Here is a 60948-nt window from a genome sequence, read left to right as displayed (position 1 = left end):
TAAGGCCGATACCTAGCTTATTAAATATCGGTGATACTATCAAGAGCAGTGTGCGGTTTCCTTTTTCCTTCATCAATACATGTCACATATCAGTTTGCAAACAATGTAAAAAAAAATACAAATAATCTTTCAGTTAATAAAGCCGCAAAGAAACCGGGTCTCTTTTTTGCTTTCTTGAGTAAGGCAGCTTCAAAATGCAGGTGTTTCAGCCTAGCTCAGTGCTTTCTGTTGTGGTGGGGCAGCCAGTGGAAAATATGGACCATAGGGGTTGGTATTGTTCTCTAGTTGCGCCGTGATTGGCTCAGCGTTCTGTCACTCATGGGGACACTGCGTCACCGCAAAATCTAAGGGTAGAGCAAAAAAATTCAAGCCACTTGGGTGCTGCCACAGAGTTACATTAAAAGTGCCCATCCAAGAAGGCTTAGGGTCATTGGCCACAGATAAAATGACGTCAAATCACGTTATATCTACAGTAGCTCTGATTGGACTGATCAACATCATACTTTCAAAATCTTAGCTAGCAATCTAGCAGTCATCATCATGAATCAAGTCGACAATCTCCTGGAAAATTATTTTTAAATCCTTGTCATATGAAGAGAAATTATAGTTAAAACTTTTCGGTGCTCATCAGCCATAGGACATAAACATTACACAAGTTGGAAATTGCAAATTCAACAATGAGTGGTTTGGAAGGAATCAGTGGCTAATTGCAAGCACTGCCAAGCAATCACAAGCCTCCTATTCAGTGGAGTGGGTGTGTGGTCCCTAGTTTGGGTTTAAGGGGTCTCTTTTCCAATCTTAAAAGGATACATTTTCAACATTGGCCAAGCTGTCAATCCAGCTTGACTTCTGCTGCGCTCAAAACAACTGGAAACTGGGAAATCTGACTTCAGTGGGTTCAAGACAACTGGGAACTCGGAAAAAAATTAGCTCCGACTGGGAAAATACTTTTGAACCGTCGTCCAACTCAAAATTGCATGCCGGGAACTCGGGCCATGTTCTAGAGCTCCGACCTGAAGATCACTGACATCATCATGATTCGATCTTGAAAGCACCAAAAATCAGACAATGCCAGACTTTGATGACAAAATTTGCACACGAAGGACCGTCTCGCCACCTTCCTGTTCAAGTGAACACAGCATAACAAGGTGAGTCCAAAAATGTATTGTATGCTGCTGCATTAATGATTTAATATGCTAGGGAGATATGTATACTGTAGCTAAAAAACTAGTAGTAAGCTGTTAATAGCCTATGTGCCTCACCCTAATAATTTGGTCCCTTTTCCACTCTTAATTTCACCTACTGTTCTGATTTGGTGGTTGACATGTAGCCTATAGCCTGTTTTAGAGAAATGTCATCATCGAATATTGTAAGAGCTTTCATTGTCTGCTTATATGCCCCCTTTATGTGTCCTACGGTTCTGACTTGATGTACAGGGAGAATATTGTAAGAACGGCCCATGTTCTGAATCCTGTCGCTGTACATTTCAAAAGTGCTGAACAAATAGTTATATTGTCTACATCCATTCTAGCTCGCTCATTAATGTCTTAATCGAATTATGGATTGCCTTTTATCCACTCATCATCCCCTTATGCCATAGTTTGTACATCTCAATTGTCAGTAGAAACCACATTTGTTTAAGCAAGTGAGCCATATCAGCTTTGTTTTTTTTAAGGCAGTAAATGAGGCTGAATGAACTGTTTCGCTGCCAGACAAGGCTCCGCTGATAGCCAGGTGTAGCAGTGGTAATGTTTTGGGACTGCTGTTGGGACTCTGCTTTTGGGACAGCTTTATGTAGGCCCTAACAGTTTGTGGGCACTGTTTGTCACCGTTATAGTGCAATTCATGTATTGTTTAGTGTTGTGTTGTGTTGTGTAGTGGCTTTGCTGGCATTCATGTAAAAAAAATGTTGCCCCACCAAGATTTACATCCTAAAATCACCACTGCAAACATCTGTCGAAGACATTTCTCATGAAAACTGTCAGTGGGCTTATTTCAGCAGGGCAGAAACCTATATTGTAATGCCAAGACATTTACTGTGAAGTCCATCAGTTATTTTTGTCTCTCTCTATATCAGGTCCTGCCGGCAAATACATGGCATGGATCTTTATTGCTGAGTGTTAAAAATGGGGAGAAAGATATATGTTTTGCATGTGTGTGTGTGTGTGTGTGTGCCTATAGTGCTCAAACTCAAATCCAAAATGAGGAGAGCAGAGTACTGGCAACTAGCCATTGTCCGTCAAATACTACCCAATATAATAAAACACAATTTCCCATCTTTCCCATGATGAGAATAGCTCCCACTGGCAAAGATAGTACTGACAATGTCTGGGCTTCTTAGGATTAAAGTACAGGTACTTTAAGTACATATCTCATGATTTATTTCAAATTTCCAACTCGGAATTCTCCCCAACTGTGGCCATTGGGCCTACTGTCATTTATGATTTAGTAGAAACCAAACAAGAGATCCTCCCAGATTCAGGACTAGATGTATTCAAAAGCCATTTTGACACATTGAGCATCATAGAGTATATTTTAGTCATTTAGCAGGTACATTTTAGTCATTCAGCAGATGCTCTTATCCAGAGCAGTTACGGTTGTGCCTTGATCAAGGGCACATCGACAGATTTTTCACCTAGTTGGATTAGCGACTCAAACCAGTGACCGGAGTCGAGCGTTCATATATGCTCCTTACAATAGTTGCGTAGGGCTCCGCAAATTACGCAAGGGCCCCGCCTCCCCCTCGTGTCAATGTTTATAACTTCGATGAGAGGATGAAGCGGAACTATCCTTCTGGTCACGAAAAGAGAGAGAAATACACCACGAGAGTGAATTGCGGGAACATAAACCAGGTAAACTTGTGTTCTCTCCTCTCCAAGTTTGATGTCAGCAAATAACAGTAACGTTAAATTGATCTGCTAACTTGCAGTGCATCTCTCTAGTCTGTCTGTCTTGCTAACCTAGCTTGGCAGTGCATCTCTTGGTCTGTCTGTGTCTTGCTTGCTTGCCAGCCACTTCTAGGGCTGTGTTCTGTGACTTTGTGCCTGACAAAAGTGAGAGTGAAATACAACTAATTATTACGTTCGATAAACGCCAACGGGCAACGGTGTTTATAAACTGCAGCTCGGAAAAGATAATCGCGTTGTGCGTGAACATGCATTTATATGCGCGTGCACGAAATGAAACTCGCGCTTTCCAGCAGCAACCTCTGTGGGGACCAGTCCAGACAATATATGGGCGTGATTGCACTCCTCATAGGCGCACATCATTTTAAAACAAGACAATGATTATCTAGTTTCTCAGTCAATGTTTAGTTACAACTCTGGACTAATGCAAGACGAAAAGCAATGGATTGACATTGACTATTGATTTATATATTGGATTTATAGCTGGGCATACTGGGCAATATGGATGCACATCCATCAGTAAAAAAATAACCATCAAGTATTCAGCCAAGCCGTAGTAAAAATAGTATTTTATATTTGAAAATGTATAAAAGGAAATCTGGGGGAGACAGTTTGAATGGGTCTGATGCAGCTGATAAAATGTATAATAGTATACAGGTGCTATGCTTAAGTTTGTCAGTAGAGGAGATTCTGGTTCATCAGCCAGGACAAGCACAGACTCAGTTGATCCACATCCAGCTTCAGCCAGTACTAACACAGACCCAGTACAGCCGTCTTCAGCCAGTACTAACACAGACCCAGTACAGCAGTCTTCAGCAAGTACTAACACAGACCCAATACATCCAGCATCAGCCAGTACTAACACAGACCCAGTACAGCCGTCTTCAGCAAGTACTAACACAGACCCAGTACATCCAGCATCAGCCAGTACTAACATAGACCCAGTACAGCCGTCTTCAGCAAGTACTAACACAGACCCAGTACAGCCGTCTTCAGCAAATACTAACACAGACCCAGTACATCCAGCATCAGCCAGTACTAACACAGACCCAGTACAGCCGTCTTCAGCCAGTACTAACACAGACCCAGTACAGACGTCTTCAGCCAGTACTAACACAGACCCAGTACAGCCGTCTTCAGCCAGTACTAACACAGACCCAGTACAGCCGTCTTCATACAGTACTAACACAGACCCAGTACAGCCGTCTTCAGCCAGTACTAACACAGACCCAGTACAGACGTCTTCAGCCAGTACTAACACAGACCCAGTACAGACGTCTTCAGCCAGTACTAACACAGACCCAGTACAGACGTCTTCAGCCAGTACTAACACAGACCCAGTACAGACGTCTTCAGCCAGTACTAACACAGACCCAGTACAGCCGTCTTCAGCCAGTACTAACACAGACCCAGTACAGCCGTCTTCAGCCAGTACTAACACAGACCCAGTACAGCCGTCTTCAGCAAATACTAACACAGACCCAGTACATTCAGCATCAGCCAGTACTAACACAGACCCAGTACAGCCGTCTTCAGCCAGGACTATCACAGACCCAGTACAGCCGTCTTCAGCCAGTACTAACACAGACCCAGTACAGCCGTCTTCAGCCAGTACTAACACAGACCCAGTACAGCCGTCTTCAGCAAGTACTAACACAGACCCAGGTGAAGTACAGGCAGCCTCAGCCAGTACTAACACAGACCCAGGTGAAGTACAGGCAGCCTCAGCCAGTACTAACACAGACCCAGGTGAAGTACAGGCAGCCTCAACCAGTACTAACACAGACCCAGGTGAAGTACAGGCAGCCCCAGCCAGTACTAACACAGACCCAGGTGAAGTACAGGCAGCCTCAGCCAGTACTAACACAGACCCAGGTGAAGTACAGGCAGCCTCAGCCAGTACTAACACAGACCCAGGTGAAGTACAGGCAGCCCCAGCCAGTACTAACACAGACCCAGGTGAAGTACAGGCAGCCTCAGCCAGTACTAACACAGACCCAGGTGAAGTACAGGCAGCCTCGGCCAGTACTAACATAGACCCAGGTGAAGTACAGGCAGCCTCGGCCAGTACTAACACAGACCCAGGTGAAATACAGGCAGCCTCAGCCAGTACTAACACAGACCCAGGTGAAGTACAGGCAGCCTCAGCCAGTACTAGCACAACCAGAGGTGTACAGCCAGCATCAGATACAAGCAGCTCAGACCCTAATAGAACAGTTTCTGCTCCACCAAATGATCCAGATTGGCCCCCAGTCTTAACAGACTTTATGAGGACTGAGTTAGTGCGTAGAGGTCCATTCAAACCAGGACTGGGTTTTTCTTACCCTAAAGACAATTCTAGAAAAGGTTTCCATTCAGGCTTATTACAGAGACAGCTGTCAAACAGGGAAAAGATTACCAGGAGCTGGCTTTCATATTCAATCTAAAACAACGCTGTGTATTGTTTTTGCTGTAAGCTCTTTTCTACAAAAGACTACAAAATAATAAAGGAAGGCGTGAATGACTGGTCAAATATCAACACCATTCTGAAACACCATGAGGCTAGTCCTGAACACACAAACAATATGATTAAGTGGAGAGAACTTGATCTGCGCCTAAGTCTGGGACATACTCTTTACCAGATACAAATGACAAGTTTGGAGGCTGAAAGAAAGAGATGGTGGGATGTCCTTACACGTTTAATAAGTATCACCCAGTCTCTGGCTGACAGAAACCTAGCATTAAGGGGTTCATCAGATAAACTCTTCCAACCAGGTAATGGAAACTTCCTAAAAGAGGTTGAATTACTGGCAAATTTTTACTCCATTATGAAAAATAATCTCATCAAAATTAAAGATGGAAAGATACATGCTCATTACCTTGGGAAGCGCACACAGAATGAGCTGATACAGATTGTGAGTGACAAGATTCTGGAAGCAATAGTGACTCATGTAAGAGACTCAAAGTACTCCATTATCTTGGACTGTACACCTGACATTGGTCACCAGGAGCAAATGTCAATTATTCTGAGAAGCGTTGCTTTAAAGGGAAAGCCAGAGTTCAACAAGCCCTTCCTCTGCTTTGTGAATGTTGAGGTTACAACAGGCTTGAATCTGTCCACTGTCATCTTAGATAAGCTGAACGAGCTGAAGATTCCATTTGAAGATTGCAGAGGGCAAGTTTATGATAATGGGGCCAACATGAAGGGAAAGCACCAAGGAGTAAAGCCAGACAGCTCAAAAAGAATCCCAGAGCCGTGTTCGTCCCATGTGGAGCACATACTCTAAATCTTGTCGTTGCAGATTCTGCCAAATCTTCAAAAGATGCAGTTGGGTTTCTTAGGCATGGGCAAAAGCTCTCCACCTTCTTTTCAGGTGAACCAGGTGAAAACCAAATATGGAGTGCTGCTGAACTTTAGCACTGCCTCTCCGATGTCCAGTGACTCTTTAAAAGCTCACTGCATGGAAGTTGAAAACACTCTTAACCTTCAGAGATGACTGTGACAAAAGTGGAATGGATCTGACACATGAGATTCAGAATTGACCTGATCTGCCATCAGATAAGATGACTGCCTTAGAGCTGCTTCCCTTTCTCTGTGAGAAAAACCTGGAGGAACTCTATCCTAACCTTTGGATAGCCCTAAGAATTGCAGTCACCCTACCAGTAACAGTAGCATCGGCAGAGAGGAGCTTTTCAAAATGAAAGCTCATCAAAAGCTACCTGATGTCTTTCATGTCACAGGAACGTTTGAGTGGTCTGGCCATCATGAGCATAAATCATGACGTGGGGAAACACATGTGCTATGATGACATCATTGATGATTTTGCCTCAAGAAAGTGCAGAAGAGGAAAAATTTGATGGTAAGATTTTAATTCAAACATTCAAATGTTTACACACTTAGTAACGTTTAAAATTGTATGACAGAAGTACATTTGTGTAAATGACTGCTTAACTAACTATGTGACATACTTTCTCAATTTCTTCCAGACAGTCTAGATAGACTGGTGTCCATGCTGATGCTGAAAATGCCCAGGCTGTAGAGGGAACCAAAGTTAATCACACAGCTGTAAAGGCTTTATTTCACTATTTTGAGACATATAGCTGCAGCCATAGCCTATAGGCTTATGTTTACATTGTATAGCCAAAGCTAATCACACAGCTGTATAGGTTTTATTTGACTATTTTGAGACGTATAGCTGCAGCCATAGCCTATAGGCTTATGTCTACATTGTATAGACAAAGCTAATTGTATAATATTGTGAGGACTGGACTAATTACCAGGCAGCAGAGCCAAAGCTCAGTGTTATATTTGATAATTTTTTATATTTTCTACAATTTCTTGTTAATGTTAATATTCACTTACTTATCTTAAGATCCTATAGAAAATATTCTATTCAATAAATATTGTTTGTTTAAACCTCATTCTGTTCTGTATAGGTCTACTTATTCTTAGACCGACAGGATGGAGCAAACTGTTTTAAAGGAGGGAGGATTGTAGTGGGAGCACTGGGATGTCAGGTGTGACTGTGTGGCTCTGCCAGTGACCTTTCTGTTACAGGCCCAGCACTCAACCGCTAAATACCTGCCACCGTTGCGGGATCTACCTGTGGCCATTTGACCCACACTTTTCAAAAATGTCGAGAAGCATCTAGCTGCAGATAATGCGTGCTGATGCTATGTGGTCTGCGAGCCTCAAAGAGCTTGCGCTGCGTTTCAGATGGTATTTTTGCATCTCAAATGGTATGTGCACTCAAAGTCGACATTTGTTGGTCTCGTGTATCGCATGAGTCAGTAGCTTTGTTCCAGGGAGTCAGTGTGTTACACCCATACCAGTCGGCGCACTAGCTCTGGTCCAGGGCATTATGTTAACCACGGTTGCTAGTACACACTAGCTAAATAGCTTGCTAGTATATGTTAGCTAGCTAGTACACATTATCTAGCTAGCAGACACTCTAGTTAATACACACTAGCTCAGCGTTTCCCAAACTCGGTCCTGGGGACCCCAAGGGGTGCATGTTTAGTTTTTTTGCCCTAGCACTAAACAGATGATTCAAATTATCAACTCATCCTCAAGCTTTGATTATTTGAATCAGGTTAACGCACCATCCTATCTGGCACCATTCGACATTCTGTATACATCTGGCGCTTCTTTGGACACTGTGTTAACTAACCTCCAAACGAGCTTCCGTGGCCTCCAACTGCTCTTAAACGCTAGTGAAACCAAATGCATGCTTTTCAACTGTTCGCTGCTCGCAGCCTTCCGCCCGACTAGCATCACTGCTCTGGACGGTTCTGACCTAGAATATGTGGACAACTACAAATACCTAGGTGTCTGGCTAGACTGTAACTCTCCTTCCAGACTCATATCAAACATCTCCAATCCAAAATCAAATCTAGAATCGGCTTTCTATTTCATAACAAAGCCTCCTTCACTAACGCCGCCAAACTTACCCTAGTAAAACTGACTAACCTACCGATCCTTGACTTCGGCGATGTCATTTACAAAATAGCCTCCGACACTCTACTAGGCAAACTGGATGTAGTCTATCACAGTGCCATCTGTTTTGTCACCAAAGCCCCATATAACACCCACCACTGCGACCTGTATTCTCTTGTTGGCTGGCCCTCGCTTCATGTTCGTCGCCAAACCCACTGGCTCCAGGTCATCTAGGTCATCTAAGTCTTTGCTAGGTAAAGCCCCGTAAAGCCCCGTCTTATCTCAGCTCACTGGTCACCATAGCAGCACCCACCCATAGCACGCGCTCCAGCAGGTATATTTCACTGGTCATCCCCAAAGCCAACACTTCCTTTGACTGCCTTTCGTTTCAGTTCTCTGCTGCCAATTACTGGAATGAATTGCAAAAATCACTGAAGCTGGAGACTTATATCTCCCTCTCTAACTTTAAGCATCAGGTGCCAGAGCAGCTTACCGATCACTGTACCTGTATACAGTCAATCTGTAAATAGCACACCCAACTCCCTCATCCCCATATTGTTATTTATCTTCTTGCTGTTTTGCAGCTCAGTATCTCTACTTGCACATCATCATCTGCACATCTATCACTCCAGTGTTAATGCTAAATTGTAATTATTTCACCTCTGTGGCCTATTTATTGCCTTACCTCCATACTCTTCTTTGGGGCGGCAGGGTAGCCTAGTGGTTAGAGCGTTGGACTAGTAACCGAAAGGTTGCAAGTTCAAATCCCCGAGCTGACAAGGTACAAATCTGTCGTTCTGCCCCTGAACAAGGGGCAGAACTGTTCCTAGGCCGTCATTGAAAATAAGAATTTGTTCTTAACTGACTTGCCTAGTTAAATAAAAAATAAAAAAATAAAAATAATAAATGCAATACCATGTGTGGATATCATAAGGTGAATGCACCAATTTGTAAGTCGCTCTGGATAAGAGCGTCTGCTAAATGACGTAAATGTTAAATGTCTTCTACATTTGCACACACTGTACATAGATTTTTTTCTATTGTGTTATTGACTATACGTTTGTTTATGTGTAACTCTGTGTTTTGTTTTTGTCGCTCTGCTTTGCTTTATCATGGCCAGGTCGCAGTTGTAAAGGAGAACTTGTTCTTAAATGGCCTACCTGGTTAAATAAAAGGAAGAGGGTTAGGGTTACGCCTAGCTACAGTTGTCAACAACTGGTGTCCCCGACGCGACTACTAGATGGCGATGTATGTATATTCCATTTAGCCACAACGGTAGAAACGTAAACAAACCATCTGTGGCGAAAACCATCATTATAATATCGGTTCCGATCACTTTTCTTAACAGAAAGGCTGCGTTTAGACAGGCAGCCCAATTCTGATATTTTTCCCAGTAAGTGGTTTTTTGACCAATCACACCAGATCGTTTTACATCAGCCCTTTTTCAGAGCTGATCTGATTGGTCAAAAGAACAATTAGTGAAAAAAGATCTGGTTTCGGCTGCCTGTCTAAACGCAGCAATATGGGCCCAGAACTTAATAGAGCATCTGACCAATTACACAATACTTTACTTCTGTGTTAACCGAGATTACCTCATTGATCAAGGAAATAATGCAGAAAGTAGCCTATTAATCATACATGATGTGACACAGAAAGGGAATCCTACCATCTAGTGGTGATTATAAACAGCTGTACAAGAGAGCAACTGAATGGATGCTGGTCATAATGGGGGCACTAGAGTTCACACAGCACTGTCTCCTTATATGGCTGGTTCAATGACATGCTATGGGTGAATGACAGTAGGCTTGTTCGACATAGCAGGCGAGAGTGCAGGCGACTGCTGACTGACTGATCTTCAAATAACCTTGCATCACATATAACTACTCATTATTATGTGTAGATCACCCATGATACATTACGGGTTTGATGCTCTCGAACACCGCCATACAGTAGTAGTACGACACTCCTCCCTGCTCTATTGCCACGTTCAAGACAACTCGGAACTGCAACTCAAAAGCAAGGACTGACACAATTGATTTATTTTGGAGGTAATTCAGTTGTAGATGCCGTAAACTCGGGACCTCTGAGTTTAAATGAACGTTATTGGCATAGAGTTTCCTATTAGTTGATTCTGACACTTCTCAAGTGGAGAACTCAGGTATAATTTTCTACATCGCGTAAGCAAGTCGGAAAGGTCTGAGTTTCCGACATGACCTGAACGCGCCACAAAGATGAGCCCAGAGTTTCCCACTTGGAAAGTATCAGAGTCAACAAATAGGAAGCTCTACGCAAATGTTTAACTTGGAGGTCCCGAGTTTCCGAATTGCCATGAAAGCACAATAAATCCTGGCCCTTGTTCAGTTGCCAAACATTGCAGATAGAAATTCCACAAAAAGAGCCAAAGTGATTAATATTCTACATGTCAGAGAGGCATGTTTATTCTACATAGCCTATTTCTATCTGAACGTTCCAAAACGTTGAGTCCTGCTGAATGCGACCCAACTACAGCAATCTTGTTTCGTCATATCATACATACCATCTATACACACACGCACGGACGTACACACACCGGACACGCAGATGGAGAGAGAGGGGGAATGGAAGGAGGAGAGAGATATGACGTTAAAAGACAAGAAGAGACTATAAAAAACATCAGGTTACAATTATCAAACATCAGATGAATTAATCCCCCATAGCTGATTTCAAAATAGGCATTTTGGGGAAACAAAGCCACAAATGAATAGTCATTACAAATATAGCTTGTATTTTAGCAACCATATTCTTTTAAAATATGGAAAGGCAGCTTTATGATTAGGCAATTTAAAATCCATTCCGTTCTTATCATTGGCTATGTGAAAACAAGGTAAGTTAACAGCTTCACTATTGTAAGCAAACCAGTGTTGTTTACATTTCCTCCTGCGTGTAGATATGCGGATGTCATTTTAGTAATTTTGCTTAAATATGTCGTGCAACCAGTTTTACGCTTTTTTTTAAAAACCAAATTCAGGTAGGTTCCTCCACGTTTCGTTTGCTTTCGTTTAAGAAACATTTTGCAACATAATCGTTGTAATGAATAGGTTCGATGTGGAGTCATTTTGGGTAAATATGTCGGCCAACCAGTTTTACGCGTGTTTTTCCAATTCAGTTTCTCAGCCAATGTGTAGCATAGCCTGTAATATATGTCCTTAAAACGACCAACGCCTCTTGTACACATGCTGGGTTTCGACATCACGGGGGGATATTTATATCTCGGGATATGCTGCTCCCCTTGAAATGCACTTGTCGTTATCGCGCTTCGGTATCGCACAATGACGTCAAGGTTAGTATAGGGCGTCATTGCCTGTGCAATGGTGTGCTATATCGACTGAGCAGGCGTCAGAGTCGCCAATTACTCCAACATTCTGTAGCTGTACGCGGTGGAATATATAATTTCTTAGAAACTAGTGCGGTGACTTGAGTGTAAGTACAGTATGCTTCTGTCAGTAATGTACAATTTGCTTGCCTTGTATCATCATTGTCTGCCTGTCTATTGACCTATCACACTTTAATGGTGTTACTCTCTTATGCTGCCAATACAGTATCTACCATCATAACCTACTACTACAGTATACTGTAGTCAATGTTTCTGTAGAGATCTTGTTTTATTGTACAGTAGTTATTCATGTTTTAGTTAGTTGCGTCTACTTAAAGCAGATCAGCTGTTCCGATTTCCTGTCTGACAACAATGTAGGGCATTCCACAATATGCTATAGTTTCTCACAGTTATTGGCTATTTCAGACAGGGTCACTTGTGATCAACAACTACCTGACCAGACACTTGATGAAAGCATGGAGGTCCCCACCAGGTTGAGGTTTGGGCTGTGGGGACATGTATAGGGATCAACTTGTGCCACTGTATTTAGTTACAAACCGTCAGCGATTTTGACACAGAGCCAGACAAGGGTTGTCATTAGTTACCACAGCCACAAAGTCAAAATGGTTTCTATCGTGAAAATTCATAAAAACAAACATTTGCTTTTTGGTCGTAATTTAAGGTTTGGCATACGGTTAACAGTGTGGTTAGGGTTAGGTTTAAAATCAGATTTTAATAAGAGACATTGTAGAAATAGGCGAGGTTTAGCCAGCTTTATGACTTTATGACTGTGGTAGCTAGTGGCGACGCAAACGTGATCCTAAGAGTTGAGTATTTTTCCAGAAGTAGCCTATGAATGGTTGGTCCACACTTGTTTGCTGAAGATGAAGTTCGTTTTATTCAACCGTTTCGTTTCATTCAACCGTTTTCTCAAGGGCACTAGGAGGAATGCTTCACAATTTCGAAGAAACTACACAGTATTTCGAAACGGACATGTTATTCTTAGTAGGTCAGGGGTCAGTTTATTTTTGGCAGCAGAATGTATGAGAGTTGTTCTATGAAGAAGAACTAGAAATACTGCAACAATTCAAGTAACAGTGAAGAATGCATTTTGCCATACAGTTTCGCTTCCCTCCAAAATGCCTTGCAAAATACATTTTGCAAGGTTTTAAGTAATGTCATGTGAACAGATTGTCAGTGTGGCCCTTACAAAAAATATTTCAGTTTTGAAACTGCAGTAAACGTGCAGTAACTACAGTCAACTGTGGTATTTTGGACGCAGTCATTGCAGAATAACTGCAGTGTACAGCAGGGGGTCCACTACAACAAAGGTAGGATCTGGTGACCACATAAATTAGTGTGACTGGTCTATTTGTAAAGGGGGGGGATTAGTAGATTGGTATATGGGTTGACCCATGACCTCAACGTGATAATGCAACTAAATCAACAAATATTCCCAACTGTTGCAAGGCAGCCGGTGGTAAATACAGTGGGGCAAAAAAGTATTTAGTCAGCCACCAATTGTTCAAGTTCTCCCACTTAAAAAGATGAGAGAGGCCTGTAATTTTCATCATAGATACACTTCAACTATGACAGACAAAATGAGAAAAAAAATCCAGAAAATCACATTGTAGGATTTTTTATGAATTTATTTGCAAATTATGGTGGAAAATAAGTATTTGGTCACCTACAAACAAGCAAGATTTCTGGCTCTCACAGACCTGTAACTTCTTCTTTAAGAGGCTCCTCTGTCCTCCACTCGTTACCTGTATTAATGGCACCTGTTTGAACTTGTTATCAGTATAAAAGACACCTGTCCACAACCTCAAACAGTCACACTCCAAACTCCACTATGGCCAAGACCAAAGAGTTGTCAAAGGACACCAGAAACAAAATTGTAGACCTGCACCAGGCTGGGAAGACTGAATCTGCAATAGGTAAGCAGCTTGGTTTGAAGAAATCAACTGTGGGAGCAATTATTAGGAAATGGAAGACATACAAGACCACTGATAATCTCCCTCGATCTAGGGCTCCACGTAAGATCTCACCCCGTGGGGTCAAAATGATCACAAGAACGGTGAGCAAAAATCCCAGAACCACACGGGGGGACCTAGTGAATGACCTGCAGAGAGCTGGGACCAAAGTAACAAAGCCTACCATCAGTAACACACTACGCCGCCAGGGACTCAAATCCTGCAGTGCCATACGTGTCCCCCTGCTTAAGCCAGTACATGTCCAGGCCCGTCTGAAGTTTGCTAGAGAGCATTTGGATGATCCAGAAGAAGATTGGGAGAATGTCATATGGTCAGATGAAACCAAAATATAACTTTTTGGTAAAAACTCAACTCGTCGTGTTTGGAGGACAAAGAATGCTGAGTTGCATCCAAAGAACACCATACCTACTGTGAAGCATGGGGGTGGAAACATGCTTTGGGGCTGTTTTTCTGCAAAGGGACCAGGACGACTGATCCGTGTAAAGGAAATAATGAATGGGGCCATGTATCGTGAGATTTTGAGTGAAAACCTCCTTCCATCAGCAAGGGCATTGAAGATGAAACATGGCTGGGTCTTTCAGCATGACAATGATCCCAAACACACCGCCCGGGCAACGAAGGAGTGGCTTCGAAAGAAGCATTTCAAGGTCCTGGAGTGGCCTAGCCAGTCTCCAGATCTCAACCCCATAGAAAATCTTTGGAGGGAGTTGAAAGTCCGTGTTGCCCAGCAACAGCCCCAAAACATCACTGCTCTAGAGGAGATCTGCATGGAGGAATGGGCCAAAATACCAGCAACAGTGTGTGAAAAACTTGTGAAGACTTACAGAAAACGATTGACCTCTGTCATTGCCAACAAAGGGTATATAACAAAGTATTGAGATAAACTTTTGTTATTGACCAAATACTTATTTTCCACCATAATTTGCAAACAAATTCATTCAAAATCCTACAATGTGATTTTCTGGATTTTTTTCCCTCATTTTGTCTGTCATAGTTGAAGTGTACCTATTATGAAAATAACAGGCCTCTCTCATCTTTTTAAGTAGGAGAACTTGCACAATTGGTGGCTGACTAAATACTTTATTGCCCCACTGTACATGGGTCCTGGCCTGAGATAAGATAAGCAGGTGTTGACATATTTGGGTATATATCTACAGTTGGTGATACCATATATGTACTGTACTGTACAGTAAAAAAGACACCATAAATGTTTTAACATGCAGCTCTGTTCTAAGCATGCCAAAAATCAAGCCAAATATAAAGTTCAGTTTACGGTCTGTTGCTGCGTGCTCTAGAGGTTAACTACTTTATAGCCAAAACGGTGTCAATCATACACTGGTATTGTAGATTTCAAGTCAGGATTTCTCCCTTTTTGCTCACTGCTCACAGGCCTACAGGTACAGGAGCAGAATATCAGTCAAACTCCTATTGACATGATTCAGTGCATGATGTAGGCAAAAGTCTGACTTATTCTACTGTACGGGTGTTTATCTCACATTCCTATTTGCTTCTCTACTATGAACTGTGTGTTTTTCTCTCTCAGTAACGAGTGGTAATGGCAAGCTTCTCTCCGCTGGTCCTGTCCATCGCTGCCACCAGCTTTGTGACGTTCCAGTGTCTGTTCCATTTTGTCAGTCCCTGTGTCTCTGCTCGGTTCTGCCCTGGGTACCGCCGTCTCAGCCCTAAACACACCATAGAGTGGAACTCCAGGTACAGCATCAGGAGACTGAGAAGTGATATTTTGGTGTTATTCAATCATGTAATTCAAAGCTCCTATCAGAACACATATTGGATTATCATTTTCCCAGTCAAAGTACATTTCTGGGCATAGACCCTTTCAAATATCCTTGTTTAGCATTTTTCCATGGCATGGAATCCCACAGCTGCCACCAAATGTCAAGTCTAAGTTAGTATGCTTTTATGAGTATGTGTGTCTGTTTTTTTGTGATATTTTTCTAGAACTGTGTCTACATTTCACGCCTTGATAGTGGGCCTTTTTTGTCTCTACATATTACTATTTGATGATGCCGTCAATGAAGACCCAGTCTGGTAAGAATCTCCCTGACTGCAAAGTGTGCAATTCTTGATATAATCTTATATTTGGAACATTTATCTATATTTTAAACATGTGCTTTGTGCTTTCTTACCAATAGGGGAGATCCGTCACTGGTGAAAATAAATGTGGCCATAACCTGTGGCTACCTCCTATCAGGTGGGTCTCCACTTCAGACATGTCTAACCCTTGTATTACTTTGCATATTTCCATGGATTATGTTGACCCATACAGTGAGCTATCTCCCTTGTCTGTCTTGCAGATATGCTGCTCATATGTTACTATTGGCGGGCGATAGGGGACAAGTTTTTTGTAATCCACCACCTGGCAGCACTGTATGCTTACTACTATGTACTGGTGAGTTCTCTACTGACCCAGAGCAGAATGTGCAGGCAAGATGGGGAAGGGCCAAGGGTGAACAGCCATGTAGTTTGATGGGATTGGTTAGAATGGATAACAAAGTGCTTGTCAGGGATGAAATAGTTTGGTTCCACTTTACATTCAGTATCCTTAATATGTGTAGACCTATATTTGGAACACTTTGATTTACAGTATTGTTATTGACCTATAAATACACTGCATTAAGTGTTATTACTCAGTTGTTTTGCTGTACTTACTAGAGTTATTACACAGTAATAGAACACTGTAAATCAGGGGTAAGCAAGTAGATTCAGCCGCGGGCCGATTTTTGTCGGAGCGAATGGTCAACAAAATTTGTCCATTGCAAATTGACCACAACTAAGCCCAAAAAGAGATTGTATTTAAAAATAACAATAATTTCCTACCTTAATTACATTGAGACACGATTACACATCTTTTTTATTTGTGGGAATACTTGAAAAGATTTCCTAAAATAACACATTTTTAACTGAATTCCTGGTGATTTGAGTCTTTTTGAGCAAAAATGACCCCCCCCCCCCCCTCCCCTCTTCAGGAAGGTACAGTGTAAGCAAGCGCATATATTGTTCGAAAGTAGTTACAGTTGTAAAACAGTTTTGATATATGGCTTGCAGTTGACGCACCACTAAAAGCAAGACAACCATGTGATGTAGATGTTCACTCTTGGTCCTGTCCTGTGAATCTATTCTGGGCCATCAGGTTCAGTAGCTGCTAAGACTAACAATGACAATGATGAGGACGGGGACCATGTTTTGCATGGAATACGATGATGAGTTGTTGTGCCCGTTTCAAAGCCACAGATTCAGACAAGTCCCGGACTAGAAAACATGCTCACTGGAGAATATCCATTGAATATCATTTTTTTTGTCCCAGACTAGGATTAATCTGTGTCCAGGAAACCAGACTGTAGAGTTTCTGTGCATAATGTATTCTCTTACTTCTCTCAATCTGTGATGGTGATTGGTACATGCTGCCTTTTGGTTGTTTTGACCTTTTGAGCCTATACCCTAGACCCTATACATCACTACAAAGACAGGGTCTTCCTCTCATTTCATTTTTTTAAATCACCACTGACTTTTCTTAGTAAAATGTACTGGATCATTTCCAGTCCCTTTTTTGGGTAATGTTAGAATGGATTGTAGAGTACATGTTTTGAAATGTATATTTAGATATTAACTTAATAACAGCATCCACATAGTTAGTCCATATATTTTTTATTTTCTCTAGAATGTTTTTTTTATCTTCAATGTTGGGATGGGGGCTTTTAATGGTGCCCGTTTTCACTAGTTGCACATTTCTTCTGTTTAGGTATTTATGTCCATGTCTTTCCTCCACTTACATGTGTGATCAATGAACCCAGTCTTGTGTCTGTAACCTGCTAACAATACAGAACATGCAAAAATGTCCTAAACAAAGAACAGGTCCGTGTCAAATGGCTATAGAAGGGGTCCCTTCCTATCTTGTCTGTAGTGGATTCTGTTGTGGTACATAGAGCACATGTTGCCTAGTAACAGTATGGATTTACCAGTACATAGAGGTACGAGCATGCACTGCTGGATTGTCACCACCAATTTTTGAACACATTTTGAACATTTCTATGTGACCCAAGTTTATTAACCGTGTCATAACCCCAGTAAGTACACCTAGATGTTTTCATTTTTTGGGATCGTACGGTAGGTTTACGATCATGATGTATCATGAATTCACATATTATTGAAAGTACTTCTCTTGCCATTATTTTCTTTGCACTTTGTTCTGTCTCTCTCTTTTAGAGCATAGGAATGTTGCCTTATTTTGCTAACTTCCGCCTGGTCGCAGAGCTTTCCACTCCTTGTGTGAACCAGCGGTAGGTAACCTCTGTGCCAAATAGACTCACGCACACACAAACAGATTGTTTACTGGGAAGTAGAGGGAACCTCATAAAATACCCATTTATTTGTCCTTACAGTATTTGCCAAGTGGCTTTTGTCATTGGTAGTAGTGCATTCAACCGTTTCAGAAACACTATTGACCGTTAATGTTTAACTACTTATAGTGAGTCAGACCAGTTACACCCAGCTGAAAGCTCGTACAGTATCTGACATACATCATTAGAGACACGTGTTTCATACTTAATAATACATTTTCAGTCACATACATTTCCAATTGTATACTATTATCCTGATTTAATCCAACAAAGACAAAATACAGATTCAATGTTAAACATTTACATTTATATTTTAATCATTTAGCAGACGCTCTTATCCAGAGTGAATTACAGTTAGTGCATTCATCTTAATATAGCTGGGTGGGACAACCACATATCTCAGTCAGAGTAAGCATATTTTTCCTCAAAGTAGCTATCAGAAAAGTCAGGGATTAGTAGAAAAAGAGTCAAGTGTGAGTGTTAGTTTAACAGGTAGGATTTCAGACGTTTTCAGAAGTTTGGCAGGGACTCTGCTGTCCTAGCGTCAGGGGGAAGCTTGTTCCACCATTGGGATGCCAGGAAAGAGAAAAGCTTTGACTGGGCTGAGCGGGAGCGGTCCTCCCATAGGGTTGGGAGAGCCAAGAGGCCAGAGGTGGCAGAACGGAGTGCTCGGGTTAGGGTGTAGGGTTTGAGCATAGGCTTGAAGGTAGGGAGGGGCAGTTCCCTAAGGAATTGTACTTAAAACCTTTAAGTGGCCAGAGGTGGCCAAAAAAACGGTATACTGTAGATATGTTTTAAGAGTCACCTTTCTGGAACAATGCCAGTTGATATCCATGACTCCATTACAATTGAGTCCAACAACTGCTATCTCACTCTGTAACTATACTAACTGTATCTATCTTTCAGCTGGTTCTTTGAAGTGCTTGGTTACCCAAAGAAATCATTACCAAATATGGTCAACGGAATTGCCATGACGCTATCCTTCTTCCTGGTGAGGATAGCGGTCATGCCGATGTATTACAGCCGGATGTACGCCGTGTACGGGACAGAACCTTTCTACCGGGTGACTTTTGGTGGCCGTTGTGCCTGGATGGGCCCCAGTTTCTGTCTAGACATTATGAACGTCATGTGGATGCATAAAATGGCCCGCGGCTGCATTAGCGTCCTGCGCTCTCCCGGAAAGGTAAAAGTGGAAAAGCTACAGAATGGGAAAGTGCACTGAGAGGTTGCAAAAGGCTATGGTGGAGTTATTTTATTGTATGTCTGATTCAAATGGTTCATGGGCATTTTTGGATCAAATGGTTCATGGACTGGAAATGTCTTGAGACTCCCTAGGATCCCATGACCAGCCCTAGGTAAATTGTGTACCACTATACTTATTTGCTCAGAACACTGCCAATTAAACAAGCTCTACAGTCCTCCAAAATGATGGGAGGGGACATGGTAAAGGCCATTGGATTGCGTCTCCTCTTGGTCCTTACAGATGGAGGAAGTGGATGGAAACAAACAGACAATACTCTAAAGCACCGCTCCTCTTGTCTGTTGGACCCTTTGTTTGTAAATTGTATATGTCCACCCAAATGTGTCTTGTGTGTATTGCCACAATTACATGAACTGACATGGAAGAGAATGTTAAAGGAACTCACATAGTTTTGTAATGTTTATGAAGCCATATAGATGGCTCTTGTACAAATATCATGAGATATTGTACGAAAATAAAATCCTTACTTGAAATCTGTGTTTTCACCAGCATTAGGATGTAAAAGAAGTATATTGTCAGACTACTGAAGTCTATGCTCAGGAGCCTGCTTATGCAGTAGGCCTAGGAAATATTAGTCATGCACATAAAGTATCAGGGTAGATTTAGACAAACCACAGCAAACAAATGCCAGAATGTATTGTAATTTTATCTCTAGAAGTGACCTTACTGAGTGTGATTCATGATAACTGCAATAAAAGTGCACTTATGTCTAACCGACACACCCACACTATAACTTCCCACAAGCATCTCCACAAGGTTTACAAATTACAGATCACACTTCAGAAGTCAAGCTTCATAATATAACGTGAAAAATGTAATTAAAAGGATACTGCAAGATTCTGGCATTTAATCTCTTTTTCTGGTTACCCAGAGTCTGATGAACTTGTATGTCTGCATGCAGTATGAAGTTAGAATAGCAATGCTACTGTACCTTTAGACTTGCGGTCCTTGTGCTATCGCTAGTTAACGTTGGCTAGCTAAACTACCACTATTTCCATCATACTGTGTGCAGAGACATAAAAATGGTATCAACAAGTTCATCTGACTCCGGGTAAGCAGAACATGGCCTTAAATGCAAGAATCTCGCATTTTGCCTTTCAGGTTTCCCTGTTGGATCTCTGGGTGAGAATATGCAAGCTATTTATTGTGACATTTACAGCTATGTTAGTTATAATATTTAATTAAAAAATATATATTTTAATAATGTACTCTGAGTTAGTTGAAGTGAGTGATTTATTAATTTAATTTTCATACTTGCTTTGATTGTCTTCAGACGACAACACTTGTCTGCTGCTGCTCTCTTGTGGAGACAATGCGGAACTGCAAACATCCCCTCAAAATGAGGATACAGTGGTCAATGAGTTTTGAAGAATATTAATAAAACATTTATTGATGTTAAAACCTTGGTTTGGCATCATTTGGTCCTCACATTGTTTTCTTAAAGTCCCATACCTCTGGCTACTTTGGCCACCATTATCACCTTTGGCTCTTAAAGTATAGATAAAAATGTACAACTATGGATCTAAAAACTTACAATTATGCTTGTTTCTTTATTTTATTTCACCTTTATTTAACCAGGTAGGCCAGTTGAGAACTAGTTCTCATTTACAACTGCGACCTGGCCAAGATAAAGGAGAGTAGTGCGACACAACAACACGAGTTACATATGGAATAAACAAACATACAGTCAATAACACAATAGAAAAGTCCATATACAGTGTGTGAAAATGAAGTAATATTAGGGAGGTAAGGCAATAAATAGGCCGTAGTGGCGAAATAATTACAATTTAGCAAATAAACACTGGAGTGATAGATGTGCAGAAGATGAATGTGCAAGTAGAGAAACGGGTGCAAAGGAGAAAATAATTAAAAAAATAACAATATGGGGATGAGGTAGTTGGATGGGTTATTTACAGATGGGCTATGTACAGGTGCAATGATCTGTAAGCTGCTCTGATAGCTGATGCTTAAAGTTAGTGAGGGGGATATGTGTCTCCAGCTTCAGTGATTTTTGCAATTCGTTCCAGTCATTGGCAGCAGAGAACTGGAAGGAAAGACGGCCAAAGGAGGAATTGGCTTTGGGGGTGATGTTTGGCAGCATGAGTGAAGGATGCTTTGTTGCGAAATAGGAAGCCGGTTCTTGATTTAATTTTGGATTGGAGATGCTTAATATGAGTCTGGAAGGAGAGTTTACAGTCTAGCCAGACACCAAGGTATTTGTAGTTGTCCATATATTCTAAGTCAGAACCGTCCAGAGTAGTGATGCTAGGCGGGCGGGCAGGTGCGGGCAGCGATCGGTTGAAGAGCATGCATTTAGTTTTACTTGCATTTAAGAGCAGTTGGAGACCACGGAAGGAGAGTTATACGACATTGAAGCTCGTCTGGAGGTTAGTTAACACAGTGTCCAAAGAAGGGCCAGAGGTATACAGAATGGTGTCGTCTGCGTAGTGGTGGATCAGAGAATCACCAGCCGCAAGAGCGACATCATTGATTTATACAGAGAAAAGAGTCGGCCCGAGAATTGAACCCTGTGGCACCCCATAGAGACTGCCAGAGGTCCGGACAACAGGCCCTCCGATTTGACACACTGAACTCTGTCTGAGAAGTAGTTGGTGAACCAGGCGAGGCAGTCATTTGAGAAACCAAGGCTGTTGAGTCTGCCAATAAGAATGAGGTGGTTGACAGTCGAAAGCCTTGGCCAGGTCGATGAATACGGCTGCACAGTATTGTCTTTTGTCGATGGCGGTTATGATATCATTTAGGATCTTGAGCGTGGCTGAGGTGCACCCATGACCAGCTTGGAAACCAGATTGCATAGCGGAGAAGGTACGTGTGATTCGAAATGGTCGGTGATCTGTTTGTTAACTTGGCTTTCGAAGACCTTAGAAAGGCAGGGTAAGATAGATATAGGTCTGTAGTTTGGGTCTAGAGTGTCTCCCCCTTTGAAGAGGGGGATGACCGCGGCAGCGTTCCAATCTTTGGGGATCTCAGACGATACGAGAGAGAGGTTGAACACGCTAGTAATATGGGTTGCAACAATGGCAATGGATAATTTTACAAAGAGAAGGTCCAGATTGTCTAGCCCAGCTAATTTGTAGGTGTCCAGATTTTGCAGCTCTTTCAGAACATCAGCTATCTGGATTTGGGTGATGGAGAAATGGGGGAGGTTCGGGTAAGTTGCTGTGGGGGGTGCAGAGCTGCTGACCGGGGTAGGGTAGCCAGGTGGAAAGCATGGCCAGCCGTAGAAAAATGCTTATTGAAATTCTCGATTATCGTAGATTTATCGGTGGTGACAGTGTTTCCTAGCCTCAGTGCAGTGGGCAGCTGGGAGGAGGTGCTCTTATTCTCCATGGACTTTACAGTGTTCCAGAACTTTTTGGAGTTTGTGCTACAGAATGCATATTTCTGTTTGAAAAAGCTAACCTTTGTTTTCCTAAATGCCTGTGTATATTGGTTCCTAACTTCCCTGAAAAGTTGCATATCGTGGGGGCTATTTGATGCTAATGCAGTATGCCACATGATGTTTTTGTGCTGGTCAAGGGCAGTCAGGTCTGGAGTGAACCAAGGGCTATATCTGTTCCGGGTTCTACATTTTCTGAACGGGGCATGCTTATTTAAGATGGTGAGGAAAGCACTTTTAAAGACTAACCAGGCATCCTCTACTGACGGAATGAGGTCAATATCCTTCCAGGATACCCGGGCCAGGTCGATTAGAAAGGCCTGCTCGCTGAAGTGTTTTAGGGAGCGTTTGACTGTGATGAGGGGTGGTCATTTGACCGCGGACCCATTACGGACGCAGGCAATGAGGCAGTGATCGCTGAGATCCTGGTTGAAGACAGCAGAAGTGTATTTAGAGGACAGGTTGGTCAGGATGATATCTATGAGGGTGCCCAAGTTTACAGATTTGGGGTTGTACCTGGTAGGTTCCATGTAAATTTGGGTGAGATTGAGGGCATCTAGTTTAGATTGTAGGACGGCCGGGGTGTTAAGCATATCCCAATTTAGGTCACCTAACAGTACAAACTCTGAAGATAAATGGGGGGCAAGTAATTAACATATGGTGCCCAGGTCGCAGCTGGGGGCTGAGGGGGGTCTGTAACAAGCGGCAATGGTGAGAGACTTATTTCTGGAAAGGTGGATTTTTAAAAGTAGTACTTAAACTGTGTGGGCACAGACCTGGATAGCATGACAGAACTCCACCCCCTTTGGCAGTTCTATCTTGGCGGAAAATGTTATAGTTAGGGATGGAAATTTCACAATTTTTGGTGGCCTTCCAAAGCCAAGATTCAGGCAAGGCTAGGACATCAAGGTTGGTGGAGTGTGCTAAAGCAGTGGGAAAAAAAACTTAGGGTGGAGGCTTCTGATGTTAACTTGCATGAAACCAAGGCTTTTACGGTTACAGAAGTCAACAAATGATAGAGCCTGGGGAATAGGAGTGGAACTGGGGGTTACAGGGCCTGGGTTAACCTCTACATCACCAGAGGAGTAGGATAAGGGTACGGCTAAAGGCTATAAGAACTGGTCGTCTTGTGCGTTGGCAACAGAGAATAAAAGGAGCAGATTTCTGGGTGTAATGAAAAATTATGGGATTAAATGGGATAAAGGTGAGTTGAGACTGATTGATCTACAAATCACCTTGCATCCTAAATGACTACTCAATATTATTTCTAGATCATTCACGTCTGTCATAATTTACCAACGATACATCACGGTTTTGATGCTCTCGAACAAAGACAGTACAGTATGAAGATTTGCAGAAACAGCTTCTCTAATAGACTTTCCCATTGTATGCGATGTCATGGCGACGTTGGCTAGCTAAACTCGGTCGTACTAACGCGTCTCTCGCGCCGTCAAATCAAAGACTTGTTTTTTTTACGAAAATGAAAACGTGTCAGTTTATCACGTTCAGAGGTTGGAGTAAGAACAATTGTAAATTCTTAAGACATTGGCTCGAATTTAGGTGGTGCCTTTCGAGAAAATGAACAACCAAGGGGGAAAAAATAACTTCTCCAATTGACTTCTCAAACCCCGGCCAAGTCTGCTTGGTCTGTTTCGCAAGCGTGTCCGGAAATTGGTTTAAAAACTCTTTGGTTATGATGCTCTCGAACACGAGCATCAAAACCGTGATGTATCATGGGTAAATTGTGACAAGACTGTCTGGTTCTCTCCTGTCTGACCTGCAATGGGTTTTGAAGTCGACCGTTCTTTGTTCTTTATACCCATAGAGATAGATACAGGACTCATCTTTATATCTGTGCCATTATAGCGTATGTGACAGTTTAGGAATGGACAGCGCCATTGCGGCTACAACTCATAGGAATCCCGGTTAATTTCGTTCTCTGTTGGAGAGGACGCAAAGTGGAGACAATTGAGATTCTCCCAAAAGTAACCAGAACATTCCCCCAATGCATTGTGGGTGTGTAGTGTTTGCTAACTTTCACGACATTGCAACATAGACGGACTACCTTCATCAAGGTAACACGTTTATATTTACTAGATTATTCCATAGTAAAATCGTTTGTTTTACTTATATATTTCAAGAAATAGGCAACGAGTTTAGTCATAAAATGAGTCTGTCATTTCTAAACCAATTTCAAACCAGCATGGGATGGGAGTCCTACCGCTGCAGTATCCGGCAGTTGGTATGGTCTAGAGTACATGCAAGGTCGTGATATTTACATAATCGTTGCTGTTGCAATGCTAATTTCAACAGTTACTGTAATATTCCATTTAGGACAACTGTCATGTGTTACAGACGTATGGAAATAACAAGCTAGGGGTGCTGTTGTTTCAATCTTTGACCATTAGCTGTATGACTGGTTAATTAATTAACAGGCTATATGTGGGATGAGCTAGCTATGAGGCATAGCAGGAATTAATGACCCTTTACACATTTCTTATTTCTTAACGTTAATATCTGTTATATTGCTGGCAGGTCTGGGGTATAGACCTTTCCAGTGACTAACTTGTCAGGTAGAATGGATCCCATGTCCGGTTCAACAGTTAAAGCAGAGGACTTTGTGGTCGCTCACCCCTATGCTGGCTCACCACCCCAGGGATGCCCCATGCAAAAGGAGACCAAACCAAGTAAGTCTCTTCAACTGTGTCAGGTTGATACTGTTTGTGTTTGTCTATTGGTTCTCTGTTGTCTGCAATTTATACCCATAACCCCATCAGCTGTCACACCTTGCATAGCAATAACAAAGCAGATATTGTTTTTCATTGTACTAATGTATTTTGACCTGTCCTCTCAGGTGCACCATTACCACCACCAGAGTGTCCCATGCACAAGGCGTCCGCCCCGGCCCAGGTTGAGAGCGCGGCCCCCCCAACAACCCCAGCTTCAGACCAGGCAGGGCCAAAACATCAGGATCGGGCATACGAGTTTGTGGAGTGCCCCATGAAAGCAGCCAACAGAGAGAAATTTGTGTCTGACATCGATATCGCAAACATGGTACGCAAAGCAGCTAAAATACCTTTACATGCACTGTGTATTATTCTTACTACTATGTAATTACAATACTTGTTACTCCTACAACTATAATTGCGCTGTGATAAGAACACTAAAGTGAAGTGTTACAGAGTTTTTAAATAAACTGATGTACTAAATGTTGTTTAGTGTACCTCTCTTTTTTCATAACCCAGGAACTTGTTGACTAATAGGCTAAAATCGAATCAAAACCAGTCAATTAGGAGATATATGACACTACAGCATATATTGATGAGACTTAAAACCCTGAAGGCTACATCTCATCGTTATGTTTTGTTATTTCTCTTTATCCAGATGCCCCCACCCAACCAGCAGCCTGCCCCAGGTCAGCCCTTTGATCTGTCAGTGAACAGAGAGGAGTCCCAGATCCCCCGGGGTGGTACGGATCAGAACTGGGTCTACCCCTCGGAGCAGATGTTCTGGAATGCCATGCTGAGGAAAGGGTCAGTCGACCAATCAGAACACTGAAGAAATATGGCTTGGCCATAGAGATAGAATGTATTGAATTGATAGAACCTATAGTTATATCTCTATGGGCTTGGGTTTAGGGTTTCTACTGTTGTGTACTGACTCATTAAAATTGTTTCACAGATGGCACTGGAAGGATGAAGATCTTGGTCAAAAAGACATGACAAACATCATCAAGATTCACAACCAGAACAATGAACAGGCATGGCAGGAGATCCTCAAATGGGAACAATTCCATAAGAAGTGAGTAACCTCAGAGAACAATCAACATCTCAGACTCTGGTACAATACCATGTAAGGTTGAGCGCACTTCAATCAATCAATCAAATTTATTTGTAAAGCCCTTCTTACATCAGCTGATGTCACAAAGTGCTGTACAGAAATCCAGCCTAAAACCCCAAACAGCAAGCAATGCAGGTGTAGAAGCACGATGGCTAGGAAAAACTCTGTAGAAAGTCCAGAACCTAGGAAGAAACCTAGAGAGGAACCAGGCTATGAGGTGTGGCCAGTCCTTCTGGCTGTGCCGGGTGGAGATTATAACAGAACATGGCCAAGATGTTAAAATGTTCATAGATGACCAGCAGGGTCAAATAATAATAATCACAGCACTTTAATAAGCACTTTACTGACGCTTCAAATTACCCCTCAACGACCAGTGCATGTCATGAAATGTGTGCCATACCAGATATGTGAATTGTATTTAATTTCTTTCTTTCTAGGGAATGTCCATGCGGACCCTCCCTGTTACGGTTTGGAGGCAAAGCAAAAGAATTCACTCCAAGAGCCAGGTTTCGCCACTGGATGGGGTGAGTTTTTGGTGTAAACAGTTCTGCATGGAAGTTACATAAACTCAGCAAAAAAAGAAACCTCCCATTTTCAGGACCCTGTCTTTCAAAGATAATTCGTAAAAATCCAAATAACTTCACAGATCTTCATTGTAATGGGTGTAAGCACTGTTTCCCATGCTTTTTATTTCTTTTTTTATTTTACCGTTATTTTACCAGGTAAGTTGACTGAGAACACGTTCTCATTTGCAGCAACGACCTGGGGAATAGTTACAGGGGAGAGGAGGGGGATGAATGAGCCAATTGTAAACTGGGGATTATTAGGTGACCATGATGGTTTGAGGGCCAGATTGGGAATTTAGCCAGGACACCGGGGTTAACACCCCTACTCTTACGATAAGTGCCATGGGATCTTTAATGACCTCAGAGAGTCAGGACACCCGTTTAACGTCCCATCCGAAAGACGGCACCCTACACAGGGCAGTGTCCCCAATCACTGCCCTGGGGCATTGGGATATTTTTTTAGACCAGAGGAAAGAGTGCCTCCTACTGGCCCTCCAACACCACTTCCAGCAGCATCTGGTCTCCCATCCAGGGACTGACCAGGACCAACCCTGCTTAGCTTCAGAAGCAAGCCAGTAGTGGTATGCAGGGTGGTATGCTTGTTCAATGAACCATAAACAATTAATAAACATGCACCTGTGGAACTGTCATTAAGACACTAACAGCTTACAGACGGTAGGCAATAAAGGTCACAGTTATGAAAACTTAGGACACTAAAGAGGCCTTTCTACTGACTCTGAAAAACACCAAAAGAAAGATGCCCAGGGTCCCTGCTCATCTGCGTGAACGTGCCTTAGGCACATGAGGACTGCAGATGTGGCCAGGGCAATATATTGCAATGTCTGTACTGTGAGCGCTACAGGGAGGCAGGACGGACAGCTGATCGTCCTCGCAGTGGCAGACCACGTGTAACAACACCTGCACAGGATCGGTACATCCGAGCATCACACCTGCGGGACAGGTACAGGATGGCAACAACAACTGCCCGAGTTACACAAGGAATGCACAATCCCTCCATCAGTGCTCAGACTGTCCACAATAGGCTGAGAGAGGCTGGACTGAGGGCTTGTAGGCCTGTTGTAAGGCAGGTACTCACCAGACATCACCGGCAACAACGTTGCCTATGGGCACAAACCCACCGTCGCTGGACCAGACAGGACTGGCAAAAAGGGCTCTTTACTGACGAGTCGTGGTTTTGTCTCACCAGGGTGATGGTCGGAATCGCGTTTATTGTCGAAGGAATGAGCGTTACACCGAAGCCTGTACTCTGGAGCGGGATCGATTTGGAGGTGAAGGGGCCGTCATGGTCTGAGGCGGTGTGTCACAGCATCATTGGACTGAACTTGTTGTCATTGCAGGCAATCTCAACGCTGTGCGTTACAGGGAAGACATCCTCCTCCCTCATTTGGTACCCTTCCTGCAGGCTCATCCTGAAATGACCCTCCAGCATGACAATGCCACCAGCTATACTGCTCGTTCTGTGCGTGATTTCCTGCATGACAGGAATGTCAGTGTTCTGCCATGGCCAGCGAAAAGCCTGGATCTCAATCCCATTGAGCACATCTGGGACCTGTTGGCTCGGAGGGTGAGGGCTAGGGCCATTTCCCCCCAGAAATGTCTGGGAACTTGCAGGTGCCTTGGTGGAAGAGTGGGGTAACATCTCACAGCAAGAACTGGAAAATCTGGTGCAGTCCATGAGGAGTAGATGCATTGCAGTACTTAATGCAGCTGGTGGCCACACCAGATACTGACTGTTACCTTTTGATTTTGACCCCCCCCCTTTGTTCAGGGACACATTATTCAATTTCTGTTAGTCACATGTCTGTGAAACTTGTTCAGTTTATGTCTCAGTTGTTGAATCTCCTTATGTTCATACAAATATTTACACATGTTAGGTTTGCTGAAAATAAACGCAGTTAACAGTGAGAGGACGCATGCAAAAATATATACATTTTCTTGACAGACCTAGGCCAAGCAAGTACAACTAGCACTCTTTTTCTGGTTGTTTCAATTTGTGAAACACTAGATCATACGACCTCATTTTGTGTTTGCAGGTATGGCTTACCGTTTGACAGGCACGACTGGATCGTAGACCGCTGTGGAAAGGAGGTGCGCTATGTGATTGACTATTACGACGGCGGTGAGATCAATAAGCAGAACTTTACCATCCTGGACGTGCGTCCTGCCTTTGACTCCCTCAGCGCCATGTGGGACCGTATGAGAGTGGCCTGGTGGCGCTGGACCTCCTCTTAAACCCCAACACTCCCCACACTAATAGCCTGATCCCAGATCTGTATGATGTCATGCAATTCAATGATAGTCAGAGAAGTTGGCTAAATCACATACAGATCTGGGACAAGGCTATCCACTACCACTTAAGATTCACAGGGTTGAATACCGTCTCTATGTTCTCCTTCATTGATTTGAGGGAGTACTAATGTATTTATTGACCAGACTCTGGCACTCTGCTAATAACTCAACGTTTAATTGACAGCTAGATTGGCTTCATTGCTTGAAGTGAACTCTTTTGATTGACTCTGAGTCCAGACACGCAATCACATGTATATTTACTCACTGTAATAATTGTTTGTTTGGGAGGACATACTAATTGGTGGCTTTTCTTAAGTGATTCTATTCTCCTAAGTTAATAAGATGGAACTGTGTGCTATTTGTATCCCATATTATGTTTAAAGTAAAGGCATGTTTGTATGGTGTTGTTTTAAGTTAAAGGGAGGGATACTGTAATTGTGGGCTTGTAGCATGTATTTAAAGTGTCTCAATGACTAAATGCATCAACTCCCAGGTCAATGGAAGCAACCATTTGGAATGGACTCTCAATGAAGACAAATTGATCATGTATTTGTCCCAGATAAAACAGGTTAATGTGTATTCTTTGGCTTGAGTTTCAATGCAACACACACACCTTTTTTCATCATAATTTTGTTAAATTCAGGGCAAATTATTTGTTTTATTTAGTATAGTATAAGCTTCTGTCTTAAGCATCTTAAATAGCAGATTCAGATTTTGAAATAGTAAACTTGAAGGCAAGCATGATATGTGGATTGGTATTCCAACTGACTATAGGCTACTGAAGCCAACGACTGAAAATGTGAGCGAGGCTTTACCAGTGCGCCACGGAGTTTAGATGAAAACAGTGGAGAAAAGCTGTCTATCTGATAATCACACGCTGCTATTTATTGTTGACCATCAGATGTGGGGCGGCAGGGTAGCCTAGTGGTTAGCGCGTTGGACTAATAACCGAAAGGTTGCAAGTTCAAATCCCCTACCTTGAACAGGCAGTTAACCCACTGTTCCTAGGCCGTCATTGAAAATAAGAATTTGTTCTTAACTGACTTGCCTAGTTAAATAAAGGTTTAAGAAAAAAATATGTGATTAATGTGTATTGTGAACAGATAATGACGCTCTGAGTAATTAACAGTTTTTCGGTACAATTGAGAAGGGTGCAACTGCAGCCTCGAAATTTCAGGCATTCCTCCATGTGAGCATTCTTGCATCTGCAAGTACCCTCTATACTTGTATTGGTCCATTTTTAAACTATCACTCCAGTACGATAGATGGCGGTAATGCATCATAACGTTGGATGCCAACTGACGATAAACCACAGAAGAAGAAGATTCGGGGCGTGTTAATGGTATCTAGCTAAAGCTAGTACACACGGGTAAGTGTCCTTCGCCCACAGTTCTGTTAACAATGGCATGTGTTCGGCATGTGGGGGCGAAGGACACTGTTTACCGATGTTGCTAGCAAAGAGGACTCCGGTACACAGCGGGTAAAACTCAGATAATACTTTTATTTCCCCTTTGACCCAATAGGGGGGATTTCAGCCACACCCGTTTCTGACAGTTGTATAAAATCGAGCACACATGCAATCTCCCCAGCCAAACAATGGCCTTACTGAAGAGCTCAGTGACTTTCAATGTGGCACCGTCATAGGATGCCACCTTTCCAACAGGTCCGTTTGTAAGATTTCCGCCCTGCTAGAGCTGTCCTGGTCAACTGTAAGTGCTGTTGTGGTGAAGTGGAAACATATAGGAGCAACAACGGTAGGCCACACAAGCTCACAGATCAGGACCAGTATGCTACACAATCTCACAGAACAGGACCGCTTAGTGCTTAAGCACGTAGTATGTAAAAATCGTCTGTCCTCGATTGCAACACTCACTACCGAGTTCCAAACTGCCTCTAGAAGCAACGTCAGCACAATAACTGTCTTAGTTCCAGTGAAGGGAAATCTTAACATTACAGCATACAATGACATTCTAGACGATTTTGTGCTTCCAACTTTGTGGCAACAGTTTGGGGAAAGCCCTTTCCTCAAGCTCAGCATGACAATGCCCCTGTGTACAAAGCGAGGTCCATACTGAAATGGTTTGTTGAGAACGGTGTGGAAGAACTTGACTGCCCTGCACAGAGCCCCGACCTCAACCCCATCTAACACCTTTGGGATAAATTGGAACGCACACTGCGAGCCAGGCCTAATCGGCCAACATGAGTGCCCAACCTCATTAATGCTCTTTTGGCTGAATGGAAGCAAGTCCCCGCAGAAATGTTCCAACAGATTCTAGTGAAAAGTCTTCCCAGAAGAGTCGAGGCTGTTATAGCAGCAAAGGGTGGACCAACTCCATATTAATGCCCATAATTTTGGAATGAGATGTTAGACGAGCATATCCACATACTTTTGGTCATGTAGTGTAGTTGTAATTACAAGTTGAACTAGCTAGCTACACTACAAGTAAATCAGCTCTTTTGACCATAGTTTTTTGTCTGGATACGGGTGGAACCAAAAATAGGGACTTGAAGTACTTCGGACATAAACAACAAGCACACATTTAACGCGTACATTTTTTTACAAAATGAGTAAAAGAAGCACTAATTTCTTTTGAGATATTTTGAATGACAGTTGTAATTTGAAATGTCTGAGATGGCATTGGATGAAATGTCCGTTTTATCAGCAATATACTGTGAAAAAGACGAATTTGAGCTACTTGAGAAATCAGGTAAATTGTTGAGCTAGCTAGCTAGATGTGTTTCTCTCACAATGATCTGCCCAGTAACTCAATTCCACGATGATTTAATCCACGGAGTTGGGCGCAGATGATACTTTTTTAAATGAAACTCAGACTTCTTAGAAATGCTATGCCAGGGATCATCAACTAGATTCAGATGTCGATCCCAGAACATCATTACAAATAATTTGTAGGCTAGCTACAAATTGACCGTAAGAAGCCGAAACAGATATAGTGTAACGACCCTGGGTTCATAAGCGCGGAAATCGACTCTGCCGCATGAGCATGCTTTTGCGGCACAGTCGATAGCGCGCCGGACCTCGGGCTAGGAGGTCGAGGGTTGCTCCCTGCTGTTTCATTTAATACTATTTGACTGGTTCCACTTGTATATAGGCAAGTTTATTGTTACTCAATGTGTATTAATTATTACGTGTTTTACCTTTCTATTATTTCTCTATTTTGTTTCTCAGCATTGTTGGGAAGGGTCCCTAAGTAAGTGTTTCACAGTTAGTCCACATGTTGTTTACGAAGTATGTGACGAATACAACTTTATTTGATTTAAAACATAATTTCTAACCTTGCTTACATTTTGTATATGATCGCATACACTCATTGGCCAGTTTATTAGGTACACACATCTAGAACTGGGTAGGACACTGCTTTGGCTCCAGAACAGACTGAATTATTTGTGGCATGGATATGTTGCTCAATTGATATCAAGGGATCTAACGTGTGCCCGGAAAACATTCCCCACACCATTACACCACCACGGTCACCATCCTGTACCGTTGACAGCAGGCAAGATGGAGCCATGGACTCATGCTTCTTACGCCAAATCCTGACTGTCATCAGCATGACGCAACAGGAACCGGGATTTGTCGGACCAGGCAGGTTCCCCTCAATTGTACAGTATTGGTGGTTGCATGCCCACTGGATCCACTCCTTGTTTTTAGCTAATAAGAGTGGAGCCCAGTGTGTCATTCAATTTCGACCAATCATCAACGAGCTGTTTTTTGCCAACAAGACTGCCGCTGACTGGATGCTTTTAGTTTGTTGCACCATTCTCTGTAAACCCTAGACACTTATCATGCCTGAAAAGGCCAGGAGGCTGGCTGTTTCTGAGATACTGGAACCTGCACCTGGCAACAACAATCGTACCACACTCAAATTTGCTCGTTTTGCACATTCTAACGTGCTGCGATTCCTGTCTGCCTGCTTAATACAGCAAGCCATGGCCACATGACTCACTGTCTAGAAGCGAAAACATTTTTGAGAATGGGGTGGTGTACCTAATAAACTGGCCACTGAGCATATATCTCTTTTAAGCATGGGAATATTTTGGAACATATTTCCAAAATTAAAATCACTCGTCCAACAATTAAAATATCATATTTGCTACAATTTTTTGAGGCCAAGTGAAATCACCCCGCAGGCCGCCAGTTGGGGAACCCTTCAAAAATGTATATTCTTAAACCCCTACCTTGTACATATGTTTGTCTTCTGTTGCATGCCTTATTTTGTTTGCTGAAATCTATACTTATAAATAAAACGCTAGTCAAATACAATCACCGATGGCAACTCGGCGCGAATCTCAACAAGGAAACAGTCGGGGGTTGTTTTTGATTGTTTGCTGAAATCCATACTTTTTTATAAAATAAAGGCATGCAAAAACAAAGGACAAGCATAGGTACACTGTAAGGGTTTAAGAATTTACATTTTGAGGTATGGACTGCATGCGTGTCGGCGGTTAATTTCCCAAACTAGTCTGCGCTCAACCCCGTGGATGAAATCATTGTGGAGTTAAGGTACTTGGAGTTGGCAATTCCACGATACATTATGTACACTAGCTAGAGTTTTTACTTTATGTTAGCTAGCTGGCTAGCCTAGATGCTAGCGATGTATAGCTAGTAGTATTTTACAAGTGGTGTGACGTTATATGAGATACTTGAACATGTTAGTGTTTTCACAGCAGAAAAGGGACTTGTATTCCGCATCCAGATGAAGGTGGAAGCAGCCACCAGTGAGAGAACTCTTTTGAGTCTCCTCTTCCAGTTGCCAACAGAGTACCCCCACTGTGTCCCAAAAATAAGTGTCAGCTCTGAACAGCTCTCCAGGAAACAATGCCAACACATCAAGCAGAGTCTGCTGGAAAAGGCCTCCGCACTGGAGCCAGACCCCATGGTTCATGAACTACTGCTGTGGCTCCAACAGAACTTCACTGAACTTACTTTAAATGACCAGTCGCTGGTGGAGGTGCAAGACGAGGGTGGTGAGGAGGAGATGTGGATAGCTCTTTTTCTAATAGACCATATGAGGTCCAAAACAAAATATATAAAGGCAATTGAAAAGTGGAGCTTGGATTTGGGGCTTACCGGAAGGCTGTTCTTGGGGAAGTTGATACTTGTCCTTCTGCAAGGCGCAAGGAGGAGTATCAAGGTAGTGTAGAGTTTAGACTTCAACTGATGCAATGACGTCTCTTCAGATCAGCTATAATACTCATGATAAATAATGAATATGATGTACAGTTGAAGTCGGAAGTTTACATACACCTAGGTTGGAGTCATTAAAACTTGTTTTTCAACCACTCCACCAATTTATAGTTAACAAACTATAGTCGATTAGGACATATACTTTGTGTATGGCACAAGTAATTTTTCCAACAATTGTTTACAGACAGATTATTTCACTTGTAATTTTCTGTATCACAATTCCAGTGGGTCAGAAGTTTACATACAGTAAGTTGACTGCCTTTAAACAGCTTGGGAAATTCTAGAAAATAATGTCATGGCTTTAGAAGCTTCTGATAGGCTAATTGACATTATTTTTGTCAATTGGAGGTGTACCTGTGGATGTATTTCAAGGCCAACCTTCAAACTCACTGCCTCTTTGCTTGACATCATGGGAAAATCAAAAGAAATCAGTAAAGACAATAGTAGAACTTCACAAGTCTGGTTCATCCTTGGGAGCAATTTACAAACGCCTGAAGGTACCACGTTCATCTGTACAAACAATAGTACGCAAGTATAAACACTATGCCACCATGCAGCCGTCATACCGCTCAGGAAGGAGACACGTTCTGTCTCCTAGAGATGAACGTACTTTGGTGCGAAAAATGTAAATCAATCCCTGAACAACAGCAAAGGACCTTGTGAAGATGCTGGAGGAAACGGGTACAAAGTATCTATATCCACAGTAAAATGAGTCTTATATCGACATAACCTGAAAGGCCTCTCAGCAAGGAAGAGGCCACTGCTCCAAAACCGCCATAAAAAAGCCAGACTACAGTTTGCAACTGCATATGGGGACAAAGATCGTTCTTTTTGGAGAAATATCCTCTGGTCTGATGAAATGAAAATAAAACTGTTTGGCCATAATGACCATCATTATGTTTGGAGGAAAAAGGGGGACGCTTGCAAGCTGAAGAACACCATCCCAACCTTGAAGCACGGGGGTGGCAGCATCATGTTGTGGGGGTGCTTTGCTGCAGGAGGGACTGGTGCACTTCACAAAATATATGGCGTCATGAGGAAGGAAAATTATGTGGATGCATTGAAGCAACATCTCAAGACATCAGTCAAGAAGTTAAAGCTTGGTCGCAAATAGGTCTTCCAAATGGACAATGACCTCAAGCATACTTCCAAAGTTGTGGCAAAATTACTTAAGGACAACAAAGTCAAGATATTGGAGTGGCCATCACAAAGCCCTGACCTCAATCCTATGGAAAATTTGTGGGCAGAACTGAAAAAGCGTGTGCGAGCAAGGAAGCCTACAAACCTGACTCGGTTTCACTAGCTCTGTCAGGAGGACTGGGCCAAAATTCACCCAACTTATTGTGGGAAGCTTGTGGAAGGCTACCCGACACATTTGACCCAAGTTAAACAATTTAAAGGCAATGCTACAATATACTAATTGAGTGTATGTAAACTTCTGAGCCACTGGGAATGTGATGAATTTTTCTGACATTTCACATTCTTAAAATAAAGTGGTGATCCTAACTGACCCAAGACGGGGAATTTTTACGAGGAATAAATGTCAGGAATTGTAAAACAGTTTAAATGTATTTGGCTCAGGTGTATGTAAACCCTCACGATATAATGATGTCATGTACTCTCCCTTCCATATGTTACATTTTGTTCTTTACTTCAGCATTTTGGATTTGAGATGAAATGTTTCATGTGAGGCGACAGTACAGAATGTCACCTTTATTTAAGGGTATTTTCATACATATCTGTTTTACCATTTAGAAATGAAAGCACTTTATGTATCTAGTCCCCCCCCATTTGAAGAAGTCATAAGTATTTTAACAAATTCGCTTATAGTGTATCAAAGTAGTCAAAGGTTTAGTATTTGGTCCCATATTCCAAGCATGCCATGACTACATCAAGCCTGTGACTCTACAAACTTGTTGGATGCATTTGCAGTTTGTTTTGGTTGTGTTTCGGATTATGTTGTGCCAAATAGAAATGAATGGTAAATCATGAATTGTGTCATTTCAACATTTAATGTGAATGCTACCATGATTACGGATAATCCTGAATGAATTGTGAATAATGAAAGTCAACAGTGGAGTGAGAAAGTTAGAGGCATAAATATCTTATCCCCCCAAAAATGCTATCCCCTGTTATTGATAATGATGAGAGGTTATTGTGTTTTGGGGGCATAATCACTAACCCTAACCCATTATTCATGATTCATTCAGGATAATCTGTAATCATGGTAGCATCCACATTTATGTAGTAGTGTTCAGAAACAAATTCTATTCTTATTTACAATAAAAGTGACTCCAAAATAACACTACGTTATTTACCATTCATTTCTATTGAGCACAACATAATCCGAAATACAACCAAAACAAAATGCAAATACATCCAACAAGTTTGTAGAGTCACAAGCTTGATGTAGTCATTGTGTGCTAGGAATATGGGACCAAATACTAAACATTGAGTAAAATGAATTCTTATGATACCTTCAAATGGCTGGACTAGATACATAAAGTCCTTTCATTTTCAAACGGTAAAACGTATGTATTAAAATACCCTCAAATAGATGGTAACATTGTAAACTGCCACCTCATATAAAACGTTTTATGTCAAATTAAAAGTTTTAGTATTACTGTCCAAATAAATACATAGGGGAGTGTATGAAAATACCCCAAAATAGGTGACATTCTATACTGTCACCAAATGTAAAACATCTAATCTAAAATGCTGGATTATAGAGACAAATAAAAAATGGTAGCTTCACTGTCCAATTTCACTCCCCTCCAAATGTATGTTATGTTTTAGGCCTAATCCACTCTTTTAAATATGTGGTGTTCATATTTCATCTGAACCTAAATTAATGACTGAAAAAGCACAGTATGTCATTCCACAAAATGTCTGTTGTTTTCCACTTTTCCTTTGTTCAGTAATTAATTGTGCATGTAAAGAAAGTTGTACTGAATATGAAAGTTGGAAAATATAATTCAGACAAACAGTGTTGGGACATGTTGACTTGGCACCTTAATTATTGCAACATCATACAATACATTTATTGATCATTATTACCCTGCCTCCTTCATCATTTGCCAACCAGGAATAACTACTATCCATGCTAAACTTGTACTTGAACAGTATTAATTAACTGCTGGTTTCACAAGCCAAATCCACGCCTGTTTGCTGTTTGTTTTCATTTGTAGGAATACATCCATCTCCAGAGAACTGTGAAAGTAGATGTGGATTCATCAGGAAAGAGATGCAAAGAGAAGATGATGAGAATTCTTTGCGAAACCCAAGTCTCAGACCTCAAACGGTTAAGGATTTCCTCAGCTTTTCTATATGAATTTGTGTCATAACGTGGGCATTTTGCAATTGTAAATTTGGGCGTTGTAAAGGTCTCTGGCAATGTGTTCAAGAACTCACTGTAATCAGTCTTTGATTTCACTTACTGCTCCTCACTCTATCATCCCTCAATGTGTTTTTTTCTCTCATTCACAGGATCTCATCTTTTGAAATCAAAGCGTTTTTGTCCCCCGAGGAGCTAAAAAGGGAGTTTGAGCAAGTTGGACTATTGAAACTGTACCAAGAGTTTGTGCCCACATTGCCGTAGCCATCATGGCTTTTGTCAAGTCATGCTCTTCCAGACTGGTGCAGATTATGTGAACTTTATACTTTCCATATGACAGTCAATGGAAGGACTAATCTTAACATCTGATTTAACATTCAATTATGGGTTACATTTGTGCATTGAACATGTAAAAGGTATTCAAAAGGTTTTTCTACCAGCCACATGATGGCAGCAAAGTCTACCATTTGAATCAAAGATTTGTAAAGTTTTTAGTTTATTCAAATCTTTTTTTCAAATTGTCACACACTGGATAGGTGCTTTGAAATGTGTTGTTATACAGGGTCAGCCATAGTAGCATGGCACCCCTGGAGCAAATTACTGTGAAGTGCTTTGCTCAACAGCACATCGACAGGTTTTTCACCTTGCCACCTTAGGTATCCACTTAGGCTATTCTCTAGTTGAAAAGTTGTGCCTTGCTTTCAACTCCTGACAGATTTGTTCCTCCCTCTTGTACCTCTTCATCAGATGAAATACATGAAGGTTAAGGTCATATGGAAAAACTTATATAAAGTGGTGCACAAAACTCTGATGTTACATGAAAGTTGCATCATAGGACTTAGCTTCGGATTGCGTCTAGGATGTTGTATACAGATGTATATCGTTCTGGTGCCTAGCATCTGAAATTAATAACAGTTTTAGCCTTGCGAGCCACCCTGTTCTCGCAGGCTTATATACAGTGCATTCGGAAAGTATTCAGACTCCTTTTTCCACAATTTTGTTACGTTACAGCCTTATTCTAAAATTGATAAAAAATAAAAATTTCTACACAGAATACCCAATAATGACAATACCTTATTTACATAAGTATTCAGACCATTTGCTATGAGACTCGAATTTGAACTCAGGTGCATCCTGTTTCCATTGATCAATCTTGAGATCTTTCTACAACTTGATTGGAGTCCAGCTGAGGTAAATTTAATTGATTGGTCATGATTTGGTAAGGCACACACCTGTCTATATAAGGTCCCACAGTTGACAGTGCATGTCAGAGCACAAACCAAGCCATGAGGTTGAAGGAATTGTCCGAAGAGCTCAGAGACAGGATTGTGTCGAGGCACAGATCTGGGGAAAGGTGCAAAAATGTTTGCAGCATTGAAGGTCCCCAAGAACACTGGCCTCCATCATTCTTAAATGGAAGAAGTTCGGAACCACCCAGACTCTTCCTAGAGATGGCCGCCCGGCCGAACTGAGCAATAGGGGAAGAAGGGCCTTGGTCAGGGAGGTGGCCAAGAACCCGATGGTCACTCTGACAGAGCTCCAGAGTTCCTCTGTGGAGATGGGAGAACCTTCCAGAAGGACAACCATCCCTCCACCAATCAGGTCTTTATGGTAGAGTGGCCAGACTGAAGCCACTCCTTAGTAAAAGGCACATGATAGCACGCTTGAAGTTTGCCAAACAGCATCTAAAGGATTCTCAGACCAGCGTCATTGACTTGCCTAGTTAAATAAAGGTGAAATTTAAAAAACTAAAAGTCACGGCTGGAAGAAACCTGGCATCATCCCTACTGTGAAGCATGGTGGTGGCTGCATCATGCTGTGGGGATGTTTTTCAGCGGCAGGGACTGTGAGACTAGTCAGGATCGAGGGAAATATGAACGGCGCAAAGTACAGAGAGTTCCTTAATGAAAACCTTCTCCAGAGCGCCCAAGACCTCAGACTGGGGCTAAGGTTCATCTTCCAACAGGATAACGACCCTAAGCACACAGCCAAGACAATGTAGGAGTGGCTTCGGGACAAGTCTCTAAATTTCCATGAATAGCCCAGCCAGAGCCTGGACTTGAACCCGATCAAACATCTCTGGAGAGACCTGAAAATAGCTGTGCAGCGACGCTCTCCATCCTGGCAGAGCTTGAGAGGATCTGCAGAGAAGAATGGGAGAAACTCCCCAAATACAGGTGTGCCAAGCTTGTAGCGTCATACCCAAGAAGACTCAAGGCTGTAATCGCTGCCAAAGGTGCTTCAACAAAGTACAGAGTAAAGAGTAAGAATACTTATGTAAATGTACTATTTCAGTTTTTTATTTTTTATTTAAAAAAAATTCAATGCCTAAACTTGTTTTTGCTTTATCATTATGGGGTATTGTGTGTAGATTGATTTGGGGTTCGGGGGGGAATTGTAATCAATTTTAGAATTAGTCTGTAATGGAACAAAATGTGGAAAAAGTCAAGGGGTCTGAATACTTTCAGAATTCACTGTAAATGGTTAGCTGTATCCGTGTCGCGAAACCGAACGTAATATCGCAAAACTTCCGAATGTTTGTACAAGGTTAATAAAGTGTACCGTTTAACAAAAAAACAAAGATTCCCGTCGACAGGCATATCTATAATCTCTAGGAACGCTATCAAAAACATTTTAAAACAGATTTTATCCAGGGTCTTCCATTCTAACGATTAGCCTAGTATTGTCATTTTTCAACTGGAAAACACTCGCTTCTTCAACATATGTCCATACACATAAGGCTGTAATTAATTTCGGATTGCAGGTACAGAAACAGTGCTCAACTAGGATGCTGTCTGTATACAACATCCTAGTGTCGATTCGAAGCTGCTTAGGACTATGTAACATGTCCCATAACCCTGTTCATGTCTACGTAACTGCCATTTAAATACATGGGTTTTATTTAGCGCCACTAAAAAATACTGAACTGAAAAGTTGTTGCAAAGTTTATCTGAAACTGTCGGAAGCATACAGAACCACTCATCATATATTCTTGCCTCCATCAGTCCATAAATAAAATAGAACCCTCAACATAACCATTACTCAGAGTTCCCTGTATGTCAATATCAATTGTTTTCTCCCTTACAGAAGGCCTGCAAATGAGGCCATTTAAATGTTAGGCAGTGTTTTATAGTTTTATTGATCTCATCTTAAAAAAGCTGCGTATTGGAAGATGGATGTCTTTTACCTTTCTGAGGCACATTCAATCATATTTGCTTATTCCTGTCCTGCCAAGCCATCAAGTTGTTATAATTAGAAATCACAAGCAGAGAAGTAGTCGTAACTGTTGTCTGTCCTACCTATTAACTAGCTGTCATGGGTATCTGCACTGAATTCCTACAGTTGTTGATAGGAAAGACTTTGAGAGATTCATAGGGTCACTGTCAATGGTACAGGTACAGAATGTTACATGAGACATGTTATTAAACAATATATAAGTACAGAAAGGTATAATAGTCTTTATGAATGGTATACTATACAGGTATAGAATTGAACCGGAGAGTGTCCGTATGAATGGTAGATAGGTCAATAACGGCACAGTCCGTATGAATGGTATACAGGTAGAATGGTATACAAGTCTCCTTATGAATGGTATAGGTACAGAATTGTATGTTGTCGGTATGAACGTTATACAGGTATTGAATGGTGAAGGGCAGCCATACGCAACTGGCAGACAGCGATCCGGACCCAGGACAGGGTCAATACAGACCGCGGGTCCAGACTTTTTAAATTTGATTTTTTATTATTTTGCTAGTGCATGGGCAGTTTTCCTCTTGTTATGTCATTCACTGACACACCTTGGAGAGCTATTTATAACCCGTCAGACATGTCCAGTTGATCATCTAGCCCATGTTAGCTAGGTAGGTAAGTTAGGCAAACCATATATCTAAATCTTGTAGTTATCATGGCCACATTACGTGGGCAGGGGCCTCGACCCCCAGGGGGCCCCCATTTGAGTTTATTGAGTTACTCAGGTATATGAACTCAAATAAGACATGGCAAAATGTGTAGACTTGCAAGAAATTACATTTGAAACAGCAACATTTTCTTTCCACCCCATTGCAAATTGTGTAGAATTGCAGGAAATATGCTTTAAATCTGAAACATTTTCTCATCGCCAACAAGAGGGTTGTGAACAGTTTAAACAGTTTAGGGTTGCAGGGTGGTAGTTTGTTTCTTCGCCGATAAATGACAATATCCATCCGGACCTCCTAGGAAATTTGCGTGAACGGACCTTCTCAAATAGTAGTTGAGTACCCCTGGTATAGGAGAAAGTCCTTGTGATTGACATAGGGATACAATGTCTTTGTTTTTCTCAGTGATTTACCAGACTTTAATGAAACCCACTCACTCCAACACCTTTACCACCTCCTGCCCTGGACAATCAATCCACCTGGCCTGCCCTTTTCCCTGACACACAGTCCCAAATAACACTGCTTAAATGTCACTCACCTACTGGCATTTCATTGGAGTAAACAGGGCTTAGAGCAGAGACAGCAAGTCAGTCAGGAAATAGAAATTATGACAAAACTATTTTTGTCTGTTCAACCTCAAATCAGTATAATGTTGGATTTTTAGGCTCAGTGGTGGTTTCATAAATGTGTTGTATGAACATCTCTGAGGTAAGTCTTCTGCCCTGAGGTAAGACACCAGGAGAGGACTATGGCACCTTTTAGTCGAGATATATCCATGTTAGTAGAGACTTATCCATCAATCATGTTGTATGCCCTGCCTCTGTTCCAGGAGATATTCCTCAGGTGGGCAGTCTCTTGTACTGTGGGCCTTTGGTGAGAGGCCTTCGTGAGAGAGACCTTCAATGTGAGTACTTCGATCGTAGCTTCATGCATTCATATAGAACACTTTACTCATAAACTGCTGTGTATCAGAAGAACAGTTCAACATGACCTCATGTTTCCTTCTTTGTCCCATAGACCGTCCTAAATGTCATAACCTTTATCAGCGTGGCTGGGCTAGACTGGGTGGCTGGACTGTTGCTGGGAACAAGGTATAACCTCTGACCTATAGTTGTCTTGTGCTCAATAACCTTGAAGAGTAGTAACAACATACACTAATGCTGTTTTTGTTAATACTGTCTCTTGTTTCCCCTGGCACAGGATAGGAAGGACTCTTTCTTTGTATACGAATCGTGTCACGATTGAAGAGGGGTTGGATCAACACGGCGTAAGGTCACAATTTCTTTTACACCTCTTTTTGACTTGAAATAGTGTGTACATATGAATACCTTCCACAATAACATGAATGTCTCATATCCCCTTAACAGCCCTCCTTCTCTATCACCCTCAGACCCCCACTCTCACCCTTCACCTTTACTTTACAAAAAAATACGTATTCATTCATATACTTGGACTGTCTGTGTCTGCATTCATTCAATTCCTCTACATTTTCAAATATAAATTTTGTTGCACATACACTAAACCGCACACAACATTCTGCAATCTTTATCAACATAATGACTTAGTCAATCGAATGTGGCATTTCACCCTGAACTTACTGTGGCGACGCCGCTCTTATCTTTCTCATGAGCTGCCCCTCACAGCAATGGTAACAACAGACAGACAGACAGACAGACAGACAGACAGACAGACAGACAGACAGACAGACAGACAGACAGACAGACAGACAGACAGACAGACAGACAGACAGACAGACAGACAGACAGACAGACAGACAGACAGAGAGAGAGAGAGAGAGAGAGAGAGAGAGAGAGAGAGAGACGCACGCATGCCTCAATTACCCTGGCATTACTGCTCCTCTCCCCATTATTGAGCTTGGCTTCTTAATTATCCCTAACTCGTTAGCTCCTGAGTAATGCAGCTAGAGGACACTGGCCTTTTTAATGAAAGTAGAGTAGAAGGTTTTTAGGTGAGCGATAAACGTGTTATTGTCAGGGAAAAAAAGAAAAATGTGGGACAGGGCATAATGATTCTGATTGGTGGAAAGGGGATGAGTGAGGGAAAGGGCCTGAAAATATGTTTTTGTATGTCTGTCATGCAGTACAATAGGCCAGTGTTTCCAAACTCCAGTCCTCCAGTTCCCCAGCAGCACACATTTGTGTTGTAGCCCTGGACAAGCATACCTCATTCAACTTGTCGACTAATCATCAAGCCCTCAATGAGTTGAATGAGGCGTGTTTGTCCCAGCCTTCAAGAAAAATGCAGGCTGTTGGGGGAACTGGAGGAGTTGGGAAACACGGCAGAATGTAGCTTTACAATGTGATTCAAGGCATAGTTGTTGTTAGTTGGTGACTCCTGTGACTTCAACCATGAGAGAAATTGTTTATTTTCAATGTTTATAGGGGAGAGTGGGGTAAGTTGAGCCACACTTGTTTTTTAGGCAGCATACGCAAAGTTAATCAGTTGGCCAAATATTTAAGAAGAAGTAATCATTTCATGGAGTCTGTGAAGTTAAAAACCACATGAAAAAAGGGGTAAGCAAGTTAGGTCCAGTCAAATTAATTTATTGTGTTAGAGGTTTCATGATGCTTGTGTCTAACTAAACCAAAGTAGATCATTTTAAGATTGTTCTATACACCAGTTGGGGTCTGTATAAACTTCAATATGAGCTGCGTGGACTAATATAGTCAAAATGTTTGTCTTGGGGTAAGTTGAGCCAATGGTTGAGCAAATTGAAATGTTTTCTTCCCAGGTGTAATGCAAGGCATTGTTGCTAGGATATGAGGTAACAACAGGGCCTATGTTAAAAGTGTTGTTTAAAAAAGTACAAAGTGTTTGTTAGGTCTTAAGCCTGTGTTAAAAGATGCTTAAAATTATTCTTTTTTTTTTTTTTTTAAGTGTTTGTGTTGAATTTTGTTTGGGAAATGAAGATAAGACAAATTTAAACATGGTTTTAAAAAGGTAGTAGTAGTATTTAATTCAGTAAAGAAATGAGATAAGACAAATATTAACATGGTTTTAAAAAGTTAACCCATACCCAGGGTTGTGCCGAGAGATCACTTTTTACGGACAAGCTATGTTTTCAAAACTAAATTTTACGTGAATTATGATTATTTCCAGGGATACACAACATCCTGAAATATATGTAGATATCTTTGTTAGAAAGAATACTTTATTTCCCTTGAGGGAGTGACGCAGGATGTAAAAAAAATAGCTAAACTTAACCCACTCTCCTGCTTCACGGAGCTCTTATTCCGTTCACCCAGAGAAATCAAACAAGTCATGATTTTATTGGCAAACCAAGATAATACGTCATTTTGCCCTGTCGTAACCACTCCCCCACCAGCATTTATTTTCCAACACTGTTCTCCACAAATTCAAGGGCAATCTTATTATCCTGGAGAAGATAAGACAGCTGACATGCTTGAGATGGGTAGGCAAACATTAGAGAGTCAATTAGGAGAGACCATTATACTCAAACCACCACGTGAGGTGAATGTACTGGTGTGTGTGGAGACAAACACACACAGTGCTGTGTCCCATGTCTCATTGTTGATGACACACAAATATGCATGTGTGATTTTCAGTGGTAACCTCAATAACTTCTTTATGGGACTCTATTTTGATGTCTTTGATATTCACATGAAAGAGCTGGAATGAAAGAAGAACACAAGTATTCCATACATAGACACAGTGAGTCGCTAAATATTCTAATAGTACATGTATCCCCTGCCCCCTTAGCTCCGAATTAATACCAGCTTTAAAGTTGAAGCCTAAGCTATGATACTGGGGATGGGTGATTGACAGTTTAGGCCTTGAAAAACACACATCTATTGATGTGTGTGTGTGTGAGAGAGAGGACTGTGTGTGTGTGTGTGTGTGTGTTAGAGAAGGAGAAAAAGAGAGAGAGGTGTAGAATGTGCAATTTTGCGTCTGTAAACTCTTAGACCAGAACAGTACATGATTTTTAAATGACAACCACCAGAGGACACTGTTGTTCTTTACCTAGGCACTATTCCCTCCACAGCCACAGGACACTGTTGTTCTTTACCAAGGCACTATTCCCTCCACAGCCACAGGACACTGTTGTTCTTTACCTAGGCACTATTCCCTCCACAGCCACAGGACACTGTTGTTCTTTACCAAGGCACTATTCCCTCCACAGCCACAGGACACTGTTGTTCTTTACCAAGGCACTATTCCCTCCACAGCCACAGGACACTGTTGTTCTTTACCCAGGCACTATTCCCTCCACAGCCACAGGACACTGTTGTTCTTTACCAAGGCACTATTCCCTCCACAGCCACAGGACACTGTTGTTCTTTACCAAGGCACTATTCCCTCCACAGCCACAGGACACTGTTGTTCTTTACCAAGGCACTATTCCCTTCATAGCCACAGGACACTGTTGTTCTTTACCAAGGCACTATTCCCTTCACAGCCACAGGACACTGTTGTTCTTTACCAAGGCACTATTCCCTCCACAGCCACAGGACACTGTTGTTCTTTACCAAGGCACTATTCCCTTCATAGCCACAGGACACTGTTGTTCTTTACCAAGGCACTATTCCCTCCACAGCCACAGGACACTGTTGTTCTTTACCAAGGCACTATTCCCTCCACAGCCACAGGACACTGTTGTTCTTTACCAAGGCACTATTCCCTCCACAGCCACAGGACACTGTTGTTCTTTACCAATGCACTATTCCCTCCACAGCCACAGGACACTGTTGTTCTTTACCAAGGCACTATTCCCTCCACAGCCACAGGACACTGTTGCTCTTTACCCAGGCACTATTCCCTTCACAGCCACAGGACACTGTTGCTCTTTACCCAGGCACTATTCCCTCCACAGCCACAGGACACATCTTTTTATTCTGATGTGAATTGAGACAATGGATAATTATGATCATGATGTTTAAATTGGTTTCCTTCTAAAACAACCATTATAGCAGACATGAAAGTTAATCTAATGAGTTATATCAAAGTTATATCAAGGATTCTACCAACCTTTGAATAGGTCTGTGGGGACACTGTAAGCGTTTCTGCCTGATGTTTCAGAGCAGCAGTCGGCCACACCTGCCGCTCTCTGAGGCTTTGCTTGTAGCCTCTGGGTTTACAGTGAGGAAGACGGGTCATTACTAGACTGACGCCAGATCAGATCTGGATGTGCCATGCATGACATGACAACGATAGGAGGATTATACAGTTGTCATCATTCAAACACAGCAGGTGATTACAGATGGCAAAGACAAATCCCTGAGTCCACGTCTCAAATGACAGCGTATAGTGAATTACTTTTCACCAGTCTCCCTGTTCCTTGGCCTGTAGTGCACTTATTTTGACCAAGTAGTTCACTATATAGGTAATAGGGTGTAATTTCCGAGGCATCCTATCTCTTCATTACCTTGGACAAATGATCATTACATATGAGGTCACTGTCAGTCAAATGAACAGTGACTTTTGAAACAATCAATGGCAATACAATTAGGTCAGTCTCATTTCCCTAGCTTCCATGCCAGGACGAGGCCATTTCCATGCCCCTTTGGCAGATATAGAGTATGATAAAACTCAATCACCTGAGATTTTCGGTACACTGCGAAACAACAACGTCATAGCAAGTGTTTTTTTGCTTTTCATACTCAGTGCTATTGTGTAGGTCTACTTGCCTTCAATTGGCATCAAAAACACATTGAGAAGTTGACCAAGCAACATTTTTATTTTGGAGTTTGTTCGTGGCTCATTAGGTGATACAGTGACCCTTCCTAAATCTGTCTGCTCTCCCTGGCTATTGCTGCATATTTGAATGAATCGGTTTGTGAAAAGGCCTCTGCTTGTTCCTGTAAAGACAGAACAACCTTGTTTCCCTGGCATCTCTCTGACTAGACGAGCCTAATCTGAAAACAACACATCATTAACTGTACATACTGAGAAACACGGCTTGCGTATCTTCATGCCCTCTGCCACAGATACAGTGCAGGACAAAAGTGCGCGGTGCAAGGGAAGGTGATACTTTCTTAACTGTGGTGGTGAATGAGCAAATTAGTTGAACATCTATTGGAGAAAAGTTGTTATAATGCCTATGTAGATAAGTCTTAGTTACAAAAGAAGGCACAGTTTTATATTGTAATTGCACTGTACCTCTATGTAACTACCAAATAAATACCCCAGTAATTGCAACACTTTGTTGTAAAGTGGGACCGAAAGGTCTTTTAATCAGTACAGCAGGCTTACTTGTAAACAACAGAACTAGCATTTTGTCCCCCTCCCCCCAAAATCACACTATATGCATACAGTGGATCCAACCATGGTAGAAACCATGGTCTGACAGGCTCAGCGCTGCTGGAAAACAAGCAGGATAACAGATTTGTCCATGGTGCCCTTGAAGATGACGATGTGTTGTGCCTAATTGCTGGGAAGAGGATAATTGAGCCACCTGCCGGCTAAATGAAACATTTTTCCATGTTTCACCTTGCCTTGCAGAGACGCACAAATGTACACAAATCTGTCATGGAAATGGGAAGGAGGGATGAGGAGGAGGGCTGTACTGTGGTCTTTGTCGGAAATTAGCTCAATCTCATGGCTAAACTGTACAGTATATCTTACCGTAGACATGTGTTCTAATGTAAATGCATTGCTTTTGACCCACAGTGTTTGTTTTTGAGAAATTAAGACAGGCTCTGATATGGACAGGATAAAGGTTGCAGTGGGAAATTTCAAGCCTCAGGTGGTAAAATAGGACTGCTGTTGTGCAAGTCTAGCTTCTGTCATAAAGGTTCCTACATGATACCTACTACTACAGCAATATGGCAAAATGTCTCAGTGTTTGTAAACGCTTCCTTGGTCACAGCATCTTAAATCCTTCGTTTCTGGAGATTAGATGCTGACTAGATCATTGTGCCTCTATGTCTTTGATGTGCCACTGCCACCCATAGTCAGCTCAACTGGTTTCCTGGGAAAAGAAAGAATGGAAATAAATGAAAAGAATCCTATCGTTAGAGTAAATTATGTTCCTCAAGAATAGAAGGATAGGAAACACACACACAAACACACACACACACACACTTCTTAAATGAGCTGTTGGAGTGCCTCATAAATGCAATTTGTCAGCTTATAAAACGGCAGGTGCTGCAAAGTGATAGTGAGTGCGGTGTGTTCGCTCTACCTCATCTGAGAATCTAACTAAACAGATACATCACCGTGGATTAGTGTCAAACCCTCCAGCCTGCTACTCCCCACTGGGACTCCCTCAGACACTGCCCTTTTTAAATATGGCACCAGCAAATATCAAATAGCTTCTTCATACTGCACTGGTGGTTAACCTGTTGGTGGGAATTTATTGAACCGTCTATTAGTGAGACCCCAAAACAGGTGATTTTTCCACAAAGGAAAATGGGTTTTGGAGACAAATAGATTGTCATACTTTTCAGGCCATCATGTTGACCACAGTATAGACACAATGGATCAGACAGCAGATTTTCAACAATCAGAGGCAATATAAAATCGATCCCGATTATCTTGGCTTCCCTTCAAACTCCCCAAGTGTACTTACTGTAAAAAAAAAAACCCGAACAAATGCTCTATTGTTCAGAATCTGTTGAGAGAACATGCTGGGTACAATGGGTGTTTTCTGCTTTATTTCCAACATACAGTGGTTTGTGGTTTCACCGTTTTAACTGTTGTTCCTAGCAGCAGGGAAGACATTTTAAGTCTTGTTCACAGTTTACGTAATCTAATTGAGAGTTTATTTGCACTTCTTTAAAGCAAGATAAGGGAGGACTGCAAGCATGCCAAGGTTGTACTTATTCAGAACCAGTGAAACATCTTACTTTAAATTTGGAAAGGAAAAATGTTGGGAGGAAAAGACAACATGCAAATAAATTATTGAAATTGATATTTGCCATTTTTTTAAAAAGTAGTTAAGTAGATTTTCAGGTTTTCTAAGGAAGGGACTTTAATCTCTTTGATATTATAACATGTGGTCTACCTCTCCATACTGACTCCACTGCATCTCTAAGATAATTAAAGGCAAATGTCATCATGAATGATCAATAATATGACTCGTGGAATAAAACTCACACTGAGAGCAGAAGATCGTTCGACATTAAAAGTTAGTCTTCGAGTATGTTAGGTAGGTACACTTATATTTGGAGCATCAATAACTCTTGTACTGAACATTTTCCTTAAATTTCTCTCCATTTACCTGTTCAGAAATACACAACTTATTCAACATATTTAACTGTGAGAATTTCAAAGTTTCATGATGAAAAAGCGATGGTCCTTCGAGCCAGATATGAACCAGTGAAACACATTGCATATACTGTAATAGATGTATTAGCTGAATAACAAAATCCCCTAGAGTTGGTTGTTTTAAGGAAAAGTGCAATAAAGATACACAACCAACTTCTTCCCATGAGCAGCAATTCTACCAGTAAGGTCATAGGTGAGTAGTTAGGAGGTGGTTTTCTATGACTAATATTGTGGTTTATGAATAGCTAAACACAGTAGGGACTGCTATTCGCATGCTGATCACACAGATAGTGAGACTTGTATCAGTTAATAATTCTAGGTTTGAGCTGACCTGTCTTGACCTCTGCGAGAGGTCACCCGTATGGCACGCAAACATGTGTGTGAGGGATGTTGTAATTTGCCTCTGGTTTAGTGGGGGAGAAGGCAAGACCAAGTCTCAGCGCACAGTGCTCTAAATTCTGTATTGTACTTCTATCTACCATGTACTGCAGTTTAAAGTGGAACTGACAACATTTTAGCAACATGAAATCTGATTAAATTATGTTCCCCCAGGAAGAATATGACATTTTTTTAAACATTTTCTGACAAGCGGGCACTTAGATATGGTCATTTTCACGTTTTCATAAATTGTTAGAATGTTTGGGAATTACATATACTAATGCATTTGTGAAAATGTTGACAATTGTCTGCAATAAATCCTAATAAAAACATCTGTCTCGTCCAGACAGATGACTAAGTATTACTTTTTTTGGCTACGTATACTGACACCGGTCGGTCACATTCAGTGGGTGTTGCACAGTCGTAAATTCATCAGTTAATTCTGTGCTCTGGCGCACTCAGACGAGAGTGCTCTGAAGTCGGAGTAGATGGCCAGAGTGAATTTGTGAACGTTCAAGTTCTTGCTAGCTAACCAAATGACATCTGCATCTCTAGCTGTGTACAGTATAGTCACTGAAAAATTATATGAGGGGAAAACGTCAGTCACTCACCCACTCCTCCAATGACATGACATCCTCCTAACAGCTAGCTAGTTGTCTAGCTAACGTTAGGCTCTGTGTTTTTAGCTTTCTACATGAATAGATATGCTAGCCTATTAGCCACGTTATGACTGACTTGTGATCATTGCCCTTGCTAGTTTGATTGTATTGACATTCCCAGACTTTGTTACATTCGTCCGTTTTGTCCAAAATATTGAACCATTGAAACTGAAACAGTGCATCCTGAATGGCTAGAGGAAGTTAACAATGTACCAGGCCAGCTGTGATTTACAACCTGATAGCAATATTTGTTGGAGTACCAAGAAATGTATTGGTGAATTATATCAATCATGCATTGAACTGCATCCATCTATTCTGTCAACAATGTCTTACTGTACGTCATGGAATGTTGAGGCAAATATAACCTATTTTTAAAACCTCTTAGGAAGTCGTTTTTTTAGCATAAACTGGGAATTTTATATTTTTTACTGATATTATGATTGTATGTTTGTTTCATATCTGCAAAGTAGTTAACTCTGTCAGTTCCACAGTTTACCTTTTGAAACCTGTACAGCAAAATCCTTGCAGATGAGAATTTAGACTACATTGAGGACATATTGGATGGTAAGACAACCATAGACAGAGGAGTTAGCTAAAACATGCAGCTCTGGGACCAGGCTAGTGCAGTCAGCGATGCCTCCCATCTCACAAAATTGCCCAAACAGAATATTTACAGAGAGATAATTGTTCCGCTTTTTATGAAGGGTGGGAATGTCAACTCATTGCATAAAGTACTTTGATGATAATCTCAGCAATCACATTCAGTTGTGCCGCTGGCTCATTAGGTTTTTCATCAGTGGACTCTTCAGTTGTTCAACATTAGGGTTGTACGTCATTCATGATACACTCATAAGGACTGAGAGATGAGATGAGATGAGGAGGTACAGTGACCTGCTGAGTCAATGCAGAACATGTGAGAGTAGCTCAAGATAGATCAACCATAACAAATGCAATAGCTATACATGAACACACCAGCTTCTGTTCTGTGGCTGTGTGTGTGTGTGTGTGTGTGTGTGTGTTTTGTGTTTGAAAAGGGGAGCTGTGGTTCACTGAGTGAAAAGATAGCTCTGAGTGTGACTGTGGGAGAGCAGGGAGCGTGTGTGTGTGAGGCTTGACGGGGAAAGCTGATGTTTGACAGGAGCGTCGATGCATAGCAAAATTTTAATTATCATCAACCAACAACATCGCTTAATTATAAATATTCTCTGTAAGACACAGGACAAGTGATTTACTCGGGTATTCGGCAAACATGGTCAAATTACGTCTGCCACACAAATTGGATTTCTGAAGCCATGTCGTTGTATACTTTCCATCTGCATTGATTGTTGAGGACAACTATTATCATTCTAGAGAAGAAATTGGTCCACAGTTTCTGTGTGTGTGTGTGTGTATTGGAACGCATAGCCTACATATCCATGTATAACATTACAATAGACTAACTCTCCTTTATTTTTCTAGTACAGTCGGTTGGTGTGCTCCATCTCACCATGGGCTCAATAGTCATTTCTATGCCATACATCATCAAAATGGGATAACAGCCAATGATGGGTTGCTTATGAGCCATAAGCCTTCCTTTTGCATAATTCATGTTCATTCTCCTTTCCCTCCTCTGCCAAGCTTCGCCTGCCTGGTCTCCATGCTCACTGTGTCTCAGTGAAAAAAAAGATCATGTCAGGCAATGAGTTCAGACAGATAGACAGTAATTATTAGTCCAGGAGACTCATTTATAAACGTTGCGTATGTACAAAATGTACCTCAAAGCATGCGTACACCAGTTTTCCCGCAAAAGTAGGTATTTCCAAAACACGTACCTTTGCCAAATAACAAAATTGAAGAGATAAGCTCTATTTCAAAATATCACTTTTTCCAAGAATAACCACTGTTCCACGCACTCCACACGTGAGCATGCGGAAGCATATAGCCCAGGCTACTAAGGATAGATTTGTAACATAATACAATTTAAATACATTTTAAAAAGCAAGGGTTTTCTAGTGTAAATTGAGGCTTTTGTTCATTTAGACCATACGCAGGCCATATAAAGTTTAAACTTTGCAGCAGATATTCTATTTTGAGAATTGTTTATTTATGTTTATTTAAAATATTTGATGATCTAAACAATATTGAATGTAAAGGTCTTGTTCTGTTATGTCGCTTTATAGGCTTTCATTAGGCAAGAAGGCTCAAAGCAATTTCAGTTGTCAATGTGACGCATCGCATAGTGAAAATAAAGATATATCGTTCTTAATTCATGGGTTGGTTTCCTTTTATCCAAATGTTGAATAGACATGCATACAAATTAATTCATGCAGGTAAAGGGGATTAATAGCCTGTACTCTGGAGTCATAAAAACAATGAAATAAATTGATGTTATTTGGCAGGTAACGGATCGGCTCTCGGAACAATTCGATGCAGATGGATTGGGTTGCGAAGAAAAATCTGAATGGATGTGGCCAGCACTGGGCGGGTGCGGCTCCAATAAGCAGATCCGTGCAGGACTCTAACATGGGTAACACAGTATTGGTGATTTTCTACTCATAACTAATGACTACAGTAAGCTATATGAGGTGATAGGGATGTTTAATAGTTATTTATAATTTAGCTTTAAGAAGTGCTTGCAAATCAATAAAGTCCTAAATGAGGAAATGCTTAACTTTGTAGACTTCTCAGTAGTCCTGCACGAGTCAGCTTTCTGTAGCCGCACCAGCCTTTATTCCTGCTGTGTGGTTTTTCCACTGAAAAACATGTGTTCAAACTGCACAAAATTCCCTTCAAAGATCCATATGTTTGTGTTTTTAAGATTAAAGTACACCTGGCCTTATATTTAAAGTATTTTGGAATCCACATTTTAAACAAAAAATAAGCGATATTTCCTGTGGACAGAAAAGGCACTGTAGGAATGACCTGCTTAGCAGCCTGAGCTATATGATGCTATATGATGCTATATGATGCTGCAGGCTCATGTGTGAAGCAAATGGAGCAGCACTTGTTCTTGGTAAAATATATATTTTTAAATAAAGCTCATCGCTTCAATTTTGAGAGTTATTTGGTACAGGTAGGTGTTTTGGAAACCCAGAATCTGCTCTTTCTGATATTGAAAATAGTCAAATAAATAAAATAAACAAGGTAAGCTTTAAATAACATATTTTTGAGTGAGGACCCATCACACCTTTTGTTTGTCTGAATTCACAGGTCTTACACACCAGACAAGCTTCGGGGAGAGCGCCATGGTCCCCTTTTGATAATGCAGTGCCTTCAGAAAGTGTTCATATCCCTTGAATTTTATTTTTTTTGCCAACGATCTACACAAAATACTCTATAATGTCAAAAAGGAAAGAACAATTCCAACATTTTGTTTTTAATTATAGGAAAAATAATTATTCAGTATTCAACCCCCTGAGTCAATACATGTTAGAATCACCTTTGGCAGCAATTACAGCTGGGAGTCTCTAAGAGTTTTGCACACCTAGATTGTACAACATTTGCCCATAATTCTTTAAAACATTCTTCAAGCTCTGTCAAATTGGTTGTGATTATTGTTAGACAGCCATTTTCAAGTCTTGCCATAGATTTTCAAGCCGATTTAATTAAAAACTGTAATTCCAGTGTTACTGGCAACTCCAGTGTATATTTGGCCTTGTGTTTTTGGTAATTTCCTGTTGAAAGCTGAATTCGTCTACCAGTGTCTGTTGGAAAGCAAACTGAACCAACTTTTCCTCATAGGATTTTGCCTGTGCTTAGCTCCTATTCCGTTTCTTTTCATCCTAAAAAATGCCCTAGTCCTTGCCGATGATAAGCAAACCCATGACATTATGCAGCCACCACTATGCTTGAAAATATGAAGAGTGGTACGCAGTGATGTGTTGTGTTGGATTTGCCCTTAATTTTAACGCTTTGTATTCAGGACATTTTTTTTTTTTTTTTGACAAATGTTTTGCAGTATTACTTTAGTGCCTTATAGCAAATAGGATGCATGTTATGGAATATTTTTCATTCTGTACAGGCTTCCTTCTTTTCACTCTGTCAATTAGGTTAGTATTGTGGAGTAACTACAATGTTGTTGATCCATCCTCAGTTATCTCCTATCTGTAACTTTTTTTAAATCACCATTTGCACCATGGTGAAATCGCAGAGAGGTTTCCTTTCTCTCCAGAAACTGAGTTAGGAAGGACGCCTGTATCTTTGTAGTGACTGAGTGTACTGATACACCATCCAAAGTGTAATAATAACTGCACCATGCTCAAAGGGATATTCTACCAATAGGTGCTCTACCAATAGGTGCTCTTCTTTGCTAACCATTAGAAAACCTCCCTGGTCTTTGTGGTTGAATCGGTGCTTGAAATGCAGTGCTCGACTGAGGGACCTTACAGATAATTGTATGAGTGGGGTACAGAGATGGGATAATAATTAAAAATCATGTTAAACACCATTATTGTACACATAGTGAGTCCATGCAACTTATTATGTGACTTGTTAAGCACATTTTTACTCCTGAGCTTATTTAGACTTGCCATAACAAAAGTGTTGAATACTTTTTGACCGGGGATTCAGCTTTTCATTTTTATTTAATTTGTAAACTTTTCTAAAAACACAATTCTACTTTGACATGATGGTGTATTGTGTGTAAATCAGTGACACAAAACCTACATTTAATTAATTTTAAATTCAGGCTGTAACACAACAAAATGTGAAAAAGTCAAGGGGTATACACTCTTAGAAAAAAAGGTGCTATCTAGAACCTTAAAGGGTTCTTTGGCTTTCACCATAGGATAACCTTTTGAAGAACCCTTTTTGGTTTCCAGTTAGAACTCTTTTGGGTTCCATGTAGAACCTTTCCAACGATATTTAGTTCTACATGGAACCCAAAAGGGCTCTACCTGGAGCCAAAAATAGTTCTACAGTACCTACAACCAAAAAGGGTTCTCCTAAGGGAACAGCCGAAGAACCCTTTAGAAACCCTTTTTTCTAAAAGTGTACCCTCCACTTCACTGCATGCCTCATAATATGAAGTAAAAAAATCCAGGTTTCAAACAGTTAGGGAACAAGAAAAATAGAATAATGCTAATGATAGGCTTAACTAGCTACAAAGTGCCTACCTGGCAGAAGGATATCATGATTATTTGCATCAATCCAGTGGCCATGTGTTTTTCAAACTCCATCTCGTGCTACAGAAAGATCACTAACCAAAAAACAGTGCTCGTGAATTAAAGGGTAACTACACACACAATTTGAGTATCCCCACTTCTTCTTCAGAATTATCATAAACAAATAGCTGCATGCACTTTTTGCAGGCTGTGTAGCCATCTACCCGGTTGTTGTCCTTGTCCACAAGGACTCCAACATCTGTCCAAACTGGGGATTTCACTCGTGGAGCACCTTTTTCCACAATGCTGTATTACCCCATCATAACTTTTATTTGTATTTATCCAGTTATTTTAGCCATTTTTGCGTGAGTTAGACTAGCCAGGGAAAGTAAACTTGGCAATGTATTCTCATGTAGGGAGGGAACATAAGCTCTGCATGTAAGACAAATTAGACTGTTTCAGCACCATACAAATAATGGACAGTTCCCTGCCCCACACTCCCTATGTCTGCCTCACCCCTCACAGAATGGAATTCGCAACACAAGCAACTGGGTTTGTAAAAAAAAAAAAAGGTGATCTTGATTCAAAACGTTTCTAATCCGCAATATACACTGCTCAAAAAAATAAAGGGAACACTTAAACAACACAACGTAACTCCAAGTCAATCACACTTCTGTGAAATCAAACTGTCCACTTAGGAAGCAACACTGATTGACAATAAATTTCACATGCTGTTGTGCAAATGGAATAGACAAAAGGTGGAAATTATAGGCAATTAGCAAGACACCCCCAAAAAAGGAGTGATTCTGCAGGTGGTGACCACAGACCACTTCTCAGTTCCTATGCTTCCTGGCTGATGTTTTGGTCACTTTTGAATGCTGGTGGTGCTCTCACTCTAGTGGTAGCATGAGACGGAGTCTACAACCCACACAAGTGGCTCAGGTAGTGCAGTTCATCCAAGATGGCACATCAATGCGAGCTGTGGCAAAAAGGTTTGCTGTGTCTGTCAGCGTAGTGTCCAGAGCATGGAGGCGCTACCAGGAGACAGGCCAGTACATCAGGAGACGTGGAGGAGGCCGTAGGAGGGCAACAACCCAGCAGCAGGACCGCTACCTCCGCCTTTGTGCAAGGAGGTGCACTGCCAGCGCCCTGCAAAATGACCTCCAGCAGGCCACAAATGTGCATTATTTTTTTGAGCAGTGTAATTGTTCTGAAACGCAAGCCGATCCATGGGTTGAAAGAACGTTTTAATTCCACTCGACAGCTGATTTTTTTTTTTGCGGGTCACCTGTGGGGAAACGTGGGTGTTCGACCCGATGCAGGACTGTAACGCATGTTACTCTCAGTTCACATCATATATCTCCATGGCATATCAGTGATGTGACCACCTTTAGTGGTAACAGAGTGGACATGGAGTGTACAGGGTAACAATAGTAGCTCACCCTCAAACACCTCCTAAATTATACATATTTGAAAGTGGTCTTTGCCCTACCTCCACACCCTATCATGAAAAAGTATTGACTCTGAGTCTTGAGGTGAAGTACTATGAAATCTGAGACACACAGTGTACCACCTGGCAGCTTCCTCAATCATTTATATGGCCGCACAAGCAGCGGGGGGGGCTGTTGTAGGATACACTCGCCCGGGGCGACAAACAAACTCAGGCCTGGTAGTTACAGTGGTACTCTCCTTGTAGAGCTCCCTTCTCCTCACCTTACCCTCCGTCACTGAGGCCCCCGACCGGTCCATTGTTCATTAAATGCTGCCTACCACTGTTTCCATGGCACCCTGAAGTGTTCTGTGGAGCAACAATCAACCAGGATGTGGTCTGGGAGATGGTCAGGTGACCTGTGTCTTTAGAAGCGGCCTTATAGTGTGTGTGTGTGTGGTGTGTGTGTATATTGTTTACTGGTATAGTTTGGCATACTTCTGAAATTAAGCATTGCGATCACAACATCTGTGTGACTGGTGCACTTCTGTGTTTAAGTTAATTTAGTTTGCCAGTGTGGGTTCAATGTAAAACTAATATAACATTATGCACAGAGTACATTAATTAATTTCACTCTTTTTCATTATCATGAGAATTCTGGATCATACAAATACAAAATGAACCAAAGCAAAGTTGGGAAAATGTTTGAATTTAGACTTTTTGGTTGACAAAAGTAACAGTGCTGATTTGAACTCAAGTAACACACATTGCCATGGTGATTGTATTCAAAATAATACAATTGCATTGAAAAGAGCAACTTTAGTAGAATTTAGAATGTTAGAATGTTTGGTTGATATGGCACCAAGGTTGATTTGGAACAAGTTTTGGTGGCAGCAACCCCAAGACTAGGGGTGTCTCTCAATATGTGAGGACGAGAGTGTGGAGAACACATAGAACATTACACTATAGAAGCACTCGCACTCCCCTACTGTATTACCTCACGCTGCACCTCCCCATTCACTGAACTTTCTTCCAGCCAGGACAATGGCAACAATAGAGACCAAACAAGATATACATTGCATTCGGAAAGTATTCAGACCCATTGACTTTTTCCACATTTTGTTATGTTATAATCAACCTACATACAATACCCCATAATAAAGTGAAAACAGGTTTTTGCTAATTTTTGCGAATTTGTACAAAAAATGTAAACAGAATCGATCTCAGGTGCATCTTGTTTCCATTGACCGTCCTTGAGATGTTTCCATAAGTTGATTGGAGTCCACCCGTGGTAAATTCAATTGATTGGACATGATTTGGAAAGACACACGCCTGTCTATATAACGTCCCACAGTTGATAGTGCATGTCAAAGCAAAAACCAAGCCATGAGGTTGAAGGAAGTGTGTCAAGGCACCGATCTGGGGAAGCGTACCAAAACATTTCTGCAGCATTGATGGTCCCCAAGAACACAGTGGCCTCCATCATTCTTAAATGGAAGAAGTTTGGAACAACCAAGACTCTTCCTAGAGATGGCTGCCCGGCCAAACTGAGCAATCAGTGGAGAAGGGTCTAGACAGAACTCCAGAGTTCCAATGTGGAGATGGGAGAACCTTCCAGAAGGACAACCATCTCTGTAGCACTCCACCAATCAGGCCTTTATGGTAGAGTGGCCAGGCAGAAGCCACTCCTCAGTAAACGGCACATGACAGCCTGTTTGGAGTTTGCCACAAGGCACCTAAAGGACTCTCAGACCATGAGAAACAAGATTCTCTGGTCTGATGAAACCAAGATTGAACAGTTTGACCAGAATGCCAAGCGTCACGTCTGGAGGAAACCTGGCACCATCCCTACGGTGAAGCATGTTGTTGGCAGGGACTGGGAGACTATGTTTTTCAGTGGCAGGGACTGGGAGACTCGTCAGGATCGAGGGAAAGATGAATGGAGCAAAGTACAGAGAGCTCCTTGATGAAAACTTGCTCCAGAGCACTCAAGACCTCAGACTGGGGTGAAGGTTCACCTTCCAACAGGACAACGACCCTAAGCACACAGCCAAGACAACGCAGGAGTGGCTTTGGGACAAGACTCTTTCCGAATGCACTGTACACAAAACAAACGTTTTACTTCACATCTATCAGTTAGCTATATGTTGAATAGGCAACATTTCATTCCGAAGTCTTTCCTTTGAAACTTGCATCGATGCATTCTTCAAAATATGAACAAACTAAGTACGCATTCGAGAAGTGTCCTCCATGCTCCATTTCACATTCTTTGATTTGGACTCATACTCCGGCCCTCCCGTACTCCAATTTGCGTGCTCAGAACACGATAGTATGCATTTTGAGAAACGCCCTAGATGTTTCTGCTTCTGCTATCCAAAATTATACATTTTTTGAACAATAAGCTTCAATTCCCAGCGATTCCACCACTCCGTACCATGGATGGCACAGGAGCATCAGTATCTTCCTATAAGACCATCAAATATCATCATCAATAGCTAGGTTTCCACCCAGTTCGTGACAGATTTTCATGCAAATATGACAAAATCCCAATAAAAACAATATGCACGTTTTCCCACCAGAGATGTGTTTCCAAATCAAATTGTATTTGTCACATACACATGGTTAGCAGATGTTAATGCGAGTGTAGCGAAATGCTTATGCTTCTAGTTCCGACAATGCAGTAATAACCAACTGTCACGCCCTGGCCTTAGTATTATTTGTTTTATTTATTATTTTAGTTAGGTCAGGGTGTGACATGGGGTATGTGTGTGTTTGGGGTATTATATGGTAGAGGGGGTGTTGGTTGTAGTGTATGGTTTTGTGTTGAGTGTATGTATCTAGCTGTGTCTATGGGTGTGTAGTTTTCTAGGAAAGTCTATGGTGGCCTGAATGGGTTCTCAATTAGAGACAGCTGATTTCTGTTGTCTCTAATTGGGAGCCATATTTAAGGCTGCCATGGGCTTTAGCTGTTTGTGGGTCATTGTATATGTATATGTCGACGTAAGTAGTTTGTGTGTGCACTTGCGTTTGACGTTTCACGATCGTTTGTTGTTGTGTTAGTGTTGATAAGTGTTTCGTGTTCATCTTCGTCGTTGTAAATAAAGAAGATGTATTCATATCATGTTGCGCCTTGGTCCTCTCATTCATGTCAACACGATCGTGACACCAACGAGTAATCTAACCTATCAATATCACAACAACTACCTTACAAGTGTAAAGGAATGAAGAATATGTACATAAAAATATATGAATGAGTGATGGTACAGAACGGCATAGGCAAGATGCAGTAGATTG

General features: G+C 41.6%; 3 protein-coding genes across 9 annotated transcripts; all 3 read left to right on the top strand.

The window, feature by feature from the left end:
- Positions 1-2751: 2751 nt before the first annotated feature.
- On the top strand, positions 2752-20124 carry LOC129823927 (TLC domain-containing protein 4-B-like). Of its 4 annotated transcripts, none has more exons than XM_055883052.1 (7): positions 2752-2852; positions 15212-15378; positions 15628-15717; positions 15822-15880; positions 15984-16078; positions 17893-17966; positions 18933-20124. In XM_055883052.1, the coding sequence occupies exons 2-7, from the start codon at positions 15224-15226 to the stop codon at positions 19246-19248; spliced, it is 789 nt and encodes a 262-aa protein (XP_055739027.1). In that variant the 5' UTR covers positions 2752-2852; positions 15212-15223; the 3' UTR covers positions 19249-20124. The 4 variants fall into 4 exon arrangements, with proteins under 4 accessions (XP_055739027.1, XP_055739024.1, XP_055739026.1 ...); XM_055883049.1 differs by lacking the exon at positions 2752-2852 and adding an exon at positions 10825-11185 and having other exon boundaries at positions 15268-15378; XM_055883051.1 differs by lacking the exon at positions 2752-2852 and adding an exon at positions 10831-11185.
- Positions 20125-24412: 4288 nt separating this feature from the next.
- LOC129823926 (holocytochrome c-type synthase-like) lies at positions 24413-29982 on the top strand. 2 transcript variants are annotated; one of them, XM_055883047.1, is made up of 7 exons: positions 24413-24762; positions 25223-25374; positions 25542-25741; positions 26072-26220; positions 26369-26488; positions 26965-27051; positions 29148-29982. In XM_055883047.1, exons 2-7 carry the CDS (start codon positions 25266-25268, stop codon positions 29344-29346), a joined length of 864 nt encoding a protein of 287 aa, XP_055739022.1. In that variant the 5' UTR covers positions 24413-24762; positions 25223-25265; the 3' UTR covers positions 29347-29982. The 2 variants fall into 2 exon arrangements, with proteins under 2 accessions (XP_055739022.1, XP_055739023.1); XM_055883048.1 differs by lacking the exon at positions 24413-24762 and adding an exon at positions 24909-24952.
- Positions 29983-30898: 916 nt separating this feature from the next.
- On the top strand, positions 30899-40248 carry rwdd3 (RWD domain containing 3). 3 transcript variants are annotated; one of them, XM_055883046.1, is made up of 4 exons: positions 30899-32111; positions 34090-34389; positions 37798-37910; positions 38096-38206. In XM_055883046.1, the coding sequence occupies exons 1-4, from the start codon at positions 32027-32029 to the stop codon at positions 38108-38110; spliced, it is 513 nt and encodes a 170-aa protein (XP_055739021.1). In that variant the 5' UTR covers positions 30899-32026; the 3' UTR covers positions 38111-38206. The 3 variants fall into 3 exon arrangements, with proteins under 3 accessions (XP_055739021.1, XP_055739020.1, XP_055739019.1); XM_055883045.1 differs by having other exon boundaries at positions 30904-32111; positions 34093-34556; positions 38096-40248; XM_055883044.1 differs by having other exon boundaries at positions 30904-32111; positions 34090-34556; positions 38096-40248.
- The last annotated feature ends 20700 nt before the right edge of the window (positions 40249-60948 follow it).

The sequence above is a fragment of the Salvelinus fontinalis genome, chromosome 26 (assembly GCF_029448725.1).
Source record: "Salvelinus fontinalis isolate EN_2023a chromosome 26, ASM2944872v1, whole genome shotgun sequence".
NCBI lineage: Eukaryota > Metazoa > Chordata > Actinopteri > Salmoniformes > Salmonidae > Salvelinus > Salvelinus fontinalis.
The sequence above is the reverse complement of the archived record's forward strand: the minus strand, read 5'-3'. Positions and strand labels throughout refer to the sequence as shown.

Coding starts and splice junctions, on each gene's coding strand:
- rwdd3 (XM_055883044.1), top strand. CDS start 32,027: ATGTCTGAGATGGCATTGGATGAAATGTCCGTTTTATCAGCAATATAC. Junction 32,112..34,089: donor TGAGCTACTTGAGAAATCAG/GTAAATTGTTGA, acceptor GTGTTTTCACAG/CAGAAAAGGGACTTGTATTC. Junction 34,557..37,797: donor GCGCAAGGAGGAGTATCAAG/GTAGTGTAGAGT, acceptor TTTCATTTGTAG/GAATACATCCATCTCCAGAG.
- LOC129823927 (XM_055883049.1), top strand. CDS start 11,130: ATGATTAGGCAATTTAAAATCCATTCCGTTCTTATCATTGGCTATGTG. Junction 15,881..15,983: donor CTGTGGCTACCTCCTATCAG/GTGGGTCTCCAC, acceptor TCTGTCTTGCAG/ATATGCTGCTCATATGTTAC. Junction 16,079..17,892: donor ATGCTTACTACTATGTACTG/GTGAGTTCTCTA, acceptor TCTCTCTTTTAG/AGCATAGGAATGTTGCCTTA.
- LOC129823926 (XM_055883047.1), top strand. CDS start 25,266: ATGGATCCCATGTCCGGTTCAACAGTTAAAGCAGAGGACTTTGTGGTC. Junction 25,375..25,541: donor GCAAAAGGAGACCAAACCAA/GTAAGTCTCTTC, acceptor CTGTCCTCTCAG/GTGCACCATTACCACCACCA. Junction 25,742..26,071: donor ACATCGATATCGCAAACATG/GTACGCAAAGCA, acceptor CTCTTTATCCAG/ATGCCCCCACCCAACCAGCA.